We start from the raw sequence: 72,089 nt of genomic DNA on the forward strand, positions 1-72,089 counted from the left end.
CAGGATGGAGAGGCAGAGCTGAAAAGAAAGTTCTTTCTTGTAGTGAAGTTGGATCCCAAAGGGAGCTGATTGAATGGCCAAGACACAAATGTCCAGTACTTTATTCTAAAGTGGATGGTTCTCAAAGTATGGTCCCAGGTTCCCTGAGGTCAAAACTATTTTCATAGTAATAGTAAGATATTATTTGCATTATCGCTCTTTCTCTCATAGTATCACTTAACATCACTTTACACAAATGGTATCATATCACAATGGAATTTTCTGGAGGCTACATACATGTGATATCACAAAAGATTGATAGGAGAATTCATCTAAATCCAGACATGAAAGAGATTTGCAAAAATCTCTTTGTAAAGCATTAGTACTTTTGTTAGTACAATTTTGTTTGGCAAATATATTCTTTCATAAAATATTTATGCTAAATTATGGTGCATTTGTTACTATTATTTTAAAATGACCTTTAAAGTCTTGTTTTAATTTCTAATCTAGTAAACATCAATAAATATAACCATCATAACTAAAAGCTCTTGGTTTTGGAATCTGAAACAAAAAAGTTTGAGGATCATTGTCTTAATCAGATGTAACCTGAATGGGGGGAGAAGAGAAGCCAGAAAGAAGGTGCTGGGTCCCTGGATGTCCCACCACAGAGGTGCCCTCATCCTCCATTTTACCCTTCAGACAACCAGGGAAGCAGCTGATGAAGATCTTTGTTCCGGTGTTTGTGAATAATGCCGCCAGTGGAAAATAGGGCAAAAACCCTTTCCACTTCAAATGTAGTGATATGACGTTCTTTGACATTTCTGTGGATGGGGAATGGCTATCAGCTAGGCATGCTAACCTGGATTTTGAGACAGGGAACTGTCTTTGAGTCTAGAAAACCTTTGCAGGCTGAGGGGCAGCTTAAGAAGGACCACAACGTGGTAGACCAGCATTTTTCAACCGCTGTTCCGCGGCACACTAGTGTGCCGCGAGATGTTGCCTGGTGTGCCGTAGGTGCAGACAAGACAAGAATTTTATAATTTTTCACTATTTTGTTTACTTAATATTTCATAATAAAGTAATTATAAAATACTTTCTTTGTGTTTATTTGATTCCTATTCAAGAGAATTACTTTATATATAGTCAATATAGGCACAGAGTTAAATTTTTTAACATTTTCTAATGGTGGTGTGCCTCGTGATTTTTTTCATGAAACAAGTGTGCCTTTGCCCAAAAAAGGTTGAAAAACACTGTGGTAGACCACAAAAATAGCTGACTTTGCAGCTTATCTGGCCAGCAATGGCTGGGGCACCCTCAAAAGCATCTCAACTTTTTGCATAGTTTTCTCTCATACCTCTGAGGAAAGGCCACCTCTAGAGACCTGAGGGGATAGTGACCGGTATCTATTCTTGCACCAACATAGAGGACATTTTATTTTTTTGCATGGATGTTCTCTTCTCATTCGGTATTTCTTCTTTATAATCTCAGGAGCATTGGGATAGGGAGAGAATATGCTTCACACAGAGTAAACTAATGCATGCACTTTTTAAAAATCTAGACTGGGATTGGGATCCACTTGCTAGAGATAGGAAGAAAGGCCATTTTATTATGTCCAATAGCCTGATCCCAGAGGTAGCAGCACCCAGACATCATAGGAGTCAGTATTTTTTACATAAATGATACTTTCTGCGCTTTGGTGTCAAAATTTCAACATCTAAGGTGATTTCAAACCCTTCTCTCCTCAAATGTGAATAATTATTATTAGCTGTGAATAATTATAAGCTGTGAATAATTAAGTAAGACTAATTAGATCAATGGTAATGATTGAAGGAAATGTTTCAAATTAAGTTTTTATTATTCTCTGTGAGAGGGCAAGCGCAGTAGCTAGCACTCTGACCACCTGCGAGGAGGCAGGGATGGTTTTAAGAACTGTACATTGATGTTTAATTCTCACAACTACTCTCTATAGTAGGTTATATTATTCTGCTCGCCATGCATATGAAGAAATGGAAAACTATGAGTGGTGGGAGCAGGATCCAAATCCTGGCATCCTGACTCCTGTGCCCAACACTAGTCCATCCAGTCAGCCTTCACAGCCAGTGGCTGAGTGTGTTGAAATCAACTTCCCCTCTTGCACTTGATCACTCAGGAGGACCAGTTAGCAGTGAGGTTTTGCCAGAAGTTAAGTTTGTAACAGTTCTTGCAGGTCTTCTGCCACCTGACATCAGTGAGAGCCTGTGAGATCAAATCTTCCATGTCAGTTAGTTCCTCTTTGGTCCAGGTAAGTCTTCACTGGAGTGTCCCAACCCAGAGGGGTGAGCTGTATCAGAACTAAGAAAAAAATCCACGTGATTAAGGAAAACACCTGTATGTTTCTTCTTTTTCATCCACAATGGAAATGCTGTTATTTTACCCACTCAATGATTTACCTGATACATTCCCACTGAAAAAAAAAATCAAAACAATATAAAACAATTATAAGCAAGAAAAATAGAAATTAATTCTAATCCTACCTCCTTGGCATGGTAGCATTAATATTTTGGTGACTATCCTTTCAGGTATCTCTTTATATCGACCAGAGGCCCAATGCATGAAATTCATGCAAGAGTAGGCCATCCTTCCCCTGTTGCCGGCACTGGCTTCCCTCTGGCACCTGGGACCCTGGCTTCCCTCGCAGCCCCGGCTTCATCTGGAAGGTCGTCTGGAAGGACATCCGGTCTAATTAGCATAGTACGCTTTTATTGTGATAGATACAAACACTTAACATCACTTTACACAAATGGTATCATATCACATGTTATAACTTTAAATGACATTGTATTTTTTCTTATTTCTCCTTCCTCCTCATATATCTCTCCCACTATAAATCATCTTCCTTTGCCTAAAGAAACCTATGTTAATAACCTGCTGTATTTTTTGTGCTTTCTTCAAACTTAAAATAATCTAAAATACATGTAACATGTAATACATAGATCATCATTGTGTATTTTATAAAATGTATGCATGTTCTTATAAAGGGTTTGCCATTGTTTTACAAACAGTAGGATCAAATCCATAGTATGCTATGTCTTGTTTTTCTCATTTAACAAAACCTTATGAACATTTCTTAAATCAGTTGGTATATATCTAATACATTCTTTTAATGACAATAGTATATAGCCCATGAACTGAAGATAGCTAATGCATTTTCAACCAAACCTTACTGAGGGCATCCACTTTTATTCTCCTTTTTTTCTAAAGTAATTTTAAGCTCCCCTCTTCCTCCCCCTCCAGCAACCTAGAGATTTCACTAACCTTGACTTGCATGGAAAACTTTGGTGTTATTTTCTTAAACAATGAAAATATATAAACATTAAAAACATTTAAAAAATTAAAATGATATGGATATCTTTGACTTTCAGGCTTATGTTAAGCAAAAATAAAAAATTGAGAGCTATAACCACATATACAAAATGCAACATTCATATTCAGTTTTATTTAACCTTGTGAAACCTGCTTGAATTGCTCTTGAAAGTTGAGAATGAGTTGTAATAATTTTTCAACTGTTCTAGAAACAAGTAAACATGGGTATACATCTTAAACACAAAACCCGAGGTAACATTAAAGATGACAGTTGTAGAAAGAAAATGACACAGCTTTTGTATAAATATGTTAGCCTGTAATTTTCAGCACACAATCTGTATAATCAAAAGGTTTGAGGTGACCTTGGGAGGTCGTCAGGCCCATCCTGCTATTACAGGGAACAGTTAACCTAAGGCACTATGCAGTGATAGGCATAAGCAGGTGAGGTGAGGGCAATGGCTGCCTTATCTAAAATTAACTTTATTTTCTTTTGAATTCCAGTGTAATGAAAGGCTTTCTAGCAACTACATGGCTCTTTTGGAGCTTGCTAAGTCCTGTATGGTAAATAATTTTTATCAAATTGCATTTAGCTTTATAAATTGCACTTGCATCATCATGTGGTATAAATAAATGGTTTTATGTAGCCATCAAGGATATGTATTGGAAAAAAAAAGGGGCATTTTTTAGTGACAATAATTTCAGAATTAGTGCTGTGGCTTAGGTAAACTTTGTAAATGGCCATTGGTTCTAAATTTGATTATATTCTGCCCTGACTTTTACTTTAGATTAAATTGTGAGTCTGTTCTGCAACTTGGGACAGCTTTTCTTTGAACATATTTTCAAAGAAGAGTTTCCTGTTGAATGAAGTCAGCTGGGCTCTGGAGATACAGGTGGCAGAATAGAGAAGGGTCACAAACAGTTCTCCTCCTGAAGCTTAAAAACATTGTACGGATTTTTCCCCCTTAATCCCATCCTCCCCTACCTTCCCTCTGAGGTTTGACAGTCTGATCAATTCTTCTCTGTCTCTGGATTTGTTTTTGTTCATCAGTTTATATTGTTCATTATATTCCATAAATGAGTGAGATCGTGTGATATTTATCTTTCTCTTAACATGCATATAAGCCAAACCAATGGACACAGACAATAGGGGGTGAGGGCATGAGTGTGTGTGGGGGAGTGGAGGGGCAATGAGGGGATAAGAACACATATGTAATACCTTAATCAATAAAGAAATAAAAAATAACTATATTTGACATAAAAAAACAAAACAAAACAAAAACATTGTAAATAATTTGGACACAAATTTCTAATAGCAGTCAAGTGAGGAAAAGGATATGCTTTCTATAAATACATTACAAGAAGTGGTGGTGAGAGAAAAGGATGGAAAGTTCTAGTGCAGAGAGGTGTTACTCCTTAGTTTGCTCCCTGCTTTTAGAAGCAATGCAGAAAATAGAAGGCAACTAGGGGGTGAGGAGGATAAGAAAAAAAGGAAAACAAAGCTGATTCTCCCTAATATCCTATTTCAAAGAAAAGTGTACTGAATGCAGTTTTTGATAGATCCTCCCTTCCCCAAACTGGTGGATGGAGTATGACGTAACCTGCACCTGCAGCCTGGACATTCCTGAGTACCTAACCAGGACCTTATATGGACTGTACATTGAACCACCAATCAGCACCTGCCAAATACCCTAAGGCCCGGATGCCTAAGTACCTAAGTGCCTAATCATGTGCCTTATATGAAACCACCAATCAGCGCGTGCCGAGTACCCTAAGCCCATCCCTTCCCAATCTGCCCCTCAAAAGGCCTGTTCTCCTCTGCACATGTTGCTGTTCTCCCCTTGAGAGACAGCCCGGCTGGGTCCTTCTCTAATAAAGCCTGTAGTCCTGGTTTTTCCGTCTCTCTCTCTCTCATTCTTTCAATTTTCCTTAATAAAGTCAATAAAAAAAAAATCCCATAGCCTGGCTGGTTTGGCTCAGTGGATAGGGCGTTGGCCTGCAGACTGAAGGGTCCCAGGTTCAATTCCGGTCAAGGGCACACGCCTGGGTTGTGGGCTTGATCCCCAGTGTGGGGTGTGCAGGAGGCAGTCGATCAATGATTCTCTCTCATTAGTGATGTTTCTATCTCTCCTCCCTCTCTGAAATCAATAAAAATATATTTAAAAAATCCCCTAAAGCAGAAAATTTATAGAGATAAAAAGAGTAAGAAGCCAACCCTTGCCATTTTCCAGGGCATTGAGAGGGTTGGATACACTCTTGACTAGATAGAGTGACTATGAAAGACAGTGGTTATTTAATGGGAATCATTAAAAGAGCCCAGAACCCAGATTTTTCAGCAAAAGTTATATTTAACCCCAGTAAGTGTTGACCATTCCTTTATGTGATGATTGCTTTTATGTCAACTCGGCTAAACCATGATACCCAGATATTTGATTAAACATGATTGTAGAGGTTTCTGTGGTTGTATTTTCTTAGATGACATTAATATTTACGTCATCAAATTTTGAGAAAAGATTACTTTAAAAAATGTAGAGGGGGGGCCCTACAACTATGAAGAACTGCATAGAAAAATGATTGTCCTCCCAGGGGACAAGGGAATTCTTCTATCAGATTGCCTTCAGCCTCAAATTGCCGCATCAAACTTTCCCTAGATTTCCAGCCTGCCTGCCTACCCATAAAACTTTGGACTTGCCAGCCTCCACAATTGAGTGACCCAATACCTCAACATCAATCTCTCTTTATCTCTTTACCTTCGTCTCTCCCTCCTCCCCCCTCTCTCTTTTTATATTATTATAATATATATTAACAAATTATATATATTAACAAATTTCTTAATCTCTCTATGCCTCACATGTAAATGGGTTAAATAGTAGCATCAATTCCATAGGTAAAGATTAAATAAAAAGATAAATGTAAAATCTTAGTACAGGATAGCTAAGTGCTCAGTGTTATTTATATATCACCTGCACTCCCTTTTAGCAACTGGCAGAGTAGGTTCTCAATGAGTATTGATTTGGTAAATAAACAAGATAATATTTTAAATACATAGTCCTAATGTCATGTAAATTAAATTTCTTTGGCCTTACTATGTAATTTAATCTTTATATTTAACACCTATTATTATTGTTTCTTGACAGTAACACAATTTCATTACACTAATTTTATGGATGAGAATGTTGTTGGGCAAAGAGATGGAATAAAGAAAGAGTGCATATTTAGTTCATGGTGAAGATCTTAAACTCCTTGAACTTTATATCTATGTAAGTAAAGTTTTTCTAAGCACTATGTTAGTCAGTTAGAAGACAATAATGACATCTCTGATATCATTTAATTTTGACCAATTCTTCCACATAAATTTATTTTCAAATAATATAATTTATTATTCCACAAACAGTAGCAACTTGGCATAGACTAAAAAACAGGCAAACAAAATAAAGAATTAGAGTCTAAGAGGACATGAAACATGTATTAATAAAAGTTCACTTAATTTTTTAAAATATATTTTATTGATTTTTTACAGAGAGGAAGAGAGAGGGATAGAGTTAGAAACATTGATGAGAAACATTGATCAGCTGTCTCCTGCACACCCCCCACTGGGGATGTGCCCAAAACCAAGGTACATGCCCTTGACTGGAATCGCAACTGGGACCTTTCAGTCCACAGGCCGACGCTCTATCCACTGAGCCAAATTGGTTTCGGCATAAGTTCACTTAATTTTAAAAATAAAAATTAAGTTAGTTTATGAATAGACAAATTGTGGTATATACATAGAATTTAATACTGCATATCAGTGGGAAAAAATGGGCTACTTTTGCACATACAATATTGATGAACTTCCCATCATAACAGTGAGAAAAAGAAGCCAGACACTAAAGAATACCCATTGTATGATTCTATTTATATGAAGTCAAAACCAGGCAAAATTAACCTATAGTGGTAGAGATTAGGTTAGTACTTACCTTTGGGAGGTGTTGCCTGGCAAGGGCTACTAGGGAGCTTCCTGGGATATTGGAAATGTTTTATATTTCTCTCTGTATGGTAGTTACACAGATGTATTTATATGGAAATTATAATTGACTTGTGGACTTAGTATTCATGCCCTTTTCTGTGTTGAAGCAAAATTTCAATACATTTAAAAACATTAAATTAAAACATAAACATGTAAATATGCAGCATTAAAAAATTTAAGGAGATGTAAATGAATTTTTTTGGTGTAGTTGAGAAAAAAGTTATCTTAAAAAATCATATCACAAATTGACTGAAACACAGGAAGAAAATAATAGAATTTCCATGTTATGGCCATTGAAACAGAAGCCTCACGAAACTAAATGACACAGCTAATAAGACAACGGATGTTTTCAAATATCAAATAATATATATTGATTATTTAAAAATTATTTTGGAAGATGTAGGCAATGATCACCAATGGCTGTTGAAAATTTTAGATGGATGACTAACAGGAAACTCTGTATTTGACAGGAAAGGCTGATGACAGCTGAACCCACTGATAAAGCTTTAATAGCAAAAAGAAACCATTCATTTTAGGCTTCCTGATGAAATATATAGGATGTACACAGCAGTCCCAGGAAGCATTGTTGCCAAAAAATTGGATCTGAACCTGATCTAAGCCCCTGGGTTTAACTGCCTGTTTTTAGGAAATACTGGGGATAGAGGCCCATATTAACATCGCGGGATGCAATCAGCTAAAACCTGAATGTGGGCAACTACAGGGCAAGATATCCATTTTAAAACTCGTAAGTGGTAAGGAAAAAAATGAATGAAGAGAGAGAGTGCCATCACAAGAGGCCTAAAAGATAATTCAACTAAATGCAATGTATCGACCTCATTTAGATTCTGATTCAAAGTAAGCAAAACACATTTATGAGACAATTAGGGATATCAGAACTCTAATTAGATATTAGATGACACTAAAAAGCTACTATGACTTTTTAGGTGTGATAATGATGTTGACTGAGGTCAAGTGTAAACCAAGAGTCAAGACCTTATCTCTTACACATACATATTCCAGTATTTATGAATGAAACAATTGAAAATCCAATGTGTGTGTGTGGGAAGAGTTATAGATCAAACAGGCTTGTTCATATGTTGATAACGTTTGAAGCTGGGTAAGAGGTGTATAAGGGTTTATCATATTATTCTCTCTCCTTTAAGATTGTTTTAAATATTCAAAGATAAGATTATAATTGTTTGGACCTAATTTAATAATTTAGACTGACATTTTTAGGGAATATGTTGTGTTGGAAAAGATTTTCAATTCTATCGTATTCAATAAAACATGATACATCAAATGCTTCCACCTTTATCTTCACAAACTATGTTAATAGACATTTATAATATATTTATATATATTTAATATACAGCATTATCTTCTATGAGGTTGGGTATCACTCAGATTACACTTATCTTCAATAAATTTGTACCATTAATTTATCAGAAAAGATAAAAATGGTTCAAATATAACTGTAAAAATATTGAATTCCTTTATAACACTAGGAGGTTCATTCTTATATTTTATAAGCTCTTCTAATAATTCATATTATTTAGTATTGTGAGACTACTGGTACATTTATTTGACATTCATTACAGGTATATCCCAAATAAATAATTTTTTGTTTTAAATATTCTATTAGAATTTATGTGGCAATGTGTACAGTGGCTTCTCAGTGTATGAATTCTAATCTGCCCAACAGCATTTTAGTAGGTACTGGTTTTATATTTGAAAAGCAATTGGTATATAAACAAGGCAAGCAATAGCTTGATAATCCTCCACTGGAAGGTGTGTGCTCCCCATATCCTCCTCAGCTTTGGGCAGGTCCACTTTGGACCAGGCAATGTGTGTCTGCTTATAGGATGCGCTGGACCTGAGATGTTAAAGTTGAAATTGAACTTGTTCCCAGAATGTTGTTGCTGCCACTGCCTTTCAAACATTACACAGCATAGCTGGAGTTGTGCAGCAGTAGTGGCTTCAGGGAGGAGTGTGGAAAAAAAAAAAAGTTCTTAGTGGCCTTCTCCTCTGCTCTATTGAGTCAGGGCTAGCAACTTGCATCTTGTCATGGAGATGCCAGTCTCTACAAAGGGCTGATTCGTTTGGGTATATCAATAAGCAGCATAAAACAACGTGAAAGAAATCTGGCTTTTTTCCCCATTACATGCTTCCTTTCACTAAGAAATGAAATCTTTATATTAATAGCAGCTCATTAAATTTCTTCAGGCAGGTGTAAATTTTAAAATGTTCTTTTTGCATCAGGATGTGGCATTAATGTGTGAATTTGCGTTTTAGCTCAATTAGTCTATTTTTAGAAATATTACTTTAAAATTCATATCTTAGGCTTATTTTTCATATCATCCAAATATGCAGAAAGAAAACATTGAGTGGTATTTCCTCGTTTAATGGATAATCACAAATTGGAATTGTTAGTGAAACTGCATTACTACGTGTAGTTTCAAATTACTTTTAAAATATGCAGGAACAAAGGACTAAAGATATAAATAGCTTTGATTATGGGTCAAATTCTGCATAATCTTGTTATTTTGTAATTTGATATCTTGAAGGGGAAAATTTTTAAGTTCAATGGACCAGGCCAAAAATAATGAGACTGGTATTTTTTTTTTTTTTTTTTAACAAGCACTTAAGATCTTAAATGTTTACCCAAGCATTATTTTTCTTCTAAATAGCCATCTTTAGTTTATTTAATAATATTTGCTCAAAATATATTTGGAGGTCTCTCATAATAGTCATTTTCAAGTCACATTCAAAAATGAATATCTATATTATTTTTGAACAAAATAGTATCAATCAGCTCATTCAAACTTCTTATTCACAAGATTCAGCACTGAATAAATTTTATCTCCCCCCACCCCCCAGCCAATCAAATCCTCTCTTTAAGAACAAAGAATACAGATCTCCCACATTTGAAAATAGTCAAATGAATGTGCTACTAGCTTTTGAAGTCTAAATATTTGAGACAGTGGCAGCAGTTTTGTAAGATAGCATCACCTTGGAAGGGAGCAGTGGATACTTGGGTAGATACTTTTGATTGGCTTATTAAGACCATCATGTAAGTTTTCAGTCACATGTTCTTAGCTTTTTATGCGAATAACTTTTTATGCCAAGTTTGTTAGTGGACTATGTCATGCCTCCTTAAAGTTCTAGGTTTTAGAGTGGAAGGGGTCAGTGTAGTACTCACTTTTATTTCCATACGTTGGTCCTTGTCTCCATTTTTGAAATAATTCCATGTCCTTATACACAGAAGTGACATATTTATTTCTATGTCTTACGAAGGAGATTGGGAGTGACAGGCTTAATTGTCCATACCGGCTGTGCCTTTGACTTTACAATCTCCTTCCTAAGACATAAATCTACTCTGAACCCGTTTTTGGGCAGGATTAACCCACTGCCAATTCCAAAGATATGTCCTGATTGGTCTAAACTAATTAGCACATCTCATTTCTTGCAAAGTGATTGGAGATAAGTAGTGACCCAATCAGAGCCAATGAGACCATTGCTGAGACTTTGGGGGCAGATGCAAAGATTCTTCCCAGTTGGACTTGAACCTTGAAGCACATAGAATGGAATTGCTACTTCCAAATTTACTCCACAGGAAGTTTGAGAAGGAAAGCAATACCAAAAAATAGAAACCACTTCTGAACACCTTCTTTGAGACATGATTGAAAAGTAGTATCCTTGAACCATGTTGTTATGTGACCCAATAAGACAGCTTTTTTGTTTAATTAAGCTTAGACTCAATTTTCTATCACTTGCAACCTAGAGTCCTAAGTAAAATGGTATATTTCCTCTCTTTCTTTTCCATGAACCCAACAAACTTGTGTAAACACCAGTGATGTGATTGCAGCACAATGTCCAAACTCCTTACACAATTCATCTTATTGGCACTTGCTACCCAACAAAGATGGTGGTTAATTTGCATACACAGGTGCCCAGTGATGGGGGCGGGATGCTTGCATCTTGGCCATGGTGAAGAAGCAGGTGTTCTGCCCCACCCTGCCTCTCAGGGCCTCTGGGCAGCGTGGGAAGGCAGGGCCAGAGCTGAAAGAGGCAGCTCTGGGGCCTGAGAGGAAAGGGGCTGGGCCAGAGTGGAAAGGCGGTGCCGGCAGGCATCCAGGGAAAGGAAAGCCCATTCTAGCAGGAATCTTCGTGCATCGGGCTTCTGGCATATTAATAGCAATGTATGGTGCCAGGTCAGTACTAAACATATTATGGGGAACACTTTGTAAATTATATGACTGTCTAACCACCATGAAACACCTGAAATTAATACAAAATAATGTTGCACATAAGCTGTAATTGAAAAATATTTTTAAAAAGTGCTAACAAGTATTAGTCTTTTTGATAGATTAAATCTATTTAGTTTTTAACATCTGCATTAAAAAAGAATTAACCAGGATAATTAAATAGTGGCCGAGGAAAAGTTATATTTGTTGCATCAAACAATCTATTCTATTAAAAAAAAACTTTTAGAAAACTTTATCATCATATTATGTGATATCTGCACTCAGATAAGCTACATGCTACAGAAATTAGTGTTTTCACATTTCTATAGTTTTCACATTTCTATAGTTTTCACATTTCTATAGTTTTCCCAAGTGCCATGGCCTTGACATTGTTCTGATAGTACCCGTGCTGTGGCTGTGATGTGGCTTCTATGAAATCAAGCCCTCTCGGCCCCTGGACACACATTCAGTCCAGGAGGCAGCCAGTCTCTGAGAGGGTGAAGTTTTCTTTCAGGCTTATACACCAGCCAAAATTCACAAAAAGGAAGCTTTAAATTTCGGCATTGGGAACGGAGTTGTTAAAACTGGCTTTTAGAGTGATGAAGCTGCAATTTGGTATTCTGAATACATTCTCTGTTATCCCTTGCTTCCCTCCACTCCCTCGGTCTGAGCACTTGCATTTAGAAACTGGTAGAACTGTTGTCTACGCTAACATTGCCTCTTTTCTCCATTGATTTTCCTTGTGAATAGGCTTCCTTGAATTCATGGTCATCTGCATCTTTAGGGTTCCCCTAAGGGATATTGGATTTCCTGCTTGGAGGACTAATCAGAACCATTAATCAGCCACGAAAATAAGCACTGGCCTATAAACTGAAGGCATAAAGAAAAATCAGAGCTGGCTTATTGAAAATTAGGCAGGAGGTATAGAAAAAATATATATTTATTTATGAATACTGTATAGATCCATACGGACTTGAAGTGGTGAAAATTTTTTTTGCTCTTTTTAAAAAAATTGAATTTATTGGGGTGACATTGGTTAATAAAACCATACAGATTTCAAGTGCACACAACTCTATAACACCATGTCTGTCTATGGCATTGTTCACTTACCACTCGAGTCAAGTCTCTTTCTGCCGCCATTTATGCCTCCTTTGCCCTTGTCCACCTCTGCCCCCCGGCCCCCCTTGGCTCTCATCATACTGCTGGCTGTGTCTATTTTTTTTTCTTAATCCCTTCACCTTTTCCACCTAGCCCCCTCTATCTAATGGCTGTCAGTCTGTTCTCAGTATCTATGAGTCACTATGTTTTTATTTTACTTGTTAATTGTATTCATTAGAATCCACATGTAGGTGAAATCATCTGGTATTTGTCTTTCTCTGGCTGGCTTATTTGACTTGGCTTAATACTTGCCAGGTCCATCCATGCTGTCACAAAAAGGTAAGATTTCCTTTCCTTTTTATGACCAAATGGTATTTTGTTGTGTAAATGTACCACAGTATTTTTATTCACTTATCTATTGATGGGCACTTGGGTTGCTTCCAAAATCTTGGCTATTGTAAATAGCACTGCTATGAACATAGGGGTGCATATATTCTTTTGAATTAGTGTTTTGGATTTCTTTGGATATATTTCCCCCAAAGTGGAATTACTTGGTCATGAGGCAGTTCCATTTTTAATTTTTGAGGATACTCATGCTGCTTTCTATAGTGGCATGAAGGTTCCCTTCTCCCCACATCCTTACTAACACTTGTTTGTTGATTTATTGATTATAGCTATACTGACAGGCATGAGGTGATATTACATTGTGGCTTTACTTTGCATTTATCTGATGATTCATGATGTTGAGCATCTTTTCATCTGTCTATTGGCCATTTGTTTATATGTCATTTTTGGAGAAGTGTCTATTCAGGTATTTTGCCTATTTTTGAATTGTATTATTTGTTTTCTTGATGTTGAGTTGTATAGTTCTTTATAAGTTTTAAAAACTAACTCTTATGAGATGGGTCATTGGCCAAAATGTTCTCCCATCCAATGGGTTGTCTTTTCATTTTGTGTATGGTTCTCTTTTTAGTTTGATGTAGTCCTATTTGTTTATATTTTCTTTTGTTTCCCTTGCCTGAGGACACATATCAGAAAAAATATTACTACCAGAAATGTCTATCTTTGATTCATCATGTCTGGGCCTTATTTGTTTTTTAAGAGTAATGAACAATCAATGGGCCCATATGTCTGATCAAGTGGATAAAAGTAAATTCACAGAGTTACTTTTCATGAATCATTTCTTAAGTCTCTGATATTAATTTTTCTACAAGTGAGGAAAATGGCATCTAGCTTAGATTATGTTTGTGAGTGTGTGTGTGTTTGCATGTGTATATATGTATATATATATATATATATATATATATATATATATATATATATATATACTTGCATGCTGTACATGTGTGCACACCTTTTTCTTCCTAAGCTACAATAGCACTTTATCATCTTATGAACACTATCACTAATTTGCTGGTCTGTCCTCCATCTTTCTTCCCCTGTGTCATAGCCTTTTGGAAATACAATATATGTCTTATTTTGCTTGTTTACCCAGCAACACTTTATGAGTGTTATGTTTTTTTTTAGCATAATTCTGGGGATCACAGGGATCAACATATCTTTTTGAATAAATTGAAAAATATATTTTCCCTGGCCTATGTATCATCATTTGTATCTCTCCTCTATTAACCCAATGTCTCCTATTTTAGCTACTCCAATTTATTTATAAACAAAATATTTTTTACCTCCCCCCAAGGCTTGCTTTATAACATGTCTTTCCATTTTGCTTTTTTCCATCCCAGACTTCTCACGCCCTCCCAAACCCCGCCAGTTCACATGGATTTACACCCTTCTCCCTTGACTTCCTGTCTCAAGTCTCTCTTTTGCTTCCTGCCAATTTTCTCTGCCTGTGGTAGATTACACTAGTGCTAATTATTCTGATTGTTGAGGTTGGTATTCATAGCCTTGAACTTCAGGGCCATTTCGTTTAACATCTTTTCTGTTTCTCTTTATTTAAAATGCTTGCTCTATTTCTGCTGTTGACTGATCTCTCTACTCTCCCCTCCTGAAGAGTTTTACTCCAGTCATGGATCTATACACCTTTGTCACCATTTTCTTCCACTCACTCCCCATTACTTCCTGTCAATGTTCTTATCTTCATCTTCACCTTGTCCTTAGGTGTGTTCCCACGCTTATAACTCTTCGGATTCTTCTGATTCATGTTTTTTTTTTTTTTGTTTTTTGTTTTTTTTTGTTTTTGTTTTTGTTTTCCTCCATGACTTGCACTACTGTCCTTTGCCATTTGGCCTCAGCTACCTAGTGGCATATCCATCCTGGATCTCTAGATACCAAGGCAGCATTCCACCTCTGCCAAAATAACCTCATTCTGGCAGGCCGAATCTAAGGCTATAAATTCATTTAGTAGAGTGGTAGAGTCTAATCATTCCCACCCATCTTTCCCTATCCAATTCCTTCCCTTTCAGCATCTCTTTCAGTATAGGAATATTTTACCTGGGCATAGGGTGCATAGCCTCGTTTATCTTTAGGTCTTCTCTCCCAATTTTGTGTATATATCCTGAGTTCCATCAGAATTGAGGCTTTCGAAATGCAAAGCCATTTTTTTTTTCTTTATATGATAATATCCCTTCCCCATGTAATGAATGCAACAGTGTTGTGTGTGTTGGCTAAGGAAACATAAGGGAGAGGGAAGAAGTTACAGAAAGAGAAAAAACGTTAATATTTTAAACATTTTGTTCACTGTCCTACCCTTCCTCTCTTTGAGCATAACTGTCTATCTATCCTTCCATTCATCCCCTTCAGCTCCCACAGCTGTTCCTATTACTTAAAATTGAAAGTTGTCATTTTTAAAAAAGAAAAATTAGCCTGAAAATAAACTATAACATTTATGTACTATTTTTCTTAAGTTCACTAAAAAAATTCAGATCGCTGCATTGGGCAAGGCAGATTCTATTGACTGAACATAGTAGGTGAAAGATAAAAAAATCAGCCAGCCATCAAGGCATTTATGAGTCTCTGAAAAAACAGTAAGGAAAAGGGATTTTCTTAAATTGCCTCAGTAATTCATTGACCATTAACAGTACTTGATATCCTGGGATTAGAAAAATGTAGAATATAAATAGGAAAATACTTTTTAAAACTGTTTAAAAGGTTTTGGAAATAACATAAAGACTTCAAGGTGTTCTGTTAACTATTGGTTGGCAAAAGACTCACATCTATTTGATTGTCTGTTCTAAATATCAGTTGTATATATTTTTAAGTTGAAATTTTACATTCAGCATACTCATTGTAACTATTCTTCTACTCTTGGAATTTCAACACATTTTGGTTAAAAAATCCAACATGAGCCCTCCAGACAGTAGATAGCTGAGAACAAAATTAGCAATATTAATCTGAATTTTTAACATAAAAATAGAAAGAAAAAAAACCTAAAGCATTCTTTGAATCTGTAATTTGGGACTTGAATCTTGATCTTAAGTTTGCAGAGTGCAGAGAGCATTCTACCATCAGGTCCCTCTTCTCAGTCAATTTTATTTATGTAAAATCTTTCATCAAAAGATCACAAAGAGCTGTCTAACCAGCTATAAAGAAACATAAATCAAAAAGAAAATGAAATGCTCAAACAATAAAATTATACATTAGAGGCCCATTTAAAGCAGAGCATTTTAAGATGAGAGAAAAGTCTTGGCTGGAGTATATAGAACATAAGTTATAATGGGAAGCTATTTCATAATTTGGTGAAAAATGAAAGAGGCCCACTTCTGATAGTGGAGAGCCTATTAATTGGAATGATCACTTGCATACCAGTGCTTTAATGAAGGGGGTGAAGAGCACAATAACGTGAAGTGGAATTGACAAAGTATGGTGACACTGTTCTTGCTGCTCCAGGGAGGAAAAGAATTTTTGTTTTATTCTACAAATGGGCATTGTGCTCAAGTATCATGCTCTTTAGCATGCCTATAGCCGATTGCTATTGTGCCTTTCTCAGAAGGCTCTATGCTCAAGTCCCACAGTATATATATAATATACATATCATATTTATGATATATATCCCCCACACAGGGGTCTCAAGGAAGCCACGGTGATATTTCAATCTCTGCTGTCATCTTTACTTGCTTCTTCAGCATAGATTAATTCAGTGCTCCCCAAGTCTCAGGGTTTCCAATTTATAGTAAGAAAATATTTATTTTAATGTCCCTACGCATAGGGAAAATATAAGAATCTTATAACACTATTGCTTTAACAAAAACCAGCAGAAGTTCTTTTAAGCTTGCTTATATAAAAAGGGTAAAAAAATTTTGAGACATCAATCTTATGTTTTATTGGCATTATAATAAATATCAAGAAAATGTTCTTTGGCATAAAGTTTATAACATTCAGATTAAATCCTACATTCTGAGTTTTAGAATTTCAAATATCTCTAAGTTTTCAGTTTCCTTTTGTTCAAACATGACTCTTCAGATAATTTATCTTATGGCTTGAGGATTATGCTTGACATGTTGTGGGAATAAAATTTACGTAAAATGTGATATTTATACCTTTGTTAATGTTAAACTTCATGTTCAAAATGATATACACTCTGCATGCAATATATACTGAGTTTAAATGGTAATGGTACAGATATACAATTTTAGCTTTTTCTTCATTTTATGATCTCAAGAATCTGTGGTTTATTGTTTGTATGCTCCCCAGAAATTAAGAATTGGCAAGCATTGGACTAATATGCCAGTGAAGGAGGAAGAGGCGACAAGGAGGATGCAACACAGGGCCAGCTCTGTGCATTAGTGACATTCGAAGGAAGAAGAGAAGCTAGCTATGTAAGTAGGGAAAAAAGAACTCTCAGCAGAGGGAACAGAATATACAAAGGAGGAAAGAAATGAAAATGTCTGAGGAATTGAAAAAGTTCAATGAACCCGACAGCAGTTAACATAAGGCAGAGAGAGTTGCTGAAAAGAAAGATTCATAAGCCAGGTGCCAGTTGCAAATAACAGAAGGCAGTCCTAGCTATCCTAAGCAGCAAGGAATTCATTGTAATGTAGTGGATGGCTCCCTTGTGAAAAACATGGGGAAACAGGCTTGAGAAATGAGCAGGAACTAAGGAAGAGCAAAAGGAGAAACTGTCTTTTTGGGATAATGCTGGTGTTTGTACCTCCGCTGGACAGTTAATGCTGCTAATGGATGTCCATAAGGAAGAATTTCTTACCTATCTCCCCAGCTTTATGGCCTTCTCTTGGGATTTGGAATCCTACCTGGAGGGAACCAACTGGCCAAGCATAGGGTCATGGCTGTGTGCCTAAGCTGGGGGAGGGGGATGGAGAAGAAATACATGGACCCTTGGCTTCAGGAAGACTCACAAAATGGGGATCTGCCATCTCATAGGAAGGGAATTTAGTTGGCAGGCAGCCAAATGGCCCCAACCCATGGGAAGGAATTTAGATTTTGTTTATGTGCAATGGGAGGTCCATAACAGTTTTTGGTAGCATAGTTCTGTGTTGTTTTATCTGCAGATCACTTTTGTTGTTGTCTTGAACATGTCTTGAGTTAAATGAAGTAACACTCTAATCTTAACCATAAAGAAGAAAAATATCAACACTAGATAATTTAAACAAAGTCAATAAAAGGATAATCCCTTCTTTCAAATAGTAACTAGAATTTAAAACCTGATCAATAAGGTATAAGTGCTTTGCATATTTTCACTCTTACAGTTTTAACTGCCTCTAGCTTATCCTTTAAAGTCAGGATTGAGGAGGGTTTAGTTCCGACCTCCACTTTAACTGGAGGACTAAAGCAGGAGATCAAAGAACAAAACAGATACTATATAAAGCAATGAAGCCTGCACCAAGAACTTGGTAAGGTTTCAGTAAAACTCAGAAATGAAACTGGACATATTTTTTCTTCTCTCTCTTTCTCATTCTCCCCCCCCCCCCCCCAAAAGAATCCAAAGCTACAGACAAAGCATTTGGCCCTGTGAACACTGGTATGTTAAAAATTGCTACTCTTTTCATTGTGCCTTTTTTGAAAGCAATTTTGGAAAAGTAGAAATAATTTAAAATACAATTTTTTCCCTACAGTCATAGATTTTCAAATTACTGGCAGACGTGATGCAAATTCTTAGTGGGTGTCTAAAAGAAAGGAAAATTCCAATTGAGGAAGGACTGAAATTTGCTGCCCACTAGTTTCTCAAAGTGAACAGTAGGAAATCATTTGGAAATCTGAAAAGGAAAAAGATCTCCAGTTTTCTGTGATAGTGTCATGGTAGTAAAATTCAGGTAGTAATATATTTTAAAAGCTGAGTTAGTAACCCTGACAATCTAATAAATTTGCTAAATGATTAATAATTTATAAAAGTCTTTTTGTAACAAAAAATGAAAATTTCTCTGAATGCACAGTTGAGATAAAAATAAATGGGAAGCATTTAATAAGATCAACTCTTGCCAGAAAAGCCAATTGAATTATAGTGTGACATGTAGCTCATCTCACCGCACTTGCTCACGTATGCGTGCGCACGCTCGTGTGCACACACACTACTGACACAACAAATTGGATATGCTTATTTGATCAATTTGTCAATTGCCCTTCAGATTATAGTTTTTAGAGCCAATTGGATTTGCATTTAGAAAAAAAGAAGAAAGAGGAAAGACAAATTATTTGTCGAATATTTTCTTCTAGACTAGGGGTGTCGAACTCAATCAGAGAAGGGGCCAAAATCTAAAATCCAGCCTAAATCGCGGGCCGAATGGTTTACTGAACAGTCATAAACTGTCATTGTGATGGAAACGCAGCGGAGTGCAGTGATGACAGCCCGGTGCGGGCCACATTGCAAGGCCTGGCAGGACGGATTTGGCCCGCGGGCCTTGTGTTTGACACATGTGTTCTAGACAATGTGCTTGGTGATTAATATGTGTTTTTATTTAAATCTTATGATAACTTTCCAGGTAATAATTACTATTTGATAAGTGAGTAAATTAAGGGTTCAGAGAAGTTAATAAGTTTTACAAGGTCACAGAACTAGTATGTATGCAGAGCCGAGATTCAAAGCTATGTTTTGACTAACTCCTTATTTATATTCTTTCTGCTCTTCCTTGCTGCCTCCCAGAATGAAAAAGAAAAAAAGTAAGCTGCTGTAATTTAAGGCTAGAATGTGTTCTTGTATTAGATCAAACCACAGAAAATTCTAATAGATTGTTTTCACCTACAAAAATGGCAATATAAATGTTTTCATTAAAATTATAAAAATCTGCAAATAATGGTATATACTTCATTGCAAATATTGGTGAAATTAATTTTGCCTTCAATCATTATCTTATAATGTGATGTTTATGTAAATAATAGTAGTGTGCAAATTGTAAAAATATTAGAATGGTTTTTGTGCAAAGAAAACCATAAAAATTAACATAAAAATCAAAGTCAAACAAAAATTTAAAATGCCAAGAGAGAGACAAATTGAAGCAGAAAGATTAGATCTTTCTGATTTGCCCATGGTAACACAGCATTAGTAAGCATTAAGGGTACTTGTGTGAAATTGATAACTAAATTTCACTGAGATATAAATTATCAAACCCATTAAGTTATTAAAAATAATTATTTTAAACACATTTCTCTGGAACAGCAAGGGTTGAAAACAAAAAGTCTTCATACATTTTTAAGGTGGAACTGATTGAAAATCCTAATTTAAAAGTACCAAGTGATAAACTGGTGAAGTACATTCACTTTTCTGATCAAGTGCATTAACTTTGCCAGCTTTGAGTAAATCATTCATCATAACAAAAAATGCAGAGTATAAAAATTGATGGACAACTCAAAATTCAAAATGCATAATTTTCCTACATATTAACAACTAATGAAGTATGTGAGCTATTGGTATTAGATTAAAAATTAAAATCATGGAGAAACAATATTTTGATTTGTGTTTGAACTAACTCCCCAGTTGATTTGTGTCTTGATTGTAAATCTCAATAACTGTAAGTGGGAAATATTGAACATATTTCATTGGGACATCAATTTGGGAAGAGCTCAGAGCAAATAATTATACTAATTATTTAAAGAATTAATTTATCAAAAGCTTATTCAATACCTACTATGTGTCATTAGGGATTTAGAGATTAATTAGGTATCTCAAGGAAGTTTCAAGCTGCTTCATCAAGAAAATGTGAATCTTTGTCCTTCAAAGGACACTTGGCTTATGTCTTAGTGAGGAAGGCAGAGAAACTATTAGAGACATTTTCTTGGCACTTAGAGCTCAGACAATGATACTGCTTCCTGTTAATATAATGATTATTTATAATAGAAGGAAAAATCCCTTTCGGTGTTTGTACTCCAGGAAGAGTCTCAACATTGTCCCCTCCCAAATTAAGTCTCAAACAACCAGGGAAAACTAGAATTGGGAGGAACCTAAATATGGAGAAGTTTCCTGGATTTTTTTTCTATGATAAAAACACATGAAAGCATCATTTAAATTGTAAGGTATTTGTAAAACCCAAAGCATTATGATGGTTGATTTCAGCAAAAGATGTTTTTGCACAGTGGACTTGAGGTGGTAAGTATTACTTCCATCACTTATGTTGTTGTGGGATGACTTGTTGAAGGACTAATTTTAAAAGAATCTGAAAGAGGTCAGAGTTGGACTTTGAAACAGTAACTGGAGTGACTCTTAAAAGTCTGTTAAAATTCTTTATTTTGTTATACAAACCCTTGTTTTAACATTACTGTCCCACAGCTACGGGCATGATTGTTGCACATAGTTTTTTTAAAAAAATTGTTTGACATATAGGTAGCTAGAGCCACTGCCTGAATTTGTCTCCTCCATGAATGATGTTGGAAACCAGACATGACTGGGAATTTAAAGGACATTGCTTTCCATGTGAGCTGAGAGGGTCCAGATAGCTTGCAGATTCTAGAGTTGGGAGTGCCAGACTTCTCTGAGTGTAGTAGAGAGAGCACCAAGTGTTCTGATGGAAACCCAGGCAGGCTCAGGGTGGCTTCTGTTATTCTCAAGAATAGAAATGTGTACCTGTAGTGAGTCTCCTTTTGTCCGACAGTATCCATAATTCCAAGTTTAGGAACTACTGGTAGAAATTTTCAGGTCAGTGCTTAAGAAATTCTGGCATCCTCTGGCCTTTTCTAGTGTGATCCTCTGCCCTGTGAAAGATTTCTCGGAAACTTGGGTCAGAAGTTAAGGGCCTTCATGTAGTGGAAAATTGGGTGAGTATATCTTTGCTTATTCTGTTTCAATTTTAATAGAATGAGATTTTTTTTTTTATCATAGTCTTGCTAGAAACTTCTGAGGGAGTGCTTTTCTGCTTTGTCACCTCATGACACATAGAAAAATGATAATATTGTATATTACTGTGGGGTGAAGTATTGAGGCTGTTCATAGAAGGAGGTGATTGAAGGCCTTGCTCAACATCTCTGGGGTCAGAAAGAATCTATATCCTGGTTATATTTATTTATAGTTAAGAGTTGCAATTCTTGTTTTAGGGCAACTATGTTTATTACCTAGTGAACAAATGGTAAACTCTAGCTTATAATTATGGTGGTGAATATCTACTATGTTTCAAACCCTGTTCTCTATACTCCATATGTAGTAATTTGTTTAATGCTTAATAAACTATGAGGTAGGAGGGCCTAAGCTGTCAGTTGGACATACCCCAAGGGCCCAGACTACAAGGGCACAGGCTGGGCTGAGGGACTCCCCTGAGTGCATGAATTTTGTGCAGAATTATACTCTTAGCCACCATACCATATTGCTTGAAGGTAACAGCTGTAAAAGGGTGAATTAAGCCAATAATCTATATAATATTGGCACCAAGCCTTTTGGGTATCTAACGCTTTGAAGAAGAGTTTTGACAGTAGAAAAATTCCACTTAAAGCAGTAATCAAAACAAGGCTGAAGTTAGGATCTGGAGAAAAAAAAATTATAACACGAAATTATGAATGATTGAGCAGTAGAATATGAAAATTAATTTTTTTTAATTTTGAGCATAAAACCCATAACCTTCAAGAAGGCATGGCGATTGGCTTTAGAACCCTTGCATGCAATGGTTTTTATCGCTAGATAAGGAGGAGGTCCTCAGGTAATCAGGAGATCCAGATCCAGAGGAAGACAGGGTAAAGAGGTCTTTGATCATGGAGAAATGGTTCTATTCCTGGCTTGGCAGAACAGAGGCTGTCTAAATTCCACTTGACAGTCCAAAGCAGAACTGAAGAGAGTATGTGGCAGAAGTCCCTCGTGAGGGGCAGGGCTGGGATTTGGGAGGTGGAGTAATTACGTTAAGTCCTGGGGCACTTCCCAGTACTGCATGCAACTATAACTCAGCCTCGGAGGGCCAGGCCAGCCTTGGTTTAGTGATTCCCTTTTTTGTACAACTTCCTCTGACAGAAACAACTGACCTGAAAATCTAAAGCTTTCCCTCCCTCCTCTCCAACCCAGAAATTATCCAGCTAGAAGACCTCATTGCTTCATGCTGATAAAGATGAGGAAAAGAGGAGGACAGCTTATGGTTGATAGGAGATAATATCAACAGTTGATAACTCATAGTGAGTTAATTAGTGTCTAAATTACTTCAGTCTTAAATTAACCCTGAGGTTCATTCAGGAACAATTTCCCTGGAGGGTCATGAGGTGGTGGTGGGAGAGACAAAACTAATATGTGATCACTGAAGCCTTCTTCCTCCTGGGCACACAACCAGACTAAAGCTCCCTTTCAATTAGGTGTGGCCATGTGACTTGAGTGCTGGCCAATGAAATGTGTGAGGGAGTGGGGGACACCTTCTCAAAGCCAGAACCTTAAGCACTGCCCTCACAATCCTCCTGGCTTCCTGCTCTCTCTCTTTCCAGATCTGCTGGCCAATGATGATGCAACAAAAGACTACGAAATGGCAGAGTCACAAGATGGAAGGTGGCTATATCACTGAGTCACCACAAGGAAGAAAACCACCCCCCTAATCAGAACACCCAATTGAAATTTGTGAAGGCAAGAAATGAATTTCTATCTTGTTAAACCAATGAGGTTTTCATGTTTGCCTTTATAGTTGCTAGCATGGTCTAATTCAGTGTTGATACTCACAGAAACAACATGTAAATATGGTGCTTCTGTGTGCGAACTATACTTTACACAGACAAAAGAATACTGGAACTGCCCCAGAAGAATAGAGAATGTCTCAGGGTAGTTAAAAGAAAAAAAAAATTATAGTCTCAGATTCAGGAGCCTTGAAAGATTTGGAGGTAGTGGATGGATGGGCTTAGTGAGTGGCACCTAGTGCCCCAAATGAAGCCCACTGGAAAAAAAAGAGGAGAAACTCTTGCACTTAGAAGGTTGCTGCAGGCCCAGACCTATCCCTCAAAGAGCCTCCCCTGCAGAGAACAAGGTATGAAGGGAAGGAGCATCCCTACTGATTCCTAATCTTAAAAACCCTGCAAGAGCATTAGAACTAGTGTGAGGTGACCCAAGACTCCACTTACAAAGACCATTTCTGAAAAAGCAAAGAGAAGAAAATTTGTCTTTTTCCTGTCCTTTCTGGCAACTGTCAAGCAGATAGCGATATCAAGAATACTACCAGTATTGGCCCCCCATTCCAAGTGGACAATGTACAGCGGTTCTAAGAAGTGCTTTGCAAGAGCTTCTTCCCAGGGCAACAGCCAATGTTTGGAAGTTCTGCTTTCCACACTGTTCCATCAGGACAGGTGTGCTGTGGACCCCAAAGAACTTCACAGAAATTTTGATGAAGAGTGTCTGGATGTTACTGATTAAATGGGTTGTTGAAAAGGCTCAGGTGTTTCCACTAACATTTAAAAAAGAATAATTATTCTTGCAGTGATCTATATACATGCTCTGAAAAACTAAAGATATAAAGTATAACTTTCCTTTGATATCTATGCTCTGGAATAAGTTCACTGCTTTTTATTTAGTCAACTTTTATTGGGAGCCAGTTAATTGAGAGAAGTGGTAAAGAGGGTTGGCTACAGAAGTCACAACACAGGATTTTTTATGAATTTGGTGAGGAAGATATGAACACAACTCATAAGATGAAGTGAGTGATAGGAAAAGGAGGACAGGGAGAGTGTTGAGGGTAAGGTGAATATTAAAGTACTCTGTGTTGTTCAAGACTGATATTTAGGAGTCTTTGTGGGTGGGGAGGGTTTGGGGGCAATGGGGCTGGAGGTCATATTTAAGCCCTACCCAGCAGCAATCCATGGGTCTGGTGACCTGGTGTCAACTGAATTAATTTAACATTGTGCACAGTGTTTTCCCTGTGGGGCATTGCCGTACAAGTTATTGCATCAAATCCTTTAAATAAGAAATTTTCACTTTCCTTGTATTAAGTGTGAGTGGAGTCCTGTGATTGACAGCAAGTGTCATATGCACACACTGTGTTTTGGGAAGGAATACTGGGGAAGATATATACTTTTTGACATTTCAAGGAGGCCTCTGTGTGAGTTATTGCTGAGCACTCAATGGCTGACGCTTTTGTTTATACCATCCCTGAACTACCGGTTTCAAATTCATTGTTTGTAAAGCTCTTTGGGATAATTTGTATATGAAGGATTCCATATAAAACCAGTGTTTACTCCTTTTTGTATTGTGCTTTTGGAGCCTGACACATAAGGGTGCTTTTATATGCAGCTCGCAGGAAATTAAGCACTCAACTCCTATTAACGCTGCTAGGAACTGGGATCCTGGCGGTCTATCTAGGGGCAGGGGAAGGGGGCTCACAGCTATGCAAGTAAATTGAAACAAAGACAGGGCAGCACTCAGGTATTTATTCAGCTGTTGAAAGTTTTATGGCAACCAGGCTACAAATAATGTGAATTATTTTACTGAGAGTTTGCTGGAGAAATGGAACTTAAACTACCTCCTTTGTTTCATTTGCTAGTATGTACGTTGTATGTGTGTATAAGCAATAAAATGTCTATTATCAGCATCTTGTTACCAGAAAATTTTCATTAATTGACATAATTGAGGAAATGATGCTATTAATCTGTATCATAAGCCTGAGACACTGCAAAATCCTTAAATTAAGTCTTAATGAGTTTTGATGTTTATTGTTTTTGAATTCTTTGAGCATAGCTAATATCTGTGACATGTATGGTGACTTCCTAAGCAAAATATAAATTATTCAAAAATATTTTACTTTTAGGTCATGTTGAATAAAAGAGTTTACATTAAAAGGCATACACACATATACCCCATAATAAAAGTCTATAAATAGATCATATTTTTTAAATATGTAAAAAATAATAAACTGTCTTTGCTGTTATACACAATATCCTATCTAATAAAATAGTAATGTGCAAATGGCATCCACAAGATGGCCAGCAGGGGAGGGAAGTTGGGAGGGACCAGGCCTGCAGGGAAGGGCAATTTGGGGAGACCCAGGACTGGAGGGGAAAGCAGTTTGGGGGGACCAGGCCTGCAGGAGAGGACAGTTAGGGGCAAACAGGCTGGCAGGGGAATAGTTAGGCATCCATTAGGCTGGCAGGGGAGTGGTTAGGGGGTGATCAGGCTGGAAGGCAGAATCGGTTAGGGACAATCAGGAAGGCAGGCAGGCAAGCAGTTGGGAGCCAGTAGTCCTGGATTGTGAGAGGAATTCCAGATTGGAGAGAGTGCAGGCTGGGCTGAGGGACAACCCCCATATGCACGAATTTCATGCACTGGGCCTCTAGTATTGTATAATAAAAGAGTAATATGCAAATTGACCATACCTCCACTATACCCACAAGCCATGCCCACCAGCCAATCAGAATCAACTATGCAAATTAGCTCAACCAGGATGGCTATAGCCACAGAGAAAGCAGGAGGCTTAGGTTTCCCCGGCAATGGAGGAAACCAAGCTTTCCACCTGCCCTAGCCTGACTTGGCCACTGCTTAAGGCTACAAAGTTTCAATTATAGAAGATAAATAAATCCCAGATACCAGGGCCTCCATTTGGGTCTCCAGGGTGCATGGCTAGCCTGCAAACCACAGGCCCCTTGCCCAGGCCACCCCAAGCCCCAAGGGAACACCCACCCTGATCCCGGATACCCTTCAGGGCAAACCAGCTGGCCCCCACCCATGCACCAGGCCTCTATCCTATCCAATAAAATAATAATATGCAAATTGAACGTTACTCCAACACACAAAGATGGCTGCCCCCATGTGGTCAAAGATGACTGCCCCCAAGTGGACATAAGATGGCTGCCACAAGATAGCCAGCAGGGGAGGGCAGTTGAGAGGGACCAGGCCTGCAAGGGAGGGCAGTTGGGAGTGATCAAGCCTGCAGGGGAGGAAAGTTAGAGGCAAACAGGCTGGCAGGGAAGCAGTTAGGCATCAATCAGGCTGGGCTGAGGGACAGCACCCCTTCCCTGTGCACAAATTTTGTGCACCGGGCCTCTAATGAAATTTGTGCACTGCAGAGGGTGTCCATCAGTTCAGCCTGCACCCTCTCCAATCTAGGAACCCTTGGGGGATGTCCCACTGCCAGTTTAGGGGTTGGGCCTAAACTGGCAGTGGGACATCCCTCACACAATCCGGGACTTCTGGCTCCCAACCACTTGCCTGCCTGCCTGCTTGCTTGCCTGCCTGATTGTACCTAACCACTTCTGCCTGCCAGCCTGATCACCTCCTAACCACTCCTCTGCCAGCCTGGTCCTCCCAACTGCCCTCCCCTGCAGGCCTAGTCCCCCCCAACTGCCCTCCCCTGTCGGCCTGGTTGCCCCTAACTGCCCTCCCCTCCTGGCTTGGTTGCCCCTAACTGCCCTCCCTTGAAGGCTTAGTCCCCGCCTCCCCAACTACCCTCCTTCCCCTGCAGGCCTGGTCGCCCCCACCTGGTCGCCCCCAACTGCCCTCCCCTGCTGGCTTGATTGCCCCTGACTGCCCTCCCCTGCCGGCCATCTTGTGACCACATGGAGGCAGCCATTTTGTGACTACATGGGGGTGGCCATTTTGTGTGAGGGTGTGATGGTCAATTTGCATATTATCTCTTTATTATATAGGATATTACACCTACATATATATGCACACTTACATACATATGATGGATTTGTAGTTTACTTGTGATACAGCAAAATTATGGTTGGTTTTTCTTGCTTATAATCTAACTAGAGTCCTGGTGCACAACATTTGTGTACTGGGCTGGGGGGCCCTCAGCCCAGCCTATGCCCTCTTGCAGTTTGGGATCCCTTAGCCCTGCTGTGGAGGCAGGAGAGGCTCCCACCACTGTTGCCATACTCTCCAGCCATAAGCCTGGCTTCTGGCTGAGTGGCGCTCCCCCTGTGGGAGTGCATTGACCACCAGGGGGCAGCTCCTGCATTGATCATCTGCCTCCTGGTGGTCAGTGCATGTCATAGTGACCAGTCATTGTGCCATTCTGTCAATTTGCATATTAGCCTTTTATTATATACGATGGTTAGAAAACTCTTTGGTTATAATAAAAAAATGTTAATAGAGCATCCAGGAAATATTAATGGACTGTAGATAGAGACCAGAGTGATTTAAAGTTCTCACATGCTGTTATTTCTCTAAGTCTTTTGAGGCACATTGAAACCATGGTGGCAGGCACTGAAGTGTGCACACAGTGTGAGGTTCCCATATTTTTTAGTGAATTTAAGGCAATAGCTCCTGATTTTTCCTTGATAACTTTGAGAAATGCTATTTAACTTATATATAAACCAAACATTTGCAGACCTCATCAGTATGTGGGTTCGAATGAGATCACTTATTATTGATGCTACAATCACAGTACTTGTGTGACTTTGGGAAGTCACCTAATCTTTTAAAAACCTGTTATCTCATTGTAAAATGAAGATACTAATGAAAGCAACATAATTTTGCCTGTGGATTAAAGATGATGATCCAAGTATACACTTTAATAGAGTATCCAGCACATAGGAACTGAAAAATAAATATTAATCCTAGCTGGTTTGACTCAGTGGATAGAGCCTTGGTCTGCAGACTGATGTGTCCTGGGTTTGACTCCAGTCAAGGGCACATGCCTGGGTTGTGGGCTTGATCCCAAGTAGGGGGTGTGCAGGAGGCAGCTGACCAATAATTCTCTTATCATTGACGCTTCTATCTCTTCCTTCCTCTCTGAAATCAATAAAAATATATTAAAAATAAATATTAATAATAAAGATATTATTCTATTTACTGATTCATTTATACTCTATTTTTAGAAGAGAATTTGAGGTGGTAAAAGGAAAATCAAAGGTAAAGTAGAAATTACAAATTCATTTTATTTATTTCCAAGAAAGTTTATTCAGAGCAAAATACCTGAAAAGAAAATAGCAGCCTTTGGAGGTACAGGAGTTGCTATTTCAAAAATTCAATTCAGATACATCTTAGAAAGTTAAATCTTAAAAGGTGAACCATTTGTCTTTAAAAAGTCTGTCAGTTTATGTTTTGAAGGTAGATTCAGTTTCACAGTTCTTTCTTGCCTGCAACACAGCTAAAATACAGAGTTTTCATTTTTTTTTCTTCTCTGACTGAATTGCTATCAGATTTTTGTAAACCATTCACTCTGGAAGAATGCTTTATTCTGAAAAAGGCGAGTGCTGGGAAAAACTCAGCAAGACCGCATAGCTTATTCTTTGAAAACTAACAGTTGATAAGGGTGTTAACTTGACATGTAATTCCACTTAGTAAAGGGATCATTGAGCAGAATGGATGCAGTGATTAAACCATAATTACACGCGGTAGCCATAATTATTTTGCAAAGGCAAGATACATATAACAAATAAAGGAAATATTTAAACATGGGCATAGAGAACCAAAAAAATCCATTATTTAGAATGAGAAAGGGTAAATATGTGTGAAAATCAATGGAAATAAAAACAGTTTGGAAGTGTTTGCATTGAAATAATTGGAAAAATAGAAAGTATTAGTTATGAATCACCAACCACAGAAAAACTCTCTTGAACAAGACATTTTAGAATGCAAAAACTGAGAAAATGGAAGGGATAGATGTTTGCTGAATGACTAAATAAATGACACTGATTGAATTGAAGAGGTCATATACCGTTCTAAAGGTATGCTGTACTTGCTATCAAGAAAGAATGACCAAAGTAAGATATGCGGTTTGGTATAAAGCTCATTGTACAGTATGAAGGTGTTAAGCTAAGTGCTTATGTCTTCTCTTTAAAAACAAAAATAAAGAAAAAAGTAAGCAATATTGACATTGGAAAATAACTAGCAATGAAGATTTTATAAAGATAACCAGTAGGTTATCTATAATAATAAAAGGGTAATATGCTACTTAGACCGGGTATCTTCTGGACATCCTTCCTGACTAAGCTGGGCTGGAGGAAAGCTGGCCCAGGGCCTGGGTGCCTGTGGGTGGCAGGAGGAGGGAAGCCCAGGTCCCTGGGTGCTGGAGGGAAGCCAGTGCCAGCAGCCGGGGGAAGGAGGCCTACTCTTGCACAAATTTTCGTTGTATCAGGCCTCTAGAAGTGAATAAGGGAGAAACAATAATTATTCACTTTCCTAGAAGTGCTGTATTGCTCTGTCCTTCTCATGTGCTTAAGGCTTAGCTGCAAGAGGCTGGGCCAGCCTTAAGAAGCCCTGAGTGCAGGCAGGGAAAGGGCCTGGGGTGTGAAGGAGAGACAGAGAGGCCAACTATGGGCACACACTCAAGAGACTACATCGGAAGTCAGGAAGGTTCAGTGTGGAATAGTGGGGAGTGGGTGTTTGGGGTTAGCACATGTGGCAGCGTAGAGAAAGGTGGACTCCTAACCAGCTGTCTGGTAGAGGACAAATCTGACCTAAACAAGAAGGTCTTGGTTTTTAGGACCTCTAATGGTCCATTCTTTCATGACTATGACCAAGAAACCCCAAATACCTTTCAAAATTTTTTGCATGGGTCTTAATAGATCTACAAAGTATGTATGACATTTGGCTACATCCTAGTTTCGTTATTTGGAATTTATTTGCATGTAATTTCATTGAAAAGGAATAAGGGGATTTTAAACCAGGACAGAATTCTGGTCTGTAGATGTCAAGCAGTTAGTTACCAATAGATGATCATTAGCTTCCAGGTGCCTCCAGAGTCTTACTTGACAATGAAGGTCCTGTTCTTTAAACTGGCATCCCTTTGCCTGATCCCTGGAACCTGGGACCTTATTTTAAAGGAAGCTATCTAGTCAATGGTGGAGGTCACTTCCGCAGACCCTGTTAATGTTCACTTCACACTGGCAGTTACCACATTCAATAAAGCCAGCAGAATTTTGTGTCCGTAAAACAATGATAGAAATGAGTTGACAGATATCTCAACTGCCCTGTGCTCTGCGGCCATTATCAGTCACTCTCTCCGACCTCCACCACGTAACTACCCTCCTGTATCTCATGATTTAGAAGGCCTGCCCTCCCTGGAAAGAAGAAAAGCTTTCCTGCCGCCTGCATCCGCTCCTTTTACTGGGTCTGGAGAGCCTGCAAAATTAGAGCTTTGCTGCGGCTCATTCTGGTCGTTTTATAATTTGCCAATTTCTTGCAGTGCTTCAGATTGCTACAATCTTATCATTTTCAAAAACTTATCATTACTTGTTCTCTCCGTGTAGATCATTTGTAGTTATGAGGCACACCTCCCTCTGCTTTTAATCTCGCAGTGGGGTAGGGCTTCACGTTTTACTTTTCAAGTGCACTTTCACAAAAGAGAAATAAATAGGCATTCTGATTTTCTCAAGACCAGAACAGTATCATAACTTTTTATCTTTTACTGCTCCACACTCAAGGATGGGTGGAGGGGCATTTCCATGCTCATAGTGAATTGCTATTAAATGTAGGTGTTAAATTTGAATTGACCAGGAAAAGAAGCAAAGAAGCTCAGAAGAGCTCTTGGATAGTATTTGTCATCAACAACTGCTTACACTAAACAAAAAAATATTTCTAAAATGTAGTTACAATTTTAAAAATCATATGTATCATGTAATCATACATATGCATATACAGTATATGCTTATGCATATATATGATGTATGTATGCATATACAATATTTTGCAAAGGGAAAATATGTATTCTCCTTATTAAACTGAAGGCTGCCTGAACAGATAGAGTTTCTGGAGTAAGCTTTTACAATTCAGGTTACAGCAATGGAAGAATTAAGGTAAAGTAGATATGATATGAAGCACTCAGCTGGAAGTTTCACTCTACAGAATATAGCATCGAATCTGATGCCTTCTTTAGTGAACTTGCAAAAAATCTGATTCTATTTGTGAGGTTACAGATACTAAGAATCTGAGTGGCCCATTTCCCCCCCCATAATTGACCCCAAACATTTGGCCACAGTCGTTTGGGGGTAGATATCATAGAACCTTATGTATGTATGTATGTATGCACGTGCATGTTTGTGTGTGTGTATTGCCTGTGTAAGTGGGTAATCAAGGGAGGCTGAAGTGTGTGGGTTTAGAAGAAACTATTTTGTTGTTTGGATTAATAAAGAAGAACAGTTAAGAAGGTGAACACTAATGGAACCATAGGAAAAATTCCTGTCCATCCTAGGTTTTAATATGATAAAGGGCTAGAAAACTGCACATTGCCAGATGTAGAGGTTATGAAAATAATTTTCTTTCAAGTTCTGAAAAAATGTAGGTATGATTCTCTGATTAAAGACTCTAAAAAGATAGCAACTTAGATGAGAGTTTTTATTCAGGAAACTCTGGTGTGACACTAATCATTTATTTTGATTGAAGAAAGGGTAGATGCATAACAGCTAATAAGATGGCACAACTGCCCAGGGCCTCTCGATGAGCTCCAGACATGTCCCAAAGATGGAGAGGGGCCGGTTACCAATGTGACAGTGGGAGGATCTTAGAGACTAGAACCCTAACTTGTGGAAAACACAAAACCAGAAATATAACTTACTTGAAAAATAAGTTTACATTTTAGCAAATGTTTGAAGGAAGAAAAAACAAAGGCAAAATTCTCTTTGTACCTTCTGGTTTGCCTCTTCCTTCAGGGGCATAACTTCCAAAGTAGAAAAAGTGGGAGTTGAGACCTGAGGCTGGGAAGGTGACTGGTAATTTGGTGTTTATAAGTCAGGGGCTGGCTGTTTTTGCCTATCTAACTCCTCTGTCTTTCTGGTAATAAACTGCCTATGTCCTCCTATCTGAGTTGTTTAGTGCATTTCTTTCAAAGCGAGGATTCTCTGTTTTTGTTATCAGCAGCCATTATATTCTAGCACATTCTGGAATGGATGTGGTTTGAAGACTCTGACTTTCCTTCTGTTTTCACTGCTGCTTGGACAGAAAAGTCTAAAGTTTAATCTTTAAGAATCTGACTTAAATGGCCCAGAATAATAGTTTGGCTATTCTGATTGCACACTGGCCATTGAATTGATTTCTCATTGTAGACAAGGATTACCCAAGAAGCAAATGGAACTCAGGTAGTAATGATGTTCTTCAATTCTTCAGTTCAATAGTTAACCAGCTAGCAAGAGCTCTTTGTCCAGTTAGATTATGTGGGTGGCATGAGTGGACTGGACAACAGCTAAAATGCTCCAGAAAAGCAAAGGCCCATGAACTTTACATCCCTGGCCAACTTCAGTGTTACTCAGAATTTATGGTTATGGCAGCCTGTGTACCCTGAAAACATTTTTCAAGTATTTTAGGATTTTCACATAAACATTGCTACAGTTAAGTATCAACAACATTTCGTAGCTGTTTTTCAAGAATAGCCAAGTGACATTATTATGGTCTGCCATCAAACCTGGGAAGTATGCAGGAGACCAAAGCTGATCATTGCAGGTAAAGACGATATACACAGCAGAGTTTATGCTACAGAATTTGTGAATGTTTCAACATATTAGCAGCATATTTGAGTCTTCTGTCTGCTTTTGGTACAGTACTTCTTATATGTTTTCATCTAGACATTCCCAATGAGAGAGAGAAGCATTTACCTCATAGATAATTTTTTTTCGAAGTCTTGTATTTATTTGGAAAAACTTGTGTGGATTTTGTATTCAATTAAAAATGATTATAAAAATAATATTTTGCCTTTGCACATTTCCCAACTGTCTTAATGTATAAAAGGATCACCTGGAATGCATGCTAAAATGTGAATTCCCGGTCTCTTCACTCGCTTTTCTCCCCCCCAAGTTCTGAGAGGTGAGTGCAAGGTAAGGCTTGCAGATAAGTATCCCAGGAGACTTATTCTGTTTAGCTGACCCAAGTAGCATGTTCTGAGAAACTTAACTTTAGGAAGCAGCCCTGGGGTGTCTCATCACTTCAGTGCGAGAAGCACCTTTTTAAGGACTCTGAGAATATTCATTACAGAAATTAGTAATTCTGTCTCAGCTGTATTGACAATTCCCGCCCTTTATTCATCCTGTGGTGAACCAGTCTGAACTCCTAGCTTTCTTATAAGACCCACATTTGTTTATCTTCAGTGTTTTCACTAGTAGATCATGCCTTACCATGATCCTTTGAATGCAATAGCTGATCAATAATCATTGGTTGAATGGATGACTTGATGAGAAAAAGCTGGTACAGTATCTAGAGTGAGGAAGCACACAAAAACAGGAAACAATAGCTGCTACTTAGTTCTGGTAATATCATTAATTGGAACATGTTCCTTTTCTTTATAGATATTTCTCTTAAAATACTTTTATTGATTTTAGAGAGGAAGGGAGAGGGATAGAGAAATAGAAACATTTATATATATTAATATATATAAAAGGCTAATATGCAAAGTGTGCCCTTGGGAGTTCAACCAGGAGACTTGGAGTTCGATCACTCACTATGACATGTGCTGACCACCAGGAGGTGGCATGAAACATGGGGGTGACCAAGGGCAGTGGTGGGGCACTGAAGAGCAAGGGAAGGAGGAGGTGGGGAGGCAGGGAACTTGATCGGCCCTGATTGCCGGCCAGGCCTAGGGACCCTACTCATGCAGAAATTTTGTGCACCGGGCCTCTAGTCAATGATGAAAGATAATCATTGATTGGCTGCCTTCTGCATGCTTCACACAGAGGATCAAGCCTGTAACCTGGGCATGTGCCCTGACCTGAACATGTGCCCCGACCTCTTGGTTCATAGGTCGATGCTCAACCACAGAGCAATACTGGCTAGGATAGAGATATTTATCTTAATTAGGTGGAAAAAGAATCCAGAAACATTATGGCAGTTATGCAAAAAAATAAAAAAATAAAAAAATAAATAAATGGACATTTGGACCCATAGAATGTACGATACAAAAAGTGAGCAAATGTGAATTACAGAATTTAGTTGCATTAGTGTGTTACAATAGTACAAGAAATGTATCACACTAATGCAAGATAATAGGGGGATAATTATTATTGTTAATAATAGGGGGAATTAAGTGACAAGAATTTGAGGGGGATAGATAAGTCTATATTTTCTGCTCAATATTTCTGTTACCCTGAAAATGTCCCCCAAATAAAGTCTATTAATTTAAAAATTAAAAAGTGTGCATTTGGTAATATAGGAGAAAAAAGGAGTAAGGTGAAATGATAAGAAATTTATCAAAACAGAATTCACCCAATGCTTGTCATGAATGGTATTTCAAGAGTAGGAAAGCGAGGCCTGACTCGCTATGGTTGGGAACACTCTTTCATGATTGTTTATACATAACACTTCTAAAGAATTCTTTGAACTCAGCTTTTTCATTAGTGAAATGAGATTTTCACATTTAGAAACATGTTATAAAATGCAAGTATCAATAAGCAAGCATGAACCTTATAATAAACATTGCCCAAGAATTTACCTTTTTATAAATTAGAATAGAATTGGTAAAGCGAGTGTATTTATGAGGGCAGAGGTGGAACAGAGCTGTAGGGAGGATACAGTTTACCAAGGAGTTTAAAGAACACTTTCAGGTGAATGAGGAGACATGCGATGGCATCAACCAATCATGGTTTGACAAGAGTGATAAGAAAGAAAGAGGAGGAGAGCAAGCAAGCTTTGTAGAGCCGGGCTCACTCATATTCAACAATTCATTCAGAGGGAAAATAACAAGGTTCAATGCATGTACAGTGTAAGTATCTAAATGATTCAATGTAGAATATCGTATTGCTAACTCTTTTGGAATTATGCAGTCAGCACAACCTGCAAATTTGAATTGTTTTGTTTTAACCTTTATCAGGGTTCTCCATCCTCCATTTAGTATTATGGCAATTCAGGATGTCTCTATTTTGTTCCTAAGCCATTTTCATGCACATTAATATATATATAAAATTATATACACTTCATAAGCATTTCTTCATAAATAGAAAAGAGATGTTTGCACCTAGTAAGTGTTTCTATTTGGCTTTCTCTTCCCCTGCTCATATGGAGAAAACTATTTGTAGTTCATGAGGGTGCCTTTTACCTACACCAGATAAGGCTGTTGAATGTGATCCCAGTGCAAAAGTTCTAGAGGCAACTGGCTCAGGCTAAACCTTTTCAGAAACCTTCTCAAACTTCAAGATGTAGAAAAACCATCTTAAAATATTGTTCAAATGCAGATGTTGAATTGGTGGGTCTGGGAAGGAGCCTGCAATCCTGAATTTCTGTCACATTCCCTGGTGATGCTGATGTTGCAAAGCAGGAGTAAGAGGGGCTGTGGCTTACCACAGGACTGTTACCTGATCTGATTTAAAACAAAACACAGCACTTTAAACTGTGAAACCTCCAGAGATAGGGAATAAGCCTTTTTTCACTGATCCTTTCAGATGCTCTAAGGACTAACATCTTGTTTATATCCTTTCTTCTGTCTACAAGGCAGGTGGTTATAAGAAGTTTTCACGAATGCCTCCAAATATTGTACATGCTGCAGCACGTGGCTTATGTAAAAAAGGTTGTGAGTAGTCAAAGAGTAGAAACAGTCACCAGGGAGAAAGCTTCATGCTTTCTCAGAAAGACAGATTAAGAACAGCAAAACTGGCATTTGGTTATTTTATTTATTTAATTCATTTAAAAAAATATATATTTTATTGATTTTTTTACAGAGAGGAAGAGAGAGGGATAGAGAGTTAGAAACATCGATGAGAGAATCATTGACCAGCTGCCTCTTGCACACCCCCTACTGGGGATGTGCCCGCAACCAAGGTACATGCCCTTGACCAGAATCGAACCTGGGACCTTTCAGTCTGCAGGCCCAAGCTCTATTCACTAAGGCAAACCGGTTTCGGCTATTTAATTCATTTTTTAAAATAAAATTTTTAATTTTTCAATTATAACTATAGGCAAACATATAAGTTTCAGGTGATTAGACATTACATAACTTAATTTTCAATAAATCTTATGCCCATCTGATACCATACATCATTATTAAAAAACTAGAGGCCCACTGCAAGAAATTTGTGCATAGAGGTGGGGGAGGGTCCCTCAGCTCAGCCTGCACCCTCTCACAATCCAGGAACACTGGCTCCTAACTGCTCACCTGCCTGCCTGATTGCCTCTAACTGCTCTCCTGCCTGCCTGCCTGCCTGATTGTCCCTAACTGTTTGTCTGCCTGCCTGATCACCCCTAACTGCCTCTGCCTCAACCCCTGCTGCCATCTTGATTGCAAGTCACATTTGGTTATTTTAAATAGCAAAGGAGGTGTTCCCCATGATCATCTTTTTTTATTTTATTTATTTTTTATTTTTTATTTAAGGTAAAGTGATAATGAACTGGCAGTTGAAAATTGACATCTTCATGAGTCTAGATATGATTTCTCAATGCCCATTCGTATGGATCCTCTGTCCTCTGCAAATTTTAAACAAATCTTTAACTGAGGATAAAGTTCTCTATTGATTTTAGAGAGAGGAAAGGAGAGTAAGAGAGAGAAAGAGAACCCTAACTGGGGCTCAAACCTGAAACCTGATCAGGAATGGAACCTGCAACTTTTGGTGCATAGGATTATCCTCCAACCAAATGAGCTACCTGGCCAGGGTTTTCCTCTGCAAATTTTCACATGGTTTCATGACCGATCTTTGTATAGATATATAAAACATCTTTATCATTATTTGTTATGTAAATACAATAAGCACCAACAGATGAATCAATGAACTCATGAAGATTATCTGCAATTTCAAATGTTCCTGCTGTAGAAAGCCCTTTGCAGAGGAGCTGAAGTCAGAGTAGGGAGGGGGTGGAAAGAGTGAGAACAATGGGAAGGAAAAGGCAGCGTTAGCGGGGGAATTCATTTCGGAGGAGAAGGAAAATGTGCTCTGCTCCTCAACCTTGCAGGTAGCATGTTTGGCTGCCACAGGGGCACATTATTTGTTCCTTTTCCCTGACACTGAACTAAAGAATGCATTGTGGGAAAACCCATCGTGACATATGACACATTGCAAAGAAGATCACAGCATGAGGCAGCATCAAGGGATTGACATGGCCTTGATGCACTCGGGCACAGCACGGGGTCTCCAGGATGAGTGGCTCTTCCAACCGAATCCCGGAAGCCCGGGTGCAATTTGCACAATTCTCCCGAGAGCGAGAGCTTCGGGGGAAGCCCAAGCCCTCATAAACTGGGCCAAAGAGGAGCTCAAAGACCCTGCAACTCTCCCGCCTAGAGACACACAAAAGGAAGCATTTCAAGAGGAGCTTAGTTAAAGGGAGGGAAAATCATACACAAATATCAGAGGAAAATTAGAATGGATTTTAAAAAAGAATCTAACAGAAAGAACTGGAGCAACAGGGAAGGGAAGAAAATGAAAAGTGCAGAACACTGGCTGGCAAAGCACATATTAGAGTGATGTCTCAAACTTCCTTCTTTTTCTTTCTTTCTTTCTTTTTTCTTTTTTTTTTTTTTTTAAACAAAGACTCTTGGGGAGGCTACAAGTGAATCTGATTTGTTTGGGTTGAAGAGTCTTCCCTCTAGTCACTCTCATAACTTTTCAGTGGTTGTCCACGTCCAAGTGAAAGTATGTATTTAAGAGAAAAAGGAGAGGGGAACCCTGCAAGCCCAACCAGCGTTTCTTTCTATTCTGTCTCTGAGTAAAAGACCCATCTCCATCCAATCTCCTGCTTGTTGCTCCTGCTTATAATAATAATATGCTACTTTTTAAAATCAGATTTACTTTTCAAAATTTCTGTATTGCTGCCATACAGTAATTATTAATTTTTCAACAGTCATCTCTGTAGAAGTACCTTAAACTTTGATTTCACTATCCATTCTGAGGGAAACAAGCTTTAATCAGGATCCCTTTCTAGTGGGTATTTTCCTCTTCTTATCCTATGAAAAATCTACCTGACACATTGCTGGATAAGTACTTAGAAAAATCTCAGATGTTTTTAAAAGCAGCCTACAAATGCTTCAGATTAATAATGCCCATTGTTTTCCAGCATCATTGAAACCTCTTTAGAAGAATCTGTGTTATATTACAAATAAGAATTTTATTAAGATTTAATTGGGGTAAGGATAGTAAACAATTAACCAGTTTTGCTTTGACTCAATTAACCAACTACCTACTGTTCAAGCAAACCCAAACTGTCACACCAATTGTTTGTGGCCCCTGCATTTGATGGAGTCTTCCCTCTGCTTGTAACCCTGTAATGCTGTGGCATTAGTGTTGCTTATTGATTTCATTTCACTTTTAATCCAAAGAAATAGGTCAAAATTACTATTTCAAGTTATATTTCAATACAACTTCTTAAAGGTTATATATTTTTTGTAAGTTCTCTCTCTAAAACTAGCTTATTATCTATAACAGGTGTTCCTAATATTTTAGGAGGATCATTTACCCCTTTAAGAATTTTAGAAAAGCTATAAAGGTGAAATGTGTGTGTGTATGTGTGAATGTGTGTGTGTGTGTGTGTGTGTGTGTGTGTGTGTGTATATACTTTATACCATTTCAAGAGATTCTTAGAACCCTGAGAGATTATGCATGAACCCTTTCAAGTTTTTGGATCTTAGATCAAGAATTCATGATAGTGATATAGAAGTTCCTGAGTTTTGTTGCCCTACTTTTTCACCTCTACCCTCATGAATCCCAGCTGAAGGCTGTGATGTGCTTATTATCACATGTGTAAATGGCTCTAGCATGGCATCTGTGTCAGTTGCACAGTTAGTGGTTCTGCAGAGTTTTGGATACCAACTCTAATACTCTTTGTTGTTGCAGCTGGATTTACTTGGTGCTGTATTCTACTTGGTGCTATGTCCTCTTGATTTCACTTTTGTTGTTAAGCATTTGTGTTTGACATTGCCAAATATATTATAGCTGAAGGATCACAGCTTGAGGAGGAAAAACCATGATACTAGGAGGCAGATGATATGGTTCTAGGGTTCTCCTTGCTACAATATAACTTTGTGGCCTTGAATTAGTCACTTTATCTTTCTGGGCTTCATTTCATTTCTTTTCTTTTTAAAAAAATATTTTTTATTGATTTCAGAGAGGAAGGAGGAAGGAGAGAGAAATAGAAAAATCAATGATGAGAAAGAATAATCGATCCCTGGCTCCAGGACACCCTATTCAGGGGATTGAGCCTGCAACCCAGGAATTGAACCATGACCTCCTGGTTCATCGGTCGCCACTCAACCACTGAGCCACACTGACCAGGCTGGACTTCAGTTTCTTAATAATAGCTACCAGTTGTGGAGCACATGCTATATGCTGCCCAAGGGCTTTATATAAATTATCACATTTAATTCTCACAAGGTCCCTAAGAGACAACTTCTCTTAGCCTCAATTTACAGTTGAGGAAACTGGGATTAAGACAGGTGAAGAGGCCAAATCCAGAGTCTGGATTTGAACTGAGATGAGTTTTAAGAGTCCAAGATAAGTTTTCTACTGTCTGTTCTATATAGCTCACTGTGTAAAATGGGGTGCTGAGCCTCTAAGTCCAAACTGCTCCACAATTCTAAAAGAGGTTACTTGGAGCCATATTGACTAATAAATATTCTATTTAAAAAATATTTTTTAACCCGGGACCGGTTTGGCTCAGTGAATAGAGCATTGGATTGGGGACTGAAGGGCCCGAGTTCCATTCCAGTCAAGGGCATGTACCTTGGTTGCCGGCATATCCCCAGTAGGGGGTGTGCAAGAGGCAGCTGATCGATGACTCTCTCTCATTGATGTTTCTAACTCTCATCTCTCTCCCTTCCTCTCTGTACAAAAATCAATAAAATATATTAAAAATATTTTAAAAAATATTTTTAAAAACAGCTTTATTAAGGTATAATTAACAAACTATAAACTGCTCATATTTAATGCAATTCTTTATTGAGTTTTGACCTGTGTGTACATCTGTGAAACCATTATCACAATCAACATTATAAAGATGTCCAATTCTCCTGAAAGTTTCCTCTTGCCCCTTTATAATCTTTCCTTCCCAGCCTTCCCTGCACCTCCTTTCAAGAAAATCACTAATCCACTTTTTTGTCACTATAGATTAGTTTTCATTCCCCAGAAATAAAAAATAATAGTAATCTCTCATTGTGATTTACCGGTAATTTTCATTTTCCCAGTGAGTAATGATTCTCTGAATATTTTCATGTGCTTATTTTCCATCTGTATATCTTCTTGGTAAAATGCCTTTTCAAATAATCTGCTGATTTTAAAAATTGAACTGTTCATTGAGTTTTTAAAATATTTTTTTATTGTCAACAGTATTACAGATGTAGCCCATCCCCCTTCCCCCCATCCAGACACACATTTTACCCTCTTCTGCCCAGCCCCTATCCCCATCCAGGTCTTCACCACTTTATGGTCTGGGTCCATGGGCTATACATATAATAATATAAGTTCTTTGGCTTATCTCTGTTTATTGAGTTTTGAAAGGACTTTATACAATCTGAATACAAGTCCTTTATTAGATATATTATTTGAAAATATTTCATCTCAGTCTGTGGTTCTTAGTGTCTTCTGTAGAGCCTAAGTTTTTAACTTTAATGAAGTTCATTTATCAGTTTGTTCTTTTTTATTTTTATTTTATTGATTTTTTTACAGAGAGGAAAGGAGAGAGATAGAGAGTTAGAAAACATTGATGAGAGAGAAACATTGGTCAGCTGCCTCCTGCATGCTCCCCACTGGGGATGTGCCTGCAACCAAGGTACGTGCCTCCGACCGGAATCGAACCTGGGACCCTTCAGTCCACAGGCTGATGCTCTATGCCACTGAACCAAGCCAGTTTTGGCTCAGTTTGTTCTTTTATGGATCATGTTATAGTGTTATCTAAGAACTCTTTGCCTAACATAAAGTCACAAAGGTTTTTTTTCCCCCTCAAAGTTTTATAGTTTCAGTTTTTACATTCAGGTCTATGATTTATTTTGAGTAAATTTTTGTATATGGCGTGAGGTATGGATTGAAGTTTCTTGAAGTGAAAAAGGCTGCAATCCCATCAGGAAAGTAGACTAATGCCTCTTATAAGAACATTTGGCTTAAAGCAATGAAGGCTGGGGCCAGGTTTATCTATTTCGCTATATCTATGTATCTCAAGGGTCTCTCTATGCTGAAGAGTGTTAGAAAGTGGGTAGACACAGAAACTTGTGTTTCTGTCCCCAACAGCTCATCTTTATTGCAGGCACTAAGGTAGAGCAAGGCCCAGATTCAGGAGTTTTTGCTTTATTCCTTAGAAAGAACTGACTGCTTTTGCAAAGAGGCCTGATGAACGGAGTGTCATGCTTTAGCAAGAATCTGGCAGTTGTGAGTTATGTATACAAGACAGGGAAGTGTCTATGAAATTCAGCAAGAACTTTCAGGATTGGATGTGAAAAGCTTCGATGGTGGCAGTGAGGTGTGCAAGGAAGGAGCAAGTTTCAAAAAAAGAAGAGTTGACTAGATTGGGAAATAGACTTCATATGCAAGGTGAAGCAGGAGGGATGACTTGAAGGCTCTGAGGAGGCTTGATTGATAGAACACTGGTACCGGGAATAGAAATAGAGATGACAGAAGAGGAGCTTGTTTCAGAGTGAAGATGACACATTTATTTTTAGGTGTTTGAATTTTGAGGAGACAGTGGGATACTAAAGTAGATATGTGCAGCTGTTGTTATAAAATATAGGGCTTAAGGAGAATTCAGGGCTCAGGATGTAGATTTGGGATTCACCTGATGAAATTACAGTTCAGTTCATTAACTTAGCTATTCATTTATGAAATTATTGGTATAAACAGTTTGTTATATGCTGAGCTTGGCATTGGGATATAAAGACACAGAAGTGTGATACCTATCCTTGAGGATCAAGTAAACAGACGATGTAATAAAAGGGCTCAGATGGTCATGCCCAATGTAGAATGGAACACAATGCATAACACCCAGCACAGTGCATAACTCCCAGTGAGAGTGAGGGCTGCTCAGAAAGCTTCCTGGAGGAGGTGTCACCTGAGCTGTATCTTAGAACAAATAGAGATAAATCAGGAAGAAAAGCAGGTAAAGGATATTAAAGACTATAAGGAACTAGCATGTCAAAAAGTATAGAGGCAAGAGAGAACATGGACTACTATATTTGGGATCTGGTTGGAGAAATGGATTTATGTGAGAGAGACATGAAATATAAAGCTGAAGGGTGAGACAGAAATTAAGCTATGGTCTGTCCTATAGGGAAGATAGTGATTTTGAGTTGCTTTGTAGAACATTGCTGCCCAAAGGCATTGGACTCTATTCTGTGGATAATGGGTTTCACTGACTACTTTAAGGTTAGAAATCATGTGGTCAGGTTAGCAATTTATGAACCCAGACAACATTCTGCTAAGTGAAATAAGCCAGGCACAGAAAGAAACAACTGCATGACTTCACTTATATGTAGAAACTAAAAAAGTAAAATACATAGACTCAGAGAGTTGACTAGTGGTTGCCAGGGGTAGAAAAGTGGGGGAAAAAGGGAAATATTGGGTAAAATTTTGTCATGATATGGGATGAATAACTTTAAAGACTTAATGCACAGGATGATGCCTATAGTTAATTATACTGTAATGAATAGTGAAAAATTGCTCAGATAGTAGATATGAAGTATTTTCATCACACACACACAAAAGGTAACCCTATGTTAGGAGAAGATATGTTAATTAGCTTGACTGATAACTGTTTCATCATATATGTACATATATATTGATACATAGGGGTAGGAAATATTAGGTTAAATTAAGAGTAGGTTAAAAGATAAATCATAAAATCCTATATAATAAAGAGATAATATGTAAATTGGCCCTCACACCCTCACACAAGATGGCTGCCCCCATGTGGTCAAATATGGCTGCCACAAATGGCCAGCAGGGGAGGGCAGGTAGAGGCGAACAGGTTGGCAGGGGAGGGTAATTGGGGGCTACTGGGCCTGTAAGAAGGGCAGTTGGGGGGAGAATGGGATTGCTAGGGGGGGCAATTGGGGGCAATCAGGCCTGTAAGGGAGGGCAGTTAGGGGTGACTGGGCTGGCAAGGGTGGGAAGTTAGGGGTGACTGGGATGGGAGAGGAGGGCAGTTGGGGGTGACCAGCCTGCAGGGGAGGGCAATTAGGGGCAACCACACCAACAGAGGAGGGCAGTTGGGAGTGACCAGGTCAACAAAGGAAAGCAGTTAGGGGTGACCAGGTTAGCAGGGGAGGGCAGTTGGGGAGGACCAAGCCTGCTGGGGAGGGCAGTTAGGGGTGACCAGCCCTGAAGGGGAGGCAGTTAGGGGCAACCAGGCTGCTTGGGAAGGACAGTTAGGGACAACCAAGCCAGCAGGGGAGGGCAGTTGGGGGTGACTGGGCTGTTAGGGGATCAGTTAGGCATCGATCAGGCTGGCGGGGGAATGGTTAGGAGGTGATCAGGCTGGCAGGCAGGTGAGTGGTTGGGAGCCAGCAGTCCCAGATTGTGAGAAGTGTCTGATTTCCAGTTTAGGTCTGATCCCTGTGGGATTGGGACTAAACCAGCAGTCAGACATCCCCTGAGGAGTCCCAGATTGGAGGTGGTACAGGCTGGGCTAAGGGACACCCCCCCCCTCGTGCATGAATTTTGTGCACTGAGCATCTAGTATGAAATAAGATAATAATAATAAATACAAAAATAAATAATAATATAAGAAACTCTGTTGTGTACTCATAACTATAAATATATGCAATTCTTTTTTAAAAATATATATTTTATTGACTTTTTACAGAGAGGAAGAGAGAGGGATAGAGAGTCAGAAACATCGATGCAAGAGAAACATCAACCAGCTGCCTCTTGCACCCCCCTACTGGGGATGTGTCTGCAACCAAAGTACATGCCCTTGACCGGAATCAAACCCAGGACCTTTTGGTCTGCAGGCTGACGCTCTATCCACTGAGCCAAACCAGTTTTGGCGAATTCTTATTAAAAATAAAATAATTGAATCTGGCAGTGGTATGATAACTTGATCAGAAGGGCTAATAGGTTTAGAGAGACTAGTTATAATACTACTTTAGTTTTGAAGCAGAAATGAAGAGGGTCTGTTTTTAGGCAGTGCTCAGGGGAATGGAGCAAAAGGGATAGTCAAAAGTATTGAAGAGTTAGAATAGGCAGGATTTCATGACAGATCAGATTTAAATATGGGGTTTCTTAGTATACAAGTGAAGTTTGAGATATTTAAAGGGAAAAACTGTCTCAAGGAGTGTGATGATAAAAATGGAGTATAGGTTGAAAACTTAGATGCCCCAAATCCTGGGATTCCTGTGACTTGTTGGGTATTCTGAGAAGGTATAAAGAAAGATCTGAAGATTGAGGAATGAATCTTGAGGCATGGCTCAGTGGTTGAACATTGTCCTAGGAACCAGGAGGTCACGATTCAATTCCCCGTTATGGCACATTCCTGGGTTGCAGGCTCCATTCCCATGGGGCATGCAGGAGGTAGCCAATCAATGATTCTACCAATGATTCTATCTCACATTGAAGTTTTTTTTTTTAATCTCTATCTCCCTCTCTCATTATCTCTGAAATAAATAAAAAAATATATATTTTTAAAAAGATGGAGCCATGAAACTAGATAAATAGCACCATTTCAGGGAGCAGAAAGAGTATAGGAATTAAGAGGAAAGAACAGAAAATGAGGATGTTTGACTTAATTCACTTCCCATCTATATACAGATTTTTAAAGTTAGTAATCCACACATGAAACCTATATGTTCATGTTGAGTAATGTCACCCCCCCAAAGGTCAAAATGATAATAATAAAACTAAAAAAAATTTTAAAGAAGAAAGTGAGGATGTGCAATGTCACAGAAGCTCAGGGGGAATCTCAGTAAAGAAAGCTTGCTGAGCAGGGCTGTCAAGGAGGACAGGAGTTGAAAGCCTAACACCTTTTGGACAGTCAGAGGTCCCAGGTGGACCTTAAACAGAGCTGGTGAGAGAATAGCCCACATAACCCCAAGGGACTGAGGAGAATTTTGAGGAAGTGGAGGTGGTAAATGTAGATGGAAACAGTTACAGGACGCTGGGCCTCCAGTCTGCCTAGTCATCCACATTATAAGACTCTCACATTTTAAATTAAACAAAACAAAACATACCCTCCTGTTTAGAATACAACTTGAGTTAAGTGGAATCTATGACTGAGAAATTTAGTTTTTCTCCTTGGACAAAATGAGTATGATGTGAACTGGTGTCTTACTGATATGTTATTAATTAAAGGGAGTTCTACCAAAAAGGCAAGTATTTCTTTCTTTCTTTTTTTTTCTTCTAACTTAGCAGTTAGAAAGAAAGAAAGAAAGAAAGAAAGAAAGAAAGAAAGAAAGAAAGAAAGAAAGAAAGAAAGAAAGAAAGGAAGGAAGGAAGGAAGGAAGGAAGGAAGGAAGGAAGGAAAGAAGGAAGGAAGAAAGAAAGAAAGGAAGAAAGAAAGAAAGGAAGAAAGAAAGGAAGAAAGAAAGAAATACCCACCTAACAGTGGTATGAGTGCACACAATATCAACAACTTTCAGGTAGTTCCATTTTTCTGATTGATAGACAGCTAGAGCCTACTGAGTTTATAAACTTAGACACTGTCCTACTTCAAAAATACTTGAGCTAGTTTACAGATTAAACATGATGCTTCAGGATAGAATCAACTCTGAAGGCAAAGAGGACATCAGGGGTCTTGCAGTACACTGGAAGCAAAGGAGAACAACAGCATTGGTTTACTAAAATCCCACTTTCTGACAGCTCACAATAAATATATTTTTAAAAAGATAATTAATATACAAAAAAGGTTTTCTTTTCTGTAATTAAATTTCAGCAGGACTCTACTGAGCCCTGTGTATAGCGCACACACAAAGATGCTGTTTAGAAATAGTTTCTTTAATCAGACCATCCAAAATTATTTAGACATCTATATTGTTTTATTCCTAGTAAAAAGTGCGATTGGAAGACATGTTCAACCATCTTTCTAAAAGACACCTGGAGGGGGTCACGTATTGACCCTCTGCAAGGGCAGAAGGCACAGCGTGGTGAATGGCTTTCAGTTATCAGGTGTCTCAGATGAATAGCCCTCATTTCATTCCTGGTGCTGATGCCTTAACAAGCAATCACATATTCTGAACGGCACCCACGAATGAGTTATAAACTCTGAATTGAGAAAACCTGTGTACCATGAACTCTCTGTATTTGTTTTTCTCAAAATCTTTGACTTATTTTTTGATACTTTGATAGATACCCTCTCTCAGGCTACTGGTTTAGACATAGGTTAAAGAAAAGAGGGGCAGCTCAGCTGGGGTGACTCAGTGGTTGAGGATTGACCTATAAATCTGGAGGTCAGGGTTCAATTTCTGGTCAGGACACGTGCCCGGGTTATGGGCTTGACCCTTAGTAGGGGGTGTGCAGTAGGCAGCCGGTCAATGATTCTCTCTCATCATTGATGTTTCTCTCTCTCCCTCTCTGAAATCAATTAAAAAAAATTTAAAAAGGGGCAGATCAATGAGGCTGGCTTACTGTATGTAGTAATTGCCTCTTTAGATCCTTTATGCCTCTTTTCATAGAGGAGTTCCATAGGGCTCTTTCAAGTGTGGACCTTGAAATTCTATGAATCCTTATGGGACTGAAAGGAGATCTTGAGAAAAACAGTAATTTCTGAGTTCAAGTTGGGTATGGGATGTGATAAAAGGTAGATTATTTTTGTTAACTATTTCTGTGTAACAAGCCATCCCAAAACGTAGTTATTATTATTATCTCTCATGGTTCCTTGGGTGACCATGCTCAGTGTCTCATGCAGTTGCAGCCAGATGGAGGCTGGAACGGAAGGTGAAGGGGATCCAAGATGCCATCTTCAGCTACATGTCTGCTACCTCCACTCTGAGTCCTAAAACAGCTTGACTGGCTGGCTAAGGCTTGACTCTCTCTCCAAGGAGCCTCCCTATCTGGCTACCTTGGACTTCATTCAAAGCAGGCAATGCCAGGGCAGTCAGATTTCTTACCTAGAGGCTGGCTTTCCTCGGAGTGAGAATTCCTAGAGCTGTGTATCTTTTTCTGACCTCCTCTCAGAAGTCATGCAGCCTAACTTCCGCTGCATTTTGCTGGCCAACATGAGTCAAGGGGCCAGCCCAGCTTCAAGCGGAGGGGATGTGCACAGAGGTATGAATCCCAGGTGTGGTTTATTGGGAAGCCAAATGTGGAGACTAAAACCCACAGCAGAACAAGGATATTTGGGGAATTTCAGACTAAACTAGGTTCTTGGCCATAGGTCAATCTCTAAACTGGAAACAGGTGTGGTGAACCCATTCTACAGGCATACATCACTCACTGTCCCGGAAGTACCTGTAGAAGAGGCATAGAAGACTAGCTCAGTGGGGAGGAAGACTTGGTTCCTTTGTCAGAATTTGTTATTCTGGAACTGGCCCAGACAATTATCTATGGGAGTGATCTGGAAGATGCCAGATCACTCCAATAGATGCTTAGGAAATTCCCATGCTGTAAACTGCCTGTGAGCCCCTACACTTGGACAAATTCTTGTCCTCAAGACACTATTCCTTGACCTTATATAATAAAGCAAACACAGAGAATACTGAGGACTGGGGACTATTTCACTGCCCCATGGTCTGTTTGTGACGTTTATTTATATCTCAGTGTGGAGTTTATTTATGAGACCAGCTTGTGGACACCTTGGATCACCGTTAGTGCTCTGTCTGTGTGTGGGGGGTGCCAGACAGATGGTCTATACAATATGTGGGGCAGGACTATAGCATGTTGCCAAGAAACTGTCTTTCCAACCCTCCGGTATTCACCCTATCTCTTTTCTTCAGAGAAAACCTTGTGTACCAATAACTCTCTGTATTTGTTTTTCTCAAAATCTTTGACTTATTATTTGATACTTTGATATGTACCTTCTCTCAGGGTATCTCCCCTTCTTTTAAATTTTATTTCCCCTCCTTTTTAAAATCTGAATAATGGTAATAATTATAAGAAGAAACATAAATATAACACAAATAACAACAGCAATAGAGTAAAAGGGAAGAATTCAAGAGGATAGGAAACAGTCTTAAAGAAAGGACAACTCTGCATATGTACAGTTTCTGGACACCTTCGCCCTGATGAATTTCACGCCAGGAATGTAATTTAAAATCAAAGAAACAAACAACCTGAATGGTCACAGGAAAGTGGGTAGAATAAAGAGCAACTTGATGACTGCATTGTGTATGATTTCAGGAGAGAGAAAAGCAAGGGACAAAGTAGGAACAGAGTCTGGCAGAGAAGATAATAAGGGGAGCAGAGGGGAAAAGAGCATCACAGAAAAATTTAGAGAAACCTAGGAAGAGGCGGCTCCTGGGGAGGAAAATACAATTGCTACCAAACATGCTTCTCTACATTTAAGGGTTGAACATAAAATGATACAAAAGTTTACAATCGTAATTTTTCGGAGAGATAGAAGTAGAGTGAAGATGAAAGTGTCAGAAGAGGGGATTGTATAATAAACATGCATAGTCACAGTAATAAAGGGGAAGGTCAAAGAGGGTCAAGGGCAATGGCCTTTCCTATGGCAACTTAAAAGCAAAAACCTCATGGATTGGGCTCATCTTCACACCTTTCCAGGCCAATATATTTCGCTAATAGGATTGCAATAAATGCTCCTACCTGAAGAAGAATTTTTCACTAAAAGAGATTCATATCTGAAAATTTCCTTTGAATGAAGATGTAACTGAGAACATAAGGGATAGTGTGATTCATTGTGTAGCATTGGAGTCAATTCCGTGCTCTGCCTCTTATCAGTACTGTGACCCTGGCAAATTATTTATTCTCTTCCAGCACCAGTTTTCTCACCCCCAAGATGGGGGATAGCTGCAGAACATGCCTCAGATGGCTGCTGAGAGGATTAAATGAAACTTGTGCAAAGACTGAGCATGTTAATACAAGACAGTAGCTGGTGTTATTATTAATCTACTAGAGGCCTGGTTCATGAAATTTGGGGATCCCTCAGCTTGGCCTGAACCCTCTCCAATCCAGGAGCCCTCAGGGGATGTTCTACGGGGGCGGGGTGGAATGAAGTGGTCCTAAGCCGAAGTCTGGCCTCCTTCTGCAGGAGGGGACTAGGATGACTGGGGAAGGCACCACCCCCATCACCCTGCTGCTGCTGCCACTGCTGGCCGTAGCAGCCGCCAAGGTGTTTTAATCAACATGCACTCCAGTCCCTTCACCACACACAAAAAAAATGACAACTTTCTTTAGGCAATTTCAAGATGTCTTTTTCATAAGACATGACATGACATTTCTTTCTTTATTTATTTTTTTAATCCTCACATAAGGATATTTTCCCATTCATTTTTAGAGGACATAGAAGAGAGAGGGAAAGACAGAGAGAAACATCTATATGAGAGGAACACTTTGATTGGTTGACTCCTGTATGAGTCCTGACATGGTTGCCTCCTGCATGAGCCTGCAACCTAGGTACATGCCCTTGTCTAGAATAGAACCTGGACCCTGCTCAGGCTGAGGCTCTATCTACTGAGCCAAACTGGCTAGGGTAGAATATGACATTTCTTAGCCCCTCCAGCAGCGGATCTTCGTTTTTCCCCTCCAGGAATGAAGTGGAAAAACCCTAGATCATGTTCTTGTATTCTTATTACCCAAGTTACCAAGAACACTTCGAGTGGCATATGGGGAGCTTAGCCAATAAGCGATCAGAAAAGGTGTTTCCTCTGCAGCTCACATGAAGAGAATAGGGCCTGCTAGCCATGGGGCAACAGTCAGTCATTAGTAATGTTAACACATTTCAACTTTCTTCTATATTAAGTCCCTCCCTTCCAAGGATGTCCTCTCTGACTGTAAAATCAAAGTGTATTTCTTTGCACGGTACATGGCTGTTAATGAAAAATGAAAATGTTTTGGCAGAGATGCAGTGTTTACTCAGATATATTGGTTAAGCCACACAAAACTTTTCCATTTTCCTGCCTCTCAATTAAGCTCCAATTCTTGACTCCACTGCTCCTGCTTTTGGAGTGAAAGGGGTTCGATGGTCCACTGGGCGGCTGGATTAAGCTGTACTTAAGTTACTTATATGCAGAAATAAACTTGTCTTCTTACCTCTTATCCTTCCTGTACAATGGCACATCCCGACTAATTACATTAGTTTCTGTGATTCTCCAGGGTCCTCCAGATAACAAGAAGCAGCGATGTTACAGGACATACGCTTTTACGCTTTATTGGCCACTGTTATCCCCGGACAGAGCACGGGAGCTGAGCAAACAGTCCAGACCCCAATATGAAAACCCACCAGCTGTCAATCGCATGAAGCCTGGATTTGATTGGAGTGCCATTTTTCTGCCCTTTCCTCTGTGCTCACAGAGAAAGCAACAGCTCTTAAGTCCCTAGGAGATGCTGCTTGATTTAAGCCCTGTGAAATTCTAACCGAAAGGTAATAGAAAGGAGAAACCAAGCTTATCAAATTTTCCTTAGGAGCATTGGTCTGTTTCACCTGTGGTAATTGGCTGAGTTCAGGCTTGCACTCTGACAGGCTACAGGAAGTTTCCAGAATGTACTACTAATAAATAACCCAGTGCTTTGGAAAACAACCTTTTATACTCGCTGGTATTAAATTTAGATGAGGTCTAAGAGGAGCATAGAACTACAGAGGCTTGGTAAGTGAATTGGGGCTGCTTTTGGGGGAAGCAACAGTTATTGGTTAATTACAAGAAGAATTTAGGTGCGGCGAGGTTGTTAATTGGATGAAGGACGCTGCAGAATGGAAGCTGGTTTCTATTAACGCAGTGTAATAGAGGAAGAAGCCAGCGAGAGAATTACCTTCTTCTTCAGACACAGATAATTTAACCTATTTATTGGAGCATTTTATAAGAAACAAAGAAGGGGAAAAAAGAACCTCACAGGTGTCCTTTTAATTAAATCAGTGCAGTTGGTGTTATGACCAAAACTGCTTAGGCTGCAGGGCCTTCTGTCTAAAGGGCAGTGCATAGAACCAGCCTCCGGAAAGGTGTCAGGAGTGAAGCTGTTCATGGCATAAATAAGGAGATGAATCTTAAACAGCTTCCCCTGAGAATCTGATATGAAAAATAAGAAAAGCCATCAGAGCGTTTCAGGCGGGTCTCCCAGGCAAAAACCACCTTTGCCAAGCCCGATGGCTGCACTCACACAACAGTTCATCACGGCTCCATGGGTTCTGGTGAAATTGAAAATCAAAGACAGAGTTGAGGATAACTGGCTCACAGAGAGGACCAAGAAGTCTACGTCTTTCTGTCATCAGTGGCCAGGAGGAAGTTGGCTGCTCTTGGGGACAGAGCAGGGAGGGAGTGTGAGGAAGACAGTAGTAGGCACCTGCCATGGCAGCTTTGCTCACCGAGGTCAGGGAGCAAGACGGACATTGGCACTGGTTCATGGCCATTCCATCAAAGTGTGAATGTCTCTTCTGGATCATTCGCTCCATTTTTCTTTTTATTTTTGTCTGATGTACAAGGTGTGCTTCATATCAAAGCAAGAAAGAAATTCCAGAAATGAGTTTCATTTCCATTCTACAGATACCTATTGAGCACCTAAGGTGCAGCCACTGCTTCTGTACCTGGGCAAGTAGGCAGATGCGAGATGAAAAGCAAAGATCAAGAGCCGACCACCCTTTCCTCTGGGTGGGGAAATCCAAGTTCCAGATAACTCATTCCAGAAATGCCCCTTGGAGGGCATTAGTGCACCTTATGTCATTTTCAGTTTCAGCGAATATTAGGAGAAAATGATTTCCCTCTATTGCCGAGAGCAGTACTGAGAGGAGACGCGGGAGGATGCGGGGTGGGGGGAGAGGGGAGGGAGGAAGATAGAAAAAACACATACATTATTAGGAGAGTCAGAGCCTCCTGCTGTCCAAGGCTGCAGCCTGGCCAGGTCCAGCCTCCACAATCAGGGGCTCTGGCTGTTGTCAGCTGCGGTGACACTGCAGTTCCTCTGAGGACTGGGAGGACGTGCCTGGGATAACAAAGATGCCCATGTAAATAAGAAGCCACTGGGGTTCGCTGGGTTTTGACGGCTCGCCAGTGTCCATTTGTGGAAGCCTGCATTAGTGAAGCAATCGGAGTAGGCGCTGACCTTTTGTTATGAGCAAGAGGACCAACTGTGGGCCTGAAAAGTACATAGTGACAAATTGGCAATAATACCAACATGAAAAGTTTTGAGAAATGGGCTTTTGCTTGGTCTCTCCCTGGCCCGTTTCCCACCCCTGGCCTTGGCTCTGGCTTTGGAAGAGCTTGTGTTTCAGTTTCCTCCCCCTTGGGAGCCGTGCGGTTTGGGAGCCGTTGTCTCGAGGCGGATTGGCCATCTCTCTTCTGGTTCTCCTTGCAGCTTTGCCTGAGGAGCTGCAATAAATCCCCTGGGAAGGCACTGTGCCCAGTTCTTGGCTTCTGAGTCTTTTTCAATTAAGAGGAATAATAGTTCTGAATTGGGAGTGTGCCTCAACATTTTAGCATTTTTTAAGGTGGGAATACAGACAGCAAAGAGGATGACGAATGTATAATAGCACTCATTTGACACTTAACATAATACTTTGTAGTATCACTTAACTATCTGGAAATAGTTGGTGCCCAAGTGGGGTAGGCATAGGGATCCAGGTGTTGGACATTGAACATCTTACTTTGAGGTACCCTTGGGATATGTGGGTAGGAATGTTGAGCAAGGTGGTTGAGTGGTTGAGTATTGACCTATGAACCACGAGGTCACAATTTGATTCTGGGTCAGAGCACATGCTCAGATTGTGGGCTTGATCCCCAGTAGGGGGCGTGCAGAAGGCAGCTGATCAATGATTCTCTGAATACACATAGAGAACACAAAGGATACCGGAGACTTGGAAGCCACCGAGCCATATCCCCTGCACACTTCTCCAAACACTTTTTCCAGGGAACTGCAGTTCCTTGTATTGACATATAATGAATATTTGCAGGTAATTAATTGAAGTTACAAGCATGCTGTTTATGCTAATGTAATCATTACACAAGTTGGGATCTGCTTTCGTGACTCTAAATGTCATACAGTAGTGATCACAGGAACTATTGTCCAACATACAATGTCCTCACTCATTCAGAAACTTCATCTCTGCTGGTGTGTTCAGATCTGTAGAAATGAGGGCTCCTTATCTTTCTTCTTCTCCATTGTAATCTTTCTGATTATTCGTCCTTGCAAATCCCACTAAGTTTTGGGTCTCTATTAGAGCTTCTAGTCCTGGGGGGTGAAGATATGAGGAGAAGGGAAAAGAGAAAATATTGACATTTGTTTTAAGATGTTTATGAAGTTTCTCTCAATGCCATAGATTGTGCTGACACCATGTTGAACCCAGGTGAGCTAAGGGCATTTAGCTGGAGAAGAAATTAACACTAGCTTTCAAGTATAAGTTGAGATAGATGAGATGCCTATGAGGTGAAGGTGTGTAGCTTTCTTCATGCCAGCTAAGGATAAGGCAAAATCAAACAAACAAAACAAAACCAACACTCAAAAAAACCAACAACAACCCAGCATCATTTGGGTTAGAAGCAACTGTAAACAGAACTGGTGTAAGCACAGGGGCCATATTTTCTGAATTAGAAACTGAGACACATGGTCTAACACATGATCTGACAGATGGAGGAAATATTTTGGATTATGACTGTCCTAGAAAAATCTCTTACAGATGGCATAGGTGTAGTACACAGCCATTGACATGTGACTTGAGGGGCATGGAGAAAATGCCATGTCCTTCTATAAGATAATGTTTCCAGTGCCACATGTTCCAGTATTAGAGATTTATTTCTGTATCCTGTGGAAGCCTTTAGATATTCAAGCTTGTCTTATTCAAATGGGACTATATCCACTATGTAAGATCTTAAACACTTTTCAAGTTATAGATTTTGTATGTTCTGTTTTGAAAGTAAAAGTACATAGGAACTTGTACCTGTGGGAAATTACAGGGATAGGAGGCAAGGGAAATGTTCTTACATTTTGCCTAGAGCTTGCTTCATCTACAGGAATTGCCAGATAGCATCACAAATACCAAGGAAAAAGTTGTGAATCTCTTCCTTGGAAATTTGAAAGTAAAGATGGCTGGTCAAGGGGTAGTCTTGCTTGGCAAGCTTGAGCCTGGAGCAAGTGCTGCTCAGCTCACAGTTGAGCAATGCATATTACACACAAAGATGCACTAGACCCCTGTCATATCCGATTGTGGGAATCATGAAAATTCACAATATCATCATCCTAATAAACTGAACTCCTGCCTATAAACTGGCAGGATTTTAGGGGCCAAAATTTTGTGAGTTCATGATAAAATTCCATGTTTTTATTCATGCCCACTTAAACTTTAAATAATTCGTTGTTCCCATCTGTTAAATGGGCATCATGATGCCTGCCGTGTAGGGTGATTGAGAGTATGAAATTAGATCATGCAACCACAGCACCTACTACAGTTCCTGGAGAAAAGTTGGTGATAGATTATTGTACTTACCCTCTTCCTGGCTCAGGTCAGAGTTGCAGTATAAGGCAGATACTGTTAGTTGGCCATCTAATTTCCCCCTTTTCCTTCTTTTTAGGTTCAGGCCAAATTCAGTTCAAGAAACCTGTGTTTTTCAACCTCCCTTGTGGTTAGGAGTGCCATTTAACGTGTTCCATCCAATGTGACGTAAGTGGACTCCATCTTTTTGCTGATAAAGGTGTTGCCTTTTGCTCTTGCTTCTTCTTTCGACCTGGAATGCAGATACGATGGCCAGAGCTGTGCCAATCATTTTGGGACCATGACAAAATGGACAAGACAAGCACCACAGAATTTCATTCAAATGTGGAATCTAATGAACAAAATGAACTAACAAGCAAAATAGAAACAGACTTATAGAAAGCAGGCTGACAGCTGTTGGGGAGGGGAAGTTAGGTGGGGTGTGGGTTTGAACAAAAAAGAAAAAAAGAGAAAGAACTCATCAACACTGACAATAGTGTGGTAATGGCGGGTTGAAGAAAGTATAAGGGGAATAAATGGTGATGGACAGAGACTTGGTTTGGAGTGCTGAACACATAATACAGGGTACAGATGATGTGCTGTAGAATTGTGCACCTGAGAGCTGTATAATTTTGTTAACCAATAAATTCAATAATAATAAAAAAAACTGCATCCTTCCCTCCCCCCAAAGAGTCTCAGCACAAATAACCTTTGCACTGCGGAACCAATACTAGCAACTATTTTATCAAGACAACTTCTACCTGGGTACAAATAAGCTTCTGTTTTGTTAAATCTACTATTTCATCAGATTTTCTGTCAGTAATAGTTTATTGCAACCCAAATAACATAGGGGTTAAGCTTACTTGACATTAAGTTAGGTTTTTTAAAAAGTTCTGTAAGGATTATTATTGACTACTCAAATAAAACTTCCCTGTAAATATTTCTTATTTCTGTCAGTAAACTATGGTATACCAGTATCAACCAAAGCACACTTTCCTGAGTTCTCCGTGCCCTGCCACGTTAAATAATTGCCAATGTCCACCGAATTCCCCCTCACCTCTAGCCTCTTCCATATCTCACCCACCTTAATTTTTATTCAAGTTACCTAGACAGAATTATCTCTTAACTATTAACCTCTAGATTCACATGCCAGAAGAAAATAAAGATGGATTTATTTTTTGCTTTCACAAAAATAAATTTAGATATGTCTATAATATTTAAGTTTATTTTCTGAAAACAGAATTTTATGCTTTCTATTTGAGAAACAATTAAAGTTACCTCTTAGATAGCAGGCACCAAACACTAAGCAGTATAGTTGGTTGCTAGTATGCAATAAGATGATATAGACATTGAGAGCAAGCATTTGGAAACTTTTCTAATGATTAGATGTGACTGCAACATTCATTTTTATTGTATTTTACTAAAGTACTTGTCCATTATGAATTGGAAACTTGAAAAAAGTTTTCTTCTCTCTCTCCCATAGATACATTGAAAAGCACTGCTATAATGAATAAATATCAGGTAATATAAAAAGTCACTATAGAGTTTATGATTATTTTCAAAATTAAACTTTTAAAAATGATAGCATTCTTATAGTGTGAGAAACAAACCTACTGAGTGTTTGGAAATATGAGGATTTGCTAGTTATTTAGTTTACACACACACATACACACACACACACCCACGCACACACACACACCCTTACGTGGTTATGTGGTTAGGGACCAAAATGAATACTCACTAGAGCAATAGCTTCTTATTTTTCTTAACTAAATGTGATTGCCCTTTGCTTATATAAATTAATACTTCAACACACAGAACGGTAATGAATTATTCTCAGAAGTAGGACACAATAGTATCTACAACACATCAAGAGGAATTTAGAAATAGGACTATCTAAGATAATGAGAGGCATTTGGGAATTTGGGGAAGAGGAGAATTTGACATATGGAAGTAATTATTATGAATTTTAAATTATTTACTAAGTATAGCAACATTGAGATGCTAGCCTCTTTTGTTGTTGTTAACTAGCTTAGAATTTTTTTTTAAAGAGATGAGAATACCAAAACATGGAACAAACACAGGTATTTCATATTCTAAATATGTAAAATAAAATAAAAAATTGTCAATGCTGTGAGCTCTTGAAAGAACCCAGGACTGATCCTGGATGGTTGCTGTTAGCTGATACAATCATTGATCCAAGGAAAACTGTGAACCACGTCAGCCAGATGATACAGGGAATTTTGGTTTGCAACTTTTTGCCTAACTTTGTTTTTCTTAAAAAAAAAATAAAAAAAATCTGTGTGCTGTTTAGGAAGATTTCAGGGTGCTGCTTACCATTTTAGCTAACACAAACAACCTTGACAAACATAATCTATTTTTTTTTTATCGCTTTTCACCCAGAGAAGTAAGCAGTCATCAATTATAGGCCCTCACATGAAATACAAATTTAGCGCCATGGAAATGAAAACTAAAGCAATTTGTACCTTTAGTATTCCAAGGGGAATCATTCTTGGTCTATTTACTATGAAATATTCCCTCTATCTTATACTCCTCTAACTTATATCAATGTCATCGACCATAACTTGAATCATAATGAGTAGATGATACCCTTGCATGACTGGAATCATGTCATCATTATTAGATGACCTAGTTAGCATATGTGGTTAAAAATGCCATTGCCTTTTTATTTATTGACTTATTTCAGAATGGCCCAGGTTATATCCAGATCGGGTTCCTGATTTGTCCTTAGGAAATGGCATAGTGTTGTGTTTTTGTTTTTTTTTAAACCCATATCCACTAACCACATATACTGAGCCATCCACACTATTTTAAAATATTTCCTTATAAACCATATTTTTCCCTGTATGACTTTTATTATCAATGGCTCTGGGAAAAAATGTAAAATATGGGCAAAGAAATGTGATAGCCTTGTTTCAAAAGCACTGATAGACTTTAGGAGGCTCCTCAAATCAGCCAAGATGTCAGTGAGAAAAACAAGCCTATTCGAACCCCCGGGGGGTCAAGTGTGAGTGCAGGGTGCTTGTGTTCCCTGCTAGCCTTGTCTTTGGTGAGGGAAGGTGCTCCCTGAGGATGGTTCCTGAGAACACAGCGTCCAAGGTCAGAAATCTTGGCACCATTTCCAGTCTCATGATTCCTAATAAAAATGTCTAAAGGAAGAATGAGGCATCTGCCTTAGAAATGACGTTGGAATTTTTCCTCATCTTCATTCTTCCACTACTGAAATCCCACTTGTCCTTTGTTATTTCTGGCTGCTGTAGTTTGCTGCCCCTGATCTTCCTGGGCCAATGCTCCTTTCTCCTCAGGGGGCACCCACATGCTCCAGACAGCTACTCTCTCAATGTTGGAAGAACTCATGTCCTCTCATTTCGTCTCCGGCTTTTTGTTTATTTCTAAATTCTATTGGAGTCTCCTCTTTTGTTCCTTTGGAACTCAGTCTTAGTGTTTGTGGGTTTCTCCACCTTCTTGCTAGGCCTGCTGCACGATTTCCCAAGATTTAAAAGAAATTAGAGTAGATTTTTAAAAAATATATTTTATTGATTTTACACAGAGAGGAATTGAGAGGGATAGAGAGTTAGAAACCTCGATGAGAGAGAAACATCAACCAGCTGCCTCTTGCACACCCCCTACTGGGGATGTGCCTGCAACCAAGGTACGTGCCATTGACCGGAATCGAACCCGGGACCTTTCAGTCCACAGGCCGATGCTCTAGCCTAGGGGTGTCGAACTCAATCAGAGAAGGGGCCAAAATCTAAAATCCAGCCTAAATCGCGGGCCGAATGGTTTACTGAACAGTCATAAACTGTCATTGTGATGGAAACGCAGCGGAGTGCAGTGATGACAGCACGGTGCGGGCCACATTGCAAGGCCTGGCGGGACGGATTTGGCCCGCAGGCCTTGTGTTTGACACATGTGCTCTAGCCACTGAGCCAAACCGGTTTTGGCTAGAGTAGATTTTTTTAAAAACACAGGGAGCCTGCCTAATAAGCAATGAAATACAGCTGACCCTTGAAGAAGGCCAGGCTTAGGAGCCTTGATCCACTATGCACTGGAAAATGTGCTTATAACTTAATTTGGCCCTCTGCATACACAGAATCCCAAGAAGGAAAATACATTTCTCTTAATCTTTGTTATCTTGTAGATGGTTATTAAAGAATTTGAGGTTGAAGGAAAACTGAGGTTTTTTTTTACAGATAGTATAATACATGTTTATTTTCTTAACTGCTTACTAATCATGCTACCTAATTAATGATATGGTTGGAGTCTTACCAGATAATATAATGATAAGTTAACTAAAAACTGGTCAAATTATCTGAGTCATCTTCATATGGCCTGAATTGTCTTTACAGATTCGACTTGTTGTTAGCAATAGAAGATGAGAGTATTTGAATGAGACAATGAACATACTGTAAGCCAGCGTTTTTCAACCGCTGTTCCGAGGCACACTAGTGTGCCGCGAGATGTTGCCTGGTGTGCCGTAGGTGCAGACAAGACAAGAATTTTATAATTTTTCACTATTTTGTTTACTTAATATTTCATAATAAAGTAATTATAAAATACTTTCTTTGTGTTTATTTGATTCCTATTCAAGAGAATTACTTTATATATAGTCAATATAGGCACAGAGTTAAAATTTTTAACATTTTCTAATGGTGGTGTGCCTCGTAATTTTTTTCATGAAACAAGTGTGCCTTTGCCCAAAAAAGGTTGAAAAACACTGCTGTAAGCTAAGTTAAATGAATCCTGTTTTTATTTCTAGTATATAATTGGAAGAGAAAGTCTTACTCTCTGAACCATTATTCTCATTGTATTGTTCATTAGCTCGTGATGAAGTCAATATAAATGCTATGGTTTCTTTTTCAGACTAAAAACTTGGTTCACTAAAATATGACTTACCCTCAATAAACAATAATTGGGCTATTCTGATTAAGTTCTCCCCTTTTCCATGGGCTATGATGCTTAATTCAAAATCAAAGTCAGATCTATTACTAATGAAATCATATAACTTTCAGTCTCAACTGTGTGACCTTCTGACTAGAGTATTTTATTGAAAAGTTTCTTATCTCTGTTAGTCATGGGACCAGATTTGTTGTTTCTGTTCTTCAGCATGTGGTATAGTGAGTTGTGAAGCTCTCTAAGGCAAGTCTCACTGCCCTATGCAGAAGGCCTTATATTTTTTAATACAACCTACACCAGACAGAAAGGTCTGAATTGCAGCTTTAATATCAAAGCAATATGTTTCAATTGACTAAGCAGGCCATTAACAATTTAGATAAAAGGATGAATGTAACAATGAGCTATAAAAACCCATTGACCATTAACCCTTTGGAGCACATAGGTATGCATCTGCATTGTAAATATTTATTTATTTGGTAATGTGAAAGCTTTTGAGGTTGTATTGTTATTATTTAAATTTATGAATAGCTGTTTATGTGTACATAGGTGGAAATGAGAAGTCTGGCTCTAAACTTCATTATATGATTATGTCAGGTTTTTTGAGGGGATATTGGAATTGAGATAGAAACTGGAATGCAGGATAAGAGTCTCTTAAATAGTAAGTGTTTAATAAATAGCTTCTTTGTCTATACACCTGTGTATGTGTGGTGAAGGTGTTGAAAGAGTCCAAGACATGGTCCCAGCCTCAAAAATTACAATAGAAAATAAACCTAGCGATCATGATGCAATGTAAGAGTTACCAGTATGACTGATGGAGAACTCTGAGCTCCAAGTAGGGAGGGGAAGCACTGTAGTCTGGAATACACTAGTCAGAAGGTCATAAGTTGAGAATCAAAGTTATGTGGGGAAGGCTCTATGGGGCAGATGGTCCTTGATCTGGACTTTAAAGGAAAGGCTGGATTTGAATCAAGGGAAGCAGAACTGTGAGCAGAGGCCTGGGAAGGGGAATGAGCACGGTGTGTTCAAGGGCATGGGGAGACCAACTGGGCGGGAACTGAAGAATCAAAGCACATGAGCATAGAAAAAACCGAGTTAGTGCCCTGACATGTGGAACAAGCCAGGAGAGCTGTGGATTGAATGCCAAGCTCGGACTCCTTTTGCTGCTGATGTGGAGGGACTATGGGGCCTACGTGGAAAGCAGATTTGGAGCCACTGAAGTCATAGAGGTGGAGCCCAGACTCAAGATCTGAAGTGCTGAAAATAATGTCAGGTTTGCAGAGGAAAAGATACATCCTTAGGGCACTTAGGGTTGGGTCTAGACAAAGCAGTGAAATGTGGATGGTTATTTTTTGCACCTCTCCTTTATCATTTTCGGTGCTTCTCCCAGAGTTCCTGGCTTTTTTTTTTTTTTTTTTTTTTTTTTTTGCCTGGCCTCTCATCAAAATAGCTATAGTTTCACTTTCTTGGTCGCACATCCTGAAAGTTGGAATCTCTGAGATTCTGCCAACTATTTAGCATATATGAAAGAAAGATAGCACCCTGTGCCTAGTGACAGTATCTCTTCTGCTTTTTTTTTTTTTTTTTTTTTTTTTGTGTGTGTGTGTGTGTGTGTGTACACTTTAATATTCTTTGGGTAAACAAGTCTTAATTCAGTAGTCCCCTTTTCCACAGGGGATGCATTTTAAGACTTTGGATAGTACTGAACCCTACATATACTATGTTTTTTTCCTATACATACACACCTATAATAAAAGTTATTTTATAAATTAGGCTCATAAGGGGTCAACAATGATAACTTATAATAAAACAGGACAATTATGACAATAAAATAAGAATTACTTGAACACACAAGCACTGGAATACTTCAACAGTCTAGTTGTACAAGTGAGCCCAGTCAAGATCAGCAGAAGCATCACCCCATCAACCCACAGAATGATGAGAAGTGATACCTTGCTTTGGTATTACTAAGTATTGGTGTTAGATAGATACCTGAAACACCAATGAAATGTGAAAAACAGTCACACCCTAACTCTGTAACTTAGCCTAAAGAACACTTAAACATTATTTTTCGAATCAATTCATGCTGATCTTTGCCCAAATCATCTACCTGACTGGAAACCTTTCAGAAAGGGTCCCTGAAATGTAATCTGCTGCAGGGACCATCCTAGGACTGTGTTTCTTTATTTGGGTCCGTGGCTTTAATTGAGCTGCTTTACATATCCTAGGGAACCCAAATTCCTCCACAGTGGAATGCACTGGAGGGTAGTGTCCCCGCAGGCCACAAAAGGACAATTATGTAGTAGCTTATACACCACTTAGCACTTTAGAACTTGTGTTATTGAGAGGCAGTGTGAAGAAAAGAGGAAATAATGAGTGCATATTGGACCACAAATATAATGGGGAAGTAATATATTAATTACAACAGTACCCAAACTTTCTTCCCATGCATTCCTTATACTTCTGCAATTCACTTTTAATTAACATCAATGAAATGCTGGTTAAATGAGTCATAATTCAGTTCTGGAAATGTCCTGAAAAATAACATACATTCCTTATTTCTATATAGAAGACAAATAAAATTATATGTAACTCTTTTTAAATTAGTTCATGATGCATATATTAAAATTTATGTTACAGTGAAACTTACATTCAGAGTACCTTCTACATGGTGTTTGGTGCCATAGAAAATAGAACCATCTGAGACTTGCATATATATGTCATTCATAATGTAAAAACATCACAAAAATGTGATTAGTGGATTATGCCTGTTATCATCTTCTAAAATAAATTCTCTTAAAAATGTATAAAAACAGCCAGGACCGGTTTGGCTCAGTGGATAGAGCGTCGGCCTGCAGACTGAAAGGTCCCGGGTTCCATTCTGGTCAAGGGCATGTATCTTGGTTGCAGGCACATCCCCAGTAGGGGGTGTGCAAGAGGCAGCTGATCGATGATTCTCTCTCATCGATGTTTCTAACTCTCTATCCCTCTCTCTTCCTCTCTGTGAAAAATCAATAAAATATATTTTAAAAAATGTATAAAAACAATAGCTCATGTAAAGCCTCACAGCAGAACTTAGGTGGAGAAGGGTCCTAGTAACAAGTACTCTAAGTTTTTGATGACTTCCAAAAAACTGGGGAAAAAGAGAAACTTTTTCAGGATCTAGCTTGTTGTTGGCGCTGATGCAAAGCATTAGGTCTACATTAGAGGAATGAGTTTGAAGCAAGGTTTCATTTTATAGATATAAAATTATGCTTCTTCCCCCTTTGGCTTAAATCATGCTTATTCTACACAGGTATCACTACTGTCATTCCTTACTGTCATTTCTCAGTGCATGAAAGATTCAGGTTACCAGAAAGGCTTCTCATAAGCTCCAACTAGAAAGTTGGGCAAAAATGTGCACCCCACAAAGCCCAGGGACTCAGTAGAAAGCCTACATTCTGCATTAGGCAAACCTGAGAACCCAGCATGCCACATGCCTCAGCTCCTCACTCGTCTTCCAGGAAAGGTGTTCCACAGTCATTAAATAATCTTTTTACCCAGGTTTCTTCATTAAATGTGTCCCCCAAATTTGCTACAGCTCGATGGCCTTGAAAGTGCCCACGGTGAAGTGGAGGAGACAGACTTAACCATTTAAACAGGAAGTGCGATAAGGCAGATCCTAGAGATATGGATAAAGTGCTAAGGGAGAAGTGAAAGGGATTTTTTAGAAGGATTGATGTCAAGGTGTCAATACAAGTTTACTGCTGGGAGGATCGTCCACGTTGAGGGAATGCTACAGCACAGAGTTAAAAACACTAGCAGGGGCTGTTTAGAAAATAGCGAGGTGCTTCTGTGAGCAGGGTATTGTCATGATGTGGGGAGTCTAAGGTAGATTGGAGCCAGACTGTGAAGAGACTTTTTTGTTCTAACAGGAAAGAAAAACTTAGTTTTGAACCTAACTTGTTGGCTCAATATGGCTGTACAATAAGAATTTGACCCAGAGTATTGAGCTGGTTATAGTTCCTCTAGGAGGCTCTGTTCCATTATGCATAAGACTGAGGTAATAACCAGGCAATTAGTTGACATAAAATTATTTATTGTTCAATTATGTAAAATCATGATGGCACACATTCAAGAATTTGGCTTTTTAAAAACTGAAATCTGAATAGTTAGGATGACATATACCATATAGAAGCAAATTAAAAACTTGTAATTAATAGATCTGGCACTATCACTAATTAAGGATAATGAAAGAATAGGGTCACTCTATTGAAATGAAGAATTGAGATGACTGACTGGATAATTGACATCCAGAGCCCTTGTTGACCTGAATTACCTGGGGTTTTTTTACTTTAATTATGTGGTTAGTTGCCTCCAATTCCCTATTTCGCTTTGCCAGCATGATGCAACATCGTGGCTAAATAGGCCACCAAAAAGGAAATGAAGTTCTCAGCAAAGATGGTCAGAAATGGTTTCAAAGGGTACCTGACAAGCATGGGGACAGTGGTTATGGGGTGAATTCCCAAAGAAAAATAGCACTTTATTTTTAATGCCGTCAAACTAAGATTAAAATTGCTTAAAAAAAAGAAAAGAAAAAGTCAACTATTTTAATTGTACTTAAATTGCTGCAAATTTTTAAATTCCTCCATATCAAGTGAGGACAGCTCCCTTCCCCTCAGTTCCATTTTCTGATAGTTTTGTGCACGAAAACCTCTACCTGGGACTGTGTTCTTTACTTAAACATTTGGTTTCTGCTGTTGCCACTGGAGATGTGCCTGTCGCTTTTGTCAAGGTTCTGTGGAGGACAGTGATCACATATGTCCTACTTGAACGTTGATGCACAAACAGAACTATCTAAAGCAAATATCTGATGTTGACAAGTTACAGCAGAAACAGATTTAAAAAATATATATATGTAAACCTGTACTTTAAAAAATGGACTCTTAGAAGTATAAATAAAAAAAATTTTAAAGGAGGTTCTGTCTGTTTTTTTCTTTTCTTTTCTCCTTGGCACATCAGAGTTAAACATCGAATCAATATCATTTCAGTATGAGATAGTGGCAACAGCATGTGGACATCAGCAGAGTAATTAAAAAGCCAATGAGTTTACTTGGTGAGATGTAATTTAGCCATAGTCGGTGGCTGCTTTCAAGAAATCTATTTACCCCCAAGTATCCTCAGGCATATGTGGGAGAGTGTGAAATGATTGAGTTTTAGTTATCCTTGTTATGTAGCAAATTTCAATTATAATTGCTACTGTAAAAAAAAAATTGTTAGAGCAGTATTACCTTGCAGTTCTCTGAGCTTTCAGGTGCCAGAGATTTAAGAGAAAAAACATTCCTGTCTTACTGATTCCAAAAGCCTCATTTTATAAATCCCCCCCACCTCCCCATTGGTTACAAATTTCTTGATCCAACTTATAATTGCTGCTGTTTCTGGAGCTTAGATGGGTACCTGCTTAGAAACAATTTGTGGGAAACAACAATAAAACTTCTTTTTTGAAGATTTTTGATAAAGTGCACCCAGATTCTCCAGCGAGCCTTTCACTCACAATTTAATACATAATGAGACTTCGCTAATTGTTGACTACTTTTATGACCCACTTCAGAAAGACCAAGGTGCGCACAGAAGCACAGGAGTTAGAAAATGGGTTTCAGCTCAGGTGACGATTCCAATAGATGGCGAATGGGGCCGCGTGTTGAGATGATCAAGGGGAAAAAAGGCACAATTCATTAGCAATGTCTGCCGTGCATGCAGGAGCCGGGAAGCTGCAGCCATCTATGCTTGGTTCATCAGAACAAGCTAGGGAAGCATTTCAAACTGAGGCCACAGATTTGCCTCCTTTTGTCCTTCTTCTAGCCTTCAAGAGTCATGCTCTTCTACCTTACCTACAAGTCCTAGAATGATACGTGGATCATGAAGACATGTGGCAAACACTCTGATTAATTCAGAGTCCCCAAGTAGGAAGCAATATCGTTGCCACGGATTTGCCATAAATGCCCCAAGCCCTAGCTAAGTGTTATGTGAAATCCTTTTTGCAGTATTTTAAAAATTTCTATATTGTTATGGTAGGAATGTTCAGTATAGTTGTGGTTTTGAAGAAAACATTTTCCCAAATATAAATGATGATAACACGTCACAGTCTTATGTTCTTAATGGGTCTTATATAAAAAAAGTTTTGTTTTCTTATACACACACACACACACAATCTATAAAGCCATTAGTACCTTTTGGAAAACTTTTAATTATTATCTGGTTTTCTTTACTGTTTTCCCGCCTTGAAATGTAGAAAATGAATATTTACCACTGCACTTTAGAGGACGAGGAACATTAATCAAGAGAATACCCTACATAGGTACTTGATATGGGGCATGTTTGAGACCCTTTTCTAATGAGAAATTCTAGACTGCCCCTGCACTCTTCGCATTGTCAGGGCATCTTCCAGTGCCACCCACTGCCCCGGGCTGAAACCACTGGGCGATCTCTGGCTCAAATCACACTGCACACCTTCCACAGAGCTGCACTGTTCAATACCGTAGTAACTGGCCATCTATGGCTATTTAAACACCAAACGAATTAAAATTAAGTGCAATTTAAAATCCAGTTACTATTACAATAGCCACATCTCAAGTGCTCAGTAGTGTCAGACGGCTCGTGAGTACCCTTATGGATCTGTGCAGTGTAGGTATAGAACACATGTGTCAAACACAAGGCCCGCGGGCCAAATCCGTCCCGCCAGGCCTTGCAATGTGGCCCGCACCGCGCTGTCATCACTGCACTCCGCTGCGTTTCCATCACAGTGACAGTTTATGACTGTTCAGTAAACCATTCGGCCTGCGATTTAGGCTGGATTTTAGATTTTGGCCCCTTCTCTGATTAAGTTCGACACCCCTAGTATAGAACATTCTCATCCTCTAGAAAGTTCTATGGGTAGACATGTTCGAGAGCAGTGGTCGCCAACCGGTGGTCCAAAATGGTCCCTGAGGTCTGAAGGTTTGTCAAAAGTCGGTGGTGGTTTAGCCGAAACTGGTTTGGTGAGGTGGTAGAGCATCGGTCTGCGGACTGAAAGGTCTCAGGTTCGATTCCGGTCAGGGGCATGCATGTTGGTTGCGGGCACATCCCTGGTGGGGGGTGTGCAGGAGGCAGCTGGTCGATGTTTCTCTCTCATCGACGTTTCTAGCTCTCTATCTCTCTCCCTTCCTCTCTGTAAAAAAAAAAAAAAAAATCAATAAATATATATTAAAAAAAAAAGTCGGTGGTGGTTCAGTTTCCACACTGCTCCTCTCACATAGCATGTGCATCCAGACAGCAGAGATGTGGCCAGAGAGCAGATGTACCCAGTGTCCTCAGCTTTCAGACTTACCTTTCTTCATTCACTCCTCAGGTTAACACATTTGCTTAGAGAAACTTGTCAACAATTGTCTTCCTATTTTAAGCCTGGTGTTATTGTCCTTTCCTTTCATCGTTATCTGTGTCTTATCTCAGCAAGGAGACTGAGTTAATGAAGGCGGGGACTGTGCCATACGTTTTATTACTTTTCAGCTTTGGTGCCAGATAGACATTTGTTATATTGAACTGTTTTTCTGACTAAAGATTCTAGGTTTTAGACCAGGATACTCTAGCAATGGTGTCTTTCCCCCCAAATGATAACAGCTCAGGGTATCCACCCAATATAGTGGCTCAAAAATATCTTATTGAAGATAATGTTCTAGGCATATTGTTTGAAAGCCTCATTAGTACCTGGGAGAATAAAAAGGGTCAAACATCGCTTTTTGAATTTCTATATTTCTAAGGGTTAATGAATGCACGCATCATTTTGTGTACCTGTTGGAGGAAACAGTGCAGTAAGACCATGACATACACTATATTTATAGCCGCCATTGAGCAACTTCACACTCTGAAGCTGTTAAGATAAAAAAGAACAGGCAATTCTTTGAAGTGGTTGTATGTGCTTAAGCTTCCTGTCCCCTTGAGCAAAAAGAGAAGAAAAAAAAGGGTTACATTTATTAGGGATTGGAACATGTTTGTACTGTGGGACAATTGCTTGTTGGCAACATTAGGGAAAAGTTACCAACATGTTTTTTGCCTGCCTTTTCTAACGGCACCGTGGTGATTTGTGACTTGTGGAGGCGGTTCTGCCTCGGGGTTTGCCAGGGGTTTGTCAGGCGCCCTCCGAGCGCGGCCTGTGGAGAGGAGAGGTCGGGCCCTCGCCTGGCCGCTCTGCTGATGCTGCAGCGCATGTTCAGCATCTCCCTCGTCTAGAGACTTCTGTGCGGCCTGCAGATTAGCAGCGGCCAGAAAAGTCAAAGGCGGAGAGGATGGTTGACTGACTCAGTGAATAAAGCTCTGGACGTTACATTACCCCTGGCTCGGAGCATACGGAATCAGTCCTGCCGCTCTCCAAGGGGCGGGGAAAGCGCCTTCCGTGGCTCGGCTGGGCCAGACCGTGTGTGCTGAACCAGAGAGCACGCTGAACAAAGACATCTAAATTTACAGCTCGGGCTGGAGAGCTGGGAGGCTGATCCAGGGCACAGAAGGCGACATTCGAATGGCAGCCTCTTTGTGTATTTGAATGTGTGCCTGTCCCAGGATGCAAGAAAATAGTACATATATTTTTTAATTGGGACAGAAGAGTAAATATATATATATATATATATATATATATATATATATATATATATATACATTTAATGTGCATATTAAATCCATATATTCCTCTGTCCCAATTGTGACTGGTGTCTGAAATAAACTGATTGCTGAAAAAAAACACAAAAACCCTGATATCTATAAAAAGACAATATGCATAAGTAATACAGAACTACTTTTAAAAATACATGACTTGTAAATAAGAATTCACATTTGTTTTAAGGTAGCACTTTAATATTTCAAGAACATTGAATTTTCAGTGTCTAATTTGACCCCTTGATAGTCAACACATTATATAAATCTGAAGTTACGGATTGCTTGCACACTTTTCAGTCCTTTGTTATATACAATGCTGTTTAGAAACAAAATGACTCCTTAGAGGTTGCTAAATGAACCTAGATGACCATGAAGACTGGCCATTTGAGTTTTGAAATCAAATAAACTCCAATAAATTAGCCAATTTTGTAAAAGAGAAAACAATATGTAATAGTTATAATTCAGGGACTCTGGATCTAGACTGCTTAGTTCAAAACCTGGTTTTCCATTTATTAGTTCAGTGGTGTCAATCAAGTTACTTAACCTTTTCATGCCTCAATTTCTTCATCTGTAAAATGGGGTGATTATAGTACCTAGCTAATAGAGATGTTGAGATATTAAATGAATTAATACATGGAAAGCTTTAGAATAGTTCTGGACACATAGTAAGCACTATTTAAGTGTTGGCTATTGTAATCTTATGTAATAAAAGGCTAATATGTAAATTGACCAAATGGAGGAACAACTGGTTGCTATGATGCACACTGACCACCATGGGCAGACGCTCAACACAGGAGCTGCCCCGGTGGTCAGTATGTTACAAAAAAAAGGCTATAACTCATGAGGTAAGTATTAATCCCAAAGGCTTGCACAAATTAAGTTTGCTTTCTTAGAGATTAGTACAATAAAGTATTTCCAAAGATTATTCACCAAGAAAACACAAGCTTATAAAAGTTCCCTGAGATAAATTCATGTTGATTACGGTGAATTATCCTTTGATATACTCCTGAACACATGTAAGATGCTATATTTGGGTTCCTCGAAGTATTTGTGAGAATAAGCAAAAGCAGTTGGCAGTTTTACTGTAGGAGACAGGGCCAAAGCCACAGCTGGAAAAACACAATTTGCTGCTAAAACTACATTTATTCTTTATTTTCCAATTGTGGTTTAAGGTGTGAATGAAAGGGCTAAGAAAATATTTAAGGCTGTGTTGTTCCCTTTAGTCTGAATAATTTTTGCTTTTCCAAAGTAGTCCTCACTGCCCCAGGACTCAGTTAGTAGTGAAAAGGTGTGTTACCTGAAATCAATGTGAAAAAGCAGTGATTGTCTCAATACTGGCATGCAAATTGTCTGGGCTCCAAGAACTCTAAGGCATACTGGCCACCTGTGTTTATAGTTAAAGGGTCCTTCTCTCCTTCTGTTCTGTGGCGGATTTAGGATCTTAAGTCAATACCTCAACAATGACATATATGAATGATGTAAAGATGTCATAAGATGTCACTTTATATAATGATCCACAGACTAGTTTGCTAATTATTGCCTAAATAGATGATGGGCAAATACTTCTTTTTAAATAAAGGATATTGACAAAAGATAGAGAATTTAGTTTTTTAAAAAGACATGTTATTGGGTGATGTTTTAAAATAGAAATAAGCTACAATCCAGATGGAAGGAACCAAGAAGTCACAATATTATCGAGCACCTATTATGTTCCAGGACCTTTGTTTATGCTATATCTATCTATCCAACAATGATCATGTGTATGCATATATGCATAAGCCATGGACACAGACAATGGTGTGGTGAAGGCCTGAGGCGGGGGAGAGGGGTGTGGGCTAGAAGGGGACAATGGGAGAGTAAAAGAGGACATATGTATAGGACTCTCTTTCACAGGCCGCGTAGAAAGAGTTCCAATTCAGGGTTCAGCTTCTGGAGAAGGGCCACACACAAATGAAAAGAGACTTGAAGAAATTCAATTTGGTTATATGGGGGGCCAGGCGGTAGTCCAACTGTAGTGGGAGAACTACCCTTGCTCTGGCCCTGCCATCCCTTTTATTGAGGCTTTGGGGAAAACATCTTAGGCAACATAAAGAGAAATTTATATATAGCCCTTAGGCAGGAAATAACAGAAACTTTCACAGGGGACAAACAAGGTAGATTCTGCTTCAGCTAACAATATCTCAATTAAAGGTTAGAGCAATTAAGGTTGTTGACCAGCCTTCCTGGCTTCCTGTCAACATTTCTTTTTTAGTGAAACAGATTTGTTTTCCAGAACATATGTAATACTTTCAATAATAAAGATAAAACAAACAAACAAAAATACAAAAATGATCATATAGCTACTACGTTATAGATGAAGAAGTTGAAGCCTGGGGGATTAAATGTCTCATGCAGTTGTACAGTTGGTATGGGACTGAACTGGGAGTCAAATGAAGTGAAGTCACCTTCAAAGTCTTGTCATGTTAGCACTCTGAGGAGTATGCAAGAGGACAATTAAACATGAGCTCTTATGTCATTAGTGAGCTATGCCTAGTCAAAAGTGTTAAAATATTTTACTTGTGATAAAATTTTCTTATCTTAAATATATGTCTTAAATTCTGTGTCCACATTTATATACTTTCTTATTGCAACTACTTGGTTTTTTTTTTTTTTGGTTTTTTTTTTTTTACTGCATCTTGATTTAAATATATATATATATTAAAAAGGATCTTTGTAGTTTTACTTTAGTTCTCTCTCCAAAAAAATGTTAGATAAAAATAGAGATGGATAACAACTTGTGTATAATTGAATTATTACTCAGGTTGTGCCTCTGTTAATATTTTTTTTACTTCAAAAATATACCTGCTTTTCCAAAAGGAATGTGACAAAAGGAATTGAACAGAAAAAGAACTTTGAGAAATACACATTGGCAGTTTAATGTCATTGGTGAACAAAAAGAGAGAGCAAGGATAAAAATATTTAAACATATGATTTTCAACTTATAAATTTAATTTTTTTTTTGTTTAAAATTATAATGCTCAGTATTGACATGGACTTGAGGAAATAACCTGAGGAAATGGAAACTACCTCATGCTCAGGTAGTCAGAGAAAACTGATATAACAGGATGCTTCCCTGGAGGGAAATTTGGCAATATATGCCAAAATATCTCCAAAATATGCATACCTTGTTATCCCATGCACAGAGTGCAGGATACTCTTCCTATCTTTAGAGAAGAAGATTTAT

General features: G+C 38.8%; 1 long non-coding RNA gene across 1 annotated transcript; it reads left to right on the forward strand.

Annotated features, from left to right (window-relative positions):
• The first annotated feature begins 18,561 nt into the window (after window positions 1-18,561).
• LOC123651377 lies at window positions 18,562-51,367 on the forward strand. Its single transcript, XR_006740048.1, has 3 exons — window positions 18,562-18,604; window positions 21,752-21,828; window positions 50,989-51,367. It is a non-coding gene; the product is annotated as an uncharacterized LOC123651377 (long non-coding RNA).
• The last annotated feature ends 20,722 nt before the right edge of the window (window positions 51,368-72,089 follow it).

Source organism: Pipistrellus kuhlii, unplaced genomic scaffold (genome assembly GCF_014108245.1).
Source record: "Pipistrellus kuhlii isolate mPipKuh1 unplaced genomic scaffold, mPipKuh1.p scaffold_m20_p_5, whole genome shotgun sequence".
Lineage (NCBI taxonomy): Eukaryota > Metazoa > Chordata > Mammalia > Chiroptera > Vespertilionidae > Pipistrellus > Pipistrellus kuhlii.